This window comes from Fusarium poae (assembly GCF_019609905.1).
Source record: "Fusarium poae strain DAOMC 252244 chromosome Unknown contig_1, whole genome shotgun sequence".
Taxonomy (NCBI): domain Eukaryota; kingdom Fungi; phylum Ascomycota; class Sordariomycetes; order Hypocreales; family Nectriaceae; genus Fusarium; species Fusarium poae.
In genome coordinates this window covers 242,128-293,175 of record NW_025408659.1, presented here as the reverse complement: position 1 = coordinate 293,175, position 51,048 = coordinate 242,128, and the positions used below count along the sequence as shown (strand labels likewise).

The 51,048-nt window shown below is 49.5% G+C and overlaps 9 protein-coding genes across 9 annotated transcripts; 5 read left to right on the top strand and 4 right to left on the bottom strand.

The window, feature by feature from the left end:
* Positions 1-4,143: 4,143 nt before the first annotated feature.
* Positions 4,144-4,586, bottom strand: FPOAC1_012904 (uncharacterized protein; the record flags this gene model as incomplete). The annotated part of the gene is made up of 2 exons (XM_044857247.1): positions 4,144-4,493; positions 4,568-4,586. The coding sequence occupies 2 exons, from the start codon at positions 4,584-4,586 to the stop codon at positions 4,144-4,146; spliced, it is 369 nt and encodes a 122-aa protein (XP_044701430.1).
* Positions 4,587-5,007: 421 nt separating this feature from the next.
* Positions 5,008-7,322, top strand: FPOAC1_012903 (uncharacterized protein; the record flags this gene model as incomplete). The annotated part of the gene is made up of 2 exons (XM_044857246.1): positions 5,008-6,672; positions 6,735-7,322. 2 exons carry the CDS (start codon positions 5,008-5,010, stop codon positions 7,320-7,322), a joined length of 2,253 nt encoding a protein of 750 aa, XP_044701429.1.
* A 2,389-nt stretch (positions 7,323-9,711) lies between these two features.
* On the bottom strand, positions 9,712-12,201 carry FPOAC1_012902 (uncharacterized protein; the record flags this gene model as incomplete). Its single annotated transcript, XM_044857245.1, has 1 exon — positions 9,712-12,201. One exon carries the CDS (start codon positions 12,199-12,201, stop codon positions 9,712-9,714), a length of 2,490 nt encoding a protein of 829 aa, XP_044701428.1.
* A 2,125-nt stretch (positions 12,202-14,326) lies between these two features.
* Positions 14,327-16,453, top strand: FPOAC1_012901 (uncharacterized protein; the record flags this gene model as incomplete). The annotated part of the gene is made up of 2 exons (XM_044857244.1): positions 14,327-14,409; positions 14,461-16,453. The coding sequence occupies 2 exons, from the start codon at positions 14,327-14,329 to the stop codon at positions 16,451-16,453; spliced, it is 2,076 nt and encodes a 691-aa protein (XP_044701427.1).
* A 4,023-nt stretch (positions 16,454-20,476) lies between these two features.
* Positions 20,477-20,767, top strand: FPOAC1_012900 (uncharacterized protein; the record flags this gene model as incomplete). Its single annotated transcript, XM_044857243.1, has 2 exons — positions 20,477-20,641; positions 20,699-20,767. The coding sequence occupies 2 exons, from the start codon at positions 20,477-20,479 to the stop codon at positions 20,765-20,767; spliced, it is 234 nt and encodes a 77-aa protein (XP_044701426.1).
* An 871-nt stretch (positions 20,768-21,638) lies between these two features.
* FPOAC1_012899 (uncharacterized protein) lies at positions 21,639-22,451 on the top strand (the record flags this gene model as incomplete). Its single annotated transcript, XM_044857242.1, has 1 exon — positions 21,639-22,451. One exon carries the CDS (start codon positions 21,639-21,641, stop codon positions 22,449-22,451), a length of 813 nt encoding a protein of 270 aa, XP_044701425.1.
* A 7,644-nt stretch (positions 22,452-30,095) lies between these two features.
* On the bottom strand, positions 30,096-31,051 carry FPOAC1_012898 (uncharacterized protein; the record flags this gene model as incomplete). Its single annotated transcript, XM_044857241.1, has 2 exons — positions 30,096-30,734; positions 30,953-31,051. The coding sequence occupies 2 exons, from the start codon at positions 31,049-31,051 to the stop codon at positions 30,096-30,098; spliced, it is 738 nt and encodes a 245-aa protein (XP_044701424.1).
* A 3,958-nt stretch (positions 31,052-35,009) lies between these two features.
* Positions 35,010-35,451, top strand: FPOAC1_012897 (uncharacterized protein; the record flags this gene model as incomplete). The annotated part of the gene is made up of 2 exons (XM_044857240.1): positions 35,010-35,366; positions 35,431-35,451. The coding sequence occupies 2 exons, from the start codon at positions 35,010-35,012 to the stop codon at positions 35,449-35,451; spliced, it is 378 nt and encodes a 125-aa protein (XP_044701423.1).
* Positions 35,452-45,283: 9,832 nt separating this feature from the next.
* On the bottom strand, positions 45,284-46,306 carry FPOAC1_012896 (uncharacterized protein; the record flags this gene model as incomplete). Its single annotated transcript, XM_044857239.1, has 1 exon — positions 45,284-46,306. The coding sequence occupies one exon, from the start codon at positions 46,304-46,306 to the stop codon at positions 45,284-45,286; it is 1,023 nt and encodes a 340-aa protein (XP_044701422.1).
* Between the last annotated feature and the right edge of the window lie 4,742 nt (positions 46,307-51,048).

Genomic DNA, 51,048 nt, shown 5'->3' with positions numbered 1-51,048 from the left:
CCACAAAGCATGCTGACTGACCCTGGCCGTGACACTGACGTTTGCTTTCCCGACACCCCGGCGGTGGGGAGAGGCTGGGCTTGGCTTGGCTCTCTGTATTGAGCCTTTTTTTCTTCTCTTTTTTGCGGCAAGCACGAGGGATGACCGACATCGTCATGCTCACACACGACAATCAACGGCACAAAATCATTTGTCAGTGAAGTGGGCTCCCGCCTGGGACATCGTTCGTTCAAAGACAGACTGGTCTACGTGGAAGTGATGCGGTCCCGACAAATGACAATTCATCCCTGCCTGTCGTCGATTTCGGCCCTAGGGACTGGCTAAGAATTATTCGAAAGGGTCAGCAAGTAACCACCTAGTACCGGCCGACAGGTGCACCGCCGAAATATTTCGGATCGCTTGAGATAAGCAGTCCTTGGACACTGACGGAACGTGCCTAGCTTCGGTCTAACTTGGATGGTCTGTATCCACATTGTCCGCTAGTCACTTTTAGCTTTGTCGTTAGCTCACATGACATTACAGCGAAGCACACCATATGTACTAGATGCATCAATAATGCGTGAAGGTAGGTACGCAGATGACAAAGCTCAGAGGTCAACGTCAACAGGGATATGACAAAAAGAAGGCAGAGAGAGGGAAGTCACAATACAAAAAGAAGAACTGGCAACAACAAAAAAAATAAAAAGGAAAGGAAAAAGAGATAGGGGAGAAGCGAAAGCCAGAAGCTAGGCCTAAGGTCAGCTTAGCTTGCGAGGCTAGTTCTCGGGCTTAGGCGACGCTAGAGCCGGGAGTCAGTAAGGATGCAATTAGCGCAGACTCCACCATGAGTCCATGATCGTCCTCCAAGGACGACTCAGCAAAAAGACGGTGAGCTTTATGGATCGCAACTACTCTAGTAGTCTCTTTTCTGGCCCCTAATGCGGCAGTTAATCGTCGTAGAGGCGTTGCAGATGGCATGGCTACGCAACACAAGCAGCTTCGCCAACTCATCCGAGCATCGCAAATGTGTTGATGGAGTACTGAAAGAGGAGCTTGGCCCCATGCATGCCGGGGCTCCGCAACTTTCATGACACATACTTTGGCGCTTTAACCGGGCTTTCGTCGAGCAATATCCCGAAGGGGTGGCCCAAGATGCGAACCGAACCAGGACGGGTGTGCTGAGCTGGTTTGCTGATTCCACCGAGAGGTTAGCGTTATTCGCAGACGGTCAAGCGTTGAATTCGACGCATGGCAAAGCCTAACGAACCGATTGACGGCTCTGTCTGTCTAAATGGCATCGATTTGTTTTTGTCAGGATTTTGAAACCTGCTCCTTTCTGAACTATTGACAATGTGAAACGGAAATGCTGGCTATTTCACCCCATAATACTTACGGCTGATACGACGGGCTTTTAGCTGTTACGTAATTGTAATGACGGCACTGATACTACTTCTCCATGTCGCCTTACATGTCTCCGACGGGGTCTTGGGGTCAACGGTAGCGAGAAGCTTCTTGACGTGGCAAATGTGCATTCTCCGAGGTACGCTAGTGCCGCCCTAATAGGCAGGGTAGGGAATCAATCCATCCACGTCATTATCCGGCTTTGTGGATTAACTGAGGGATTTCCTAATTGGACAATTCAGGAACCCGCCGCCGACACCTCATCATTTGTCGGTGCCCAAGTAGAAGGCTGGCGGACTTCGGTATGCCCCTCGTTGTTGGTCGGTAGTTCCAGGTCAAGAGGTAAGTCTGCCATCTCGGTTCACCGACCGTATGAATCGAGTAAAAGAGGAGACATTTGGGTTCAGGCATTATAACGCGTCCGATGTTTTGCATGGGTAGATCTGTTAATGTTTGCGCAGAGGTATAGCAAATATTAACGAAATATATCAGGGTACTCATCCCCATGACTAGCGTCCACGTCAATCCACTCACTCTTTTTAGAAGGCAGGTTCCGTGTTCCCCTTGATGCTAAGTCTTGTCTGGGGTTGAAGATCAGCTTGGCAGCGGACTGATCGATTTGCAGTAGTAGTAGTGTTTCTTATGCCTGGGAGAATGGATCTTAGAGGGCCTGTGGCTACGCTAAATTGTTTAAAATAGCATCGGTTGTCAAGGTTGTAGTCATTTAAGCGGCTATGTCGGGTTAGAATGGAATGAACTTATTCCGCCCGGGGGGATGCATAGCGAGGAAGTGTAAACTTTCAGGGGCCCCATAGGGACACGCCTAGGCGCCTCTCCACTTCTGCACGCGTAGGCGTGCGGATTATGTCAGCCCCCAATTTGGCACAACTCCACAACTGCATTTCTCAGGGGGGTTACCGTTATAGCGCAGACGGCATTTTCTAATAATGTGCTTCCGCCAGAGGGCACATACAACTCGCAAGAGGCTCTACTCACAGCTATCAATAAATGGGCAGCACCAAGAGGATACGCATTCATAACTGGGAGATCGTCGCAATCAACCAGCGGCAGGCAGATTATCACATACGCATATGATCGATAGTGTCGGCCACCAAGCGCCTCAAGGGACCGCCAGCGCAAGACTACTACGCAAGGAACCAACTGCCGGTTCTCTATCATCGCAAAGGAATCCCTAGATAAGACGACTTGGTCTTTAAGGCATCGTCCGGATCCACAATTTTCTTCACACAACCATAAACCAAGTTGGCACAAATCGGCGCACCCAGTCCATCGGCAGCTCTCAGATATAGACAGGTCAACAATCAGCCGCCTTACGAACGCTGGTACAGCGCCAAAAGATATCAGGACTTATATTCGCCAGAACTCAAATACCATTACAACCCAGCAAGATATCTACAACCATATTGCAGATAGCAAACGAGAGCTCTATAAGGGTCAGAGCACTATACATACTTTTGCTAACCAGCTAGACAAGGAAGAGTTCTGGAACCGGATGCAGCTTAACTCAGATAACCGAATCACGGCAGTGTTGTTCGCCCATCCGGAGTCATTGGCATACTTGAAGGCTTACCCAGATCTACTTTTCTTAGACTGCACATACAAAACGAACAAATACGGAATGCCGCTGCTTAATATGATTAATATTAATGCCTGTCAGCAATCCTTCTGTATCGCCTTCGCATTCCTTAATAGCGAGGCTAAGCAGGACTTCATATGGGCCTTAGACCGGCTCAGGTCCCTATATAAACTCTGCAACACAAGGTTTCCATCTATTATTCTAACTGACCGTAATAAGGCCTATATGAACGCTGTAGAGAGCTGCTTTCCGTCTTAGATCTCTCTGCTATGCCTATGGCATGCAAATAAGGCGGTCCTCCGCTATTGCCAGCTAACATTCATACACCTTAAGCAAGGGTCTAAGGCCTATCAGCAAGGTCTAAGCGATTGGAATGACTTTTTCAACCACTGGCATTCAATTATAAGGTCATCAGATGAACATGCATTTGACCAGCGCATACAAGAGCTTGAAAAGCGCTATCTGCCTCAATATCTCAAAGAGGTTAGCTACATCAAGTCCAACTGGCTCAATCCGTACAAAAAAAAGCTCATTAAGGCCTAGGTCAACCAGCACCCTCACTTTAGCAATATGGTCACCTTACGGGTTAAGGGTATCCATGGGCTCCTTAAGAGCCACCTCAAGAAATCTACGCTAGATCTCTTTAAGGCGTGGAGAGCTATAAAACATGCGCTTCTTAATCAATTATCTGAGCTGCAATCCAACCAAGTCAGGCAGCAAATGCGAATACCAATTGAGCTCTCTGGATCACTATATAGTGCCATACGTAGCTGGATATCTCACGAGGCTTTACGCAAAGTTAAAGAACAGCGGAAGCGGCTTATGAAAGAAGACTTGCCTAGTTATACCGGTACGTTCTCTCAATCCCACGGCCTCCCTTGCGCCCACACTCTCAAGGCTCTACAAGAGCAAGGCCAAACCCTTCGCTTAGAGCATTTTCACTCGCATTAGCATTTAATTCGTCATAGTATTCATCAGGTGCTATTGGAGCCTCGACACCGATCTGATCGAATAGCTGCCAATTCTACCACAAGTAAATCGCAATCGAGCACTCAGAGAGAGCCAAGTGCATTTGAGGCAGTCCAGGCAGCAGCGCAGCCAAAAGCACGACCTACATGCAGTAGATGCCACAAATTAGGACACAAGATAACGTCAAAGGCATGCCCTCAACGGTACAAGGGGATTTTATATTTATCATCATCGTCAGCACAGGTAGAAGAAGCAATGCCAGTGGCACTCTCGCCAGCATTATCCGGGGAAGCACGACCAGCAGCAGCAGTATCTACATCTATATCATCTTTACAGGAAGGGGAACCACTGAAAAACCCGTCATCAGGATTATCCGGACACGCTGGGTCTGGCAGGGATAACACTAGCTGCATTATCGTTAGTATAGAGACAGCAGCATCATCGGCAGTGTCATCAGCAAAACCATCGACACAGGGAGGGACGTCGCCAATAGCATCATCTTCAACAGCATCAGTGGCGCCGACACTAAGATATGATGACCCACAAGCTATCTATCGGAGATATATTGCTGCTCGAGATGATTAGTATAAGGCGCAGCCTCATGGGAGCGTCAAAACTAACCAGCAGTATCGGAGGGCATTAGGTCTACCTTTGCGGTATAACAAAGCAAGCTACCAGTGGTGTCTTAAATTAGAGTAAGAAAGAGATTATAGCGTACCTAGATTAGAGTAAAGCAGAAGATAATCGGGTGGAGGCTCAGGTAGCGGCAGAGATAGAAAGCAATCCTTTTTCTAGCAGAAGAGGCATACGCAACATCTGGAAGGCGGCTAAGAATGATAGAAAAGAGCAGCGGGAATTATATTCAGCTTAATAATTAGGAATTCATTGCCGTTCTGAATCTCGGGATTCTAAAACCCGCCAGCCTCAAAACTCGAAATGCAGTTGTAGAGTTGTGCCAAATTGGGGGCTAACATAATCCGCACGCCTACGCGTGCAGAAGTGGAGAGGCGCCTAGGCGTGTCCCTATGGGGCCCCAAACTTTCATGTTTTATTACTTAATCATGACTCCTAAGCTTCCATCTGCGCGCAAACGCGGTAGGCCGTCACTGAACCGCGCCTCTTGGCCCTATGAGGCGTATCCTCCCGGGCGGAATGAATTCAATTCAATGAACCGCGCCTCATCATCACCAGATTATCCAACCCAGCGATCGTTACACGCAGCGCAGCGCATTCATCAAGCATGTGGCATGTGGCCAACTGAGTTCTGCAAAGGTTTTGTACCTGAGACTTGGGGTGTTCGACTTATCGAGAGCCTTTCTACGTTGGTGTCTCTGGTAGTGGCTGCTGAGAACGTGGAGCTCGACCAGGTACGCCATAGATTGAAGGTTTTCGCCACTAGCCATCCGCGCTCAGATCGCCCGCGACTTCGTGAGCTAGATATAGCAAAGGTGCGAACGTGGCTACGTGGGATGGGTATTGATACTAAACAAACACGGCGATGGAATGGACGTGCGGATGATGAGGATCGGACTGCGGAGAGTGACAGAACCAAGGCAAACTCTGAACCGGTTGATGAGATTATCGCTCTAGGCTTTCGAGAAGATCTCAGCAAATACGGAGACAAAAATGAAGAAGAGACTGAAGAAGATCCCGACTTGACTGTCGAAGACGAAGAGAGCGCCCCTCATAAACGAAATCTTTGGTCGCGAAGCAGAGACATCGGTGATATTCAGGATGATGAGCCTATGGAGGACACCATAGCGGCCAATCCTAGGTCTGGGCCTGCTATAATCAATGGACAATCCAGGGGCAGTCCTGTCGCCTCCAGCTCCGCCTCCAACGCAGCCGAGTCAAGCGCTTGCCCTCGGCGCGACTTTCAACCACCATCTCGCTTGGCTCATGATACCTCCCGGAGCTCTATTCGCCGTCCAGAGGGACCAGATGAACAAGCGTCCGCGCCTTCTGCTGCTACAACTCCACGGGCTCTTCAAAGCTCGACGCAGCCACGCGAACCACCAAGCTCCCAAACGACGGCGCCTCTCACCTCTGCTTCTCAGAACGCCCAGGGCGCTCAACGATCTGGTGTGCAACCGCTCAAGCAAACAGCGTCATCTGTTCCGGGCCATCCTCAGACTCCCGTGTCTTTTCCTGCGACAACTCCACAGGGCACTACGCGTCCTCCGCAACAACAAGGCAGCCAGGGACCAGCAACCGCGGCTCAGAACTCTGTACAGCTTCGCGCACAATCATCAGCATCTCTACCCACCCCCCAGAGCGCGCGACAGCCTGACCAACAATCAAGTAGCCAGCCATCCATGTCCGGAACGAGTTCTCAAAGCCCCTCGACTCCTCGCGCACAAGCCAGCTCGCAGCCAGCACTGTCTCGTTGTACCGGCACTACTTCTCAGGCCTCCCAGAGCTTTCAGCACCAACCGAACCACCGACCATCGGCGTCTATCAATGCGACTCCTCAAGCATCTCTACACTCCCACCTAGAAGGCAGTCAACCATCGACACCTCGTCCCATCGCCCCTGCTAGGGCTAACAAGCGCCCTGCTCCGTCATCGCCAGTAAACACATTTACATCCACCAACAACTTCATCAACCGGACAGCGGCGAGCAGTTCAGAATCACTTACAGCCCCTTCAACCAAAAGACAAAAGGCTGCTGATGTTCTACGTTCAAGTACACAGGTGACTGGATCATTGGATTGGAACGCTCTTCTTGTAAGTAACATTTGCAAATTCAGTCAATCAGATGTTGTCATCATAAACTAACATCCCTTCAGCCCACCGGAGACGGATTCAGAGCAAGCTTGAAGGCTGCCTCGGCTGCCTTATTTCCTCATATCAAGAGCTTCCAAGAACTTTTAACATCCATCAATGACGAACACTGCCGACTCACCGCATTTGAGCGCAGCCTCAGACCTACAAAGAACGAGCAAGCAAAGGAACAGGAAAAAGCCCAAGACGCGCTCAAGGATGTCGAGAAATCAATGGCCACCGAGAACAAGTTGCTCAGGGACCTGGAAGATCTCTACAACAAATATCCTGGAGATAACGAACTTCGCACGTTCCTGGATAAACGAAGACGAACGGTTCGCGAACATGAAGAGGTATATACCGCAGTCAAAATCCAACTTGACAAGAGTGCTTCTGGGCTTTTCAAAACCGATAGCAAGATTGCGTTGGCTACCAAGAGGATTGGGCAGCTTGAAGCCGAGAAGGCCGAGGTCATGAAAGAGAAGATGGGGATTGATACGGCGGCGAAACGATTGATGCTTATGTCTCGTTTTATGGAACCCGGCTGGCAAGCTAGACTGGCTATGGTTGAGGAGGCTTTGGGAGAAGAAGTTATGCAGTTTTCATTTTCATAGGGGTTTCATTGTTGTGAGTGGTGGTTGGAGTTGTAATATAGGGATATCAGCTTTACTAAGCGTGACGTTGGTGTGGAGGAGATATCTTTAGCTTATTCGGACAAGCATCGTATTGAAAGAAACCTACCGAGATGAGATGGACTTGGTGTCATCGCCCAGAGGCTGAAAGAACTGCATGAAACGGATAAGGGATTGAGTGCTGTTACGCTGAGATTATGTTAGGGTCGTCATGTATTTAAGAGATGGTTCTCGACGAACTGACTCCAGACAATACCTAGTTATAAAAGAAGATACAAGCCACCAGTTCTAACTTCAGGCTGCAAGCAAAATAATAAAGATCACCATCTCCGGTCAACAGACTGTCACTAGAGTCTCGACGTCATTAATAAGTTTTGAGTAACTTGAACTAACGTTCATATCTCAATTATGACTATTCCTTCATCCACCAAACCCAATCTGTTCTCATCATCATCAAAGCCAACCTGTTGAATATTGGAGGGTTCACCTTCAACTTCGGGATTAAAGTCTGAAGTCTTCAGCAGATCGTAGGACTTTCACCTTAATATCTGACAGTTCGTCAAGTTGATGTATCGAAATTAAAATCGAATCGACTGGTCGATCAATTTCGAAGCTTGAAGACTGGATTCGAGGCGCTTGTGGATCTTTTATGGTGAATATGCCGACGTCTTTTCAAAGGCGTTTCTGATGGAATGTCGCGAGTTTGATATGGATAGCGCTTCATAATAGGCTGCATGTACATTAAGTGGCAAAACTTGATATAAAGAAAGGATTCGCGGAGAAGCAGGAAGGAAAGCAAACAGGGTAGCCAGTTAGTACCCCTCGGGTACTACCCCAGATAGATGTTAGAAGCTTAGCAGGTGTACGTACATACACTAGAGGAGGAGTAGGCAGCGCATGGACATCTAAACCTGAGAGTAGGTGTGATAACCACAACATAGGTAACGGAACTGGCTGTATATAGGGATCGACGAGAACCTAGCCATAAACTGCTACACGTTAACAAGATGGAAGGGCGCACAGACAGACACCTACCCTTTGGGCTTGGAAGTATGGAACAAGTCGTGAGAGGCAGTACTTGAGTGGTAGTAAGCAGAGAATCATTAAAACGTCTATAATTCTGCCCCTGCCTGACCTTACCAAATCCTACTAGTTCCCCTTAACAATCCTGTTGGCTGAGTCTTTCCAAACACAACCGAAAACCGACAACCTAAACCCATCATTGATCCCTACATACGCAACGGATAGCCTGGGATGGAATTTGACTGTGAAATATGCTAAAGAAAGTAGGATGCAATACGCAAACGAGCATTAAAATGGCATTGATGCATATCAGCAGATTCCTCACGCTTTGGCCTACCCTTACGCCTTATTTATCCGCATCTTCTACTGTCGTCGATTTTGGACGCATTTTGATTGTCATTTTTGGCCAGCATCGAGATTTGACAGAGACGTTTACGGCCCTTCTAGCCCTGTCCCTACTTACATAGCGGATCTTCAAATCTCATTATACATCTTCTTTTATGCTCCAACCTCCCACATATCTTCATTATGTATTAGGCACTCGCTTCCTAAATATCAGAGATCTATCATAATTGCTCGCCATGGATAAATGCCGACGCCGCCGGCCACCCTAGATCGACACAGCGCATTCTGGCTTTGAAAACTGGCCCAACACAGAGCCTGATTCCTGTTCGTTTCTTAAGCTGCCAAAAGACGCGAGGAGCCTTATCTGAACCAAAGAGAAGATGTCAGACACAATCTCGCAGCTGCCAAACGAGATTCTACGAATCATTATGGAAAATGTTGGGTACTCCCCCAATTTATCTCCTTTTGTTAGTGCATTGTCACCGGAACAAGTGGGACAGAAGGTTATCTAGTAAGGCCTCACTGATACAGAGCTCAGGTCACCTCGATCAGAGATCTTAAATCAGCAACTGAAGTCTCGAAAAGAATCCGGAGCGTTTGTCTACCAATATTTTGGCAGTCCGTCGAGATTAGACCCAAAGGAATCTCACACTATATAGACCTCCCCGGCTTACCACTGCTCTATCTGTCCCCAATATCTTCGAAGTACATCAAACACCTGCATTTCCGAAAAAGCCTAGGAGTCTGTTGGCAATTTTATCAATGTCCTCATTCCGACGGACCCCGCAAGGCAGATCTGGACCTCTGCTTCGCGCTAACCCCAAGTGTGGGGTTGGGGTTAGTTTTAGCCAATAAACAGCCGGGCCCCAGTCCACTCGATTCAAGTCCAAATTTTGAGCGAAATTATCCATTTTGGTGGCCGATTACTGTTCAATCGCCTCTTAATAGTTCCTAGGGTGATTGACTGTAGATTTACTAGCAAAGTGCTCTCGCGATCCGTGTCCTATGGCTTAGCATTCCACTCCAAGAACGCCGTCTTTGCCAACCGGATATCCTCTAAAAAGCTTTGACTTGACCGACTTCGCTTGCTCGAATCACCAGTTACCTTCTTGCCATCCATCGTCTCCGACTGCCACGCTCGCTTGTTCGGCACCAGCTGCGCCAGCGGACGTCGAGGCGGGTTGAGCAGCAAAGCCCGTTCAAAGTCGATCACCATAATCCCGCCGGTCTCGGGATTGAATAACATGTTTGCGAGCCTCACGTCTTTGTGGACCACGCGCTCTCGATGCATGGCTCTCAAGGACCGAATGGCCTCGCCTTCGAGCGACCTGCCCATGTCGCCAGCCCTCTGCGCTCCGTCGACGCTGCAGCCTCCCCAGGACAAAAATGTCAAGTGCACCACGTAGACCCGGTGGTCGTAGTAGTAAGTCTTGTTCATCGATCGAAGGTCAACCGCACCCAGGAAAACGGGCACGTGGACGCCTTGCACTGGCTTGAGACGCTCGTAGACAGCAGCCTCGTGCTGGAGATCTTTGATGAAAGCCCGCACCGTGCCCTTGCTGACAAAGGTGTAGCCATGAGCAAGTAGGGTCACTTGGAAAAGCACACCCCGCGCACCACCTTCCCCCAATGGCCTGATCCCGTCGTCGAGAGACTGTTCCAGCTGCTTCCGGAGTAGGCGAAGCCACTCCTTGTGGTCGACAGGATGACGTGCGCGGGCGGTAGCGCAGCTCCCGCAGTGAAGCGCCACGTTCGGGCACTTTGGGTCAAGAAAACCACCCTTGACCATCCCGAGAAGACATTTCTGCGTACAGTACTGCCGACCCTGCTCGCCGTCTCGCGCGGCGGCCGCAACGCTCAGTCGCCGGCTCCGCCTGGTTCCTTGTCTTGTGTTTCGTCCAGTTGGCGTAGGCGTGTCCGGTGGCCTGGATGCCGACTCGTCATCAGATGGTTCCGGCTTGCCGTCCTTCCTCAACGACCCCTCGCCAATCTGGCACTTGGCAGTTCGACGCGTCCTTCTGCGCGGCAAGGCCGGCGACCGATCGACATCCTTGTAGGTGGTAGGTTCATGGCCAGGAGAGTAGGCTGACGACACCGATCGTTCATTTTCTGGGATAGAACGGAATGTCGATTCGAAGTCCTCAGACCACCTCTTCAAGCCATTCATAGCTTTTTGACGTTCCTCCTGGCGAATCTCCCGTCGCTCTCCAGGCGCACCGAGAGCCATGAGGGTGAACGCTAGATATTGACCGACAGCCGTGCATATATGGAGGTTGTTTGGATGTGCCGACACCTCCGGACCAGGCTCTGCTAGATGATAGTACAGAGTCTCAGGGTCGCCCCAGTCGATGTTGAGAAACACAATAGCCTCGCCAGTAGTAAGAAGACCATACCCAAGGCCGCTTTCAATCATGTAGTGATACGTCTGCGTGATGGCAGATGCCGTCAGCTTCTCCGCGTGGTACTGGAAACGCGCGTCAGGGTTAATAGAAGTTGGAATCGTCCTTCGGTTCACAACTTCCCTGTAGATGTCCATGGGGCGGAGACCGAGGCGAAGGTGCGGAGCGGTCAGCTTGTGGGGCGGCTTGTACTCGGAAACGTAAACCATTGTGCGCTGGGAAGACGGCGTGTTGTCGGATCGATAGACGCAGATTTGATCCGGCCGCAACTGGTTGAGATCTATTCCGTGGTCCGGCGTCCGCGGCGGCGTCGATGGGGTCTCCCTCTCAACCACTTCTTCGGCAACATCGCTGAGGGCATGGGGATGGTTCTCAAAGACGACACCATCTCCGATCTGAAAATCCCTGCCGACCTCTTCGACCTGTTTAAGATGTTGTACGATGGCCCTAACCGGATCCTCCACGCTATTATGTAGGAAATATTCGAGCGTCTTCTCGTCTCCTATCGGTCGTTGGGAGACCCGGTTCCCCATGCCGGCCAGGAAGTTTCGGTTCTCGAAAAGGCGGCTTTCGGTAGGAAATGAATGGTGCAGTGTACCGAAGGTGACCCTCTGTTGATGAAGGAAGTTGGGCCATGGCCTGAGGTTTTTAGGACACCACTTGTTACGCGGGTTGGTCAACGGGCCCTTTGAGGTCAGTTTTGGATCTGTTTCGATGGCGAAGCGAGAGAAGACGGAATCATGGCAAGCTGCAATGTATTCGTCAAGCGTCGTGAGTCGTGTGTGTTCCTCTGCTTCCTCGGCGCGTTGCTGTTCCCTCTCGGCGCGTTGCTGTTCCCTCTCGGCGCGTTGCTGTTCCCTCTCGGCGCGTTGCTGTTCCCTCTCGGCGCGTTGCTGTTCCCTCTCGGCGCGTTGTCGCTCCTCCTGTCGTTCTCTCTCTGCTTCCTCGGCGCGTTGCTGTTCCCTCTCGGCGCGTTGTCGCTCCTCCTGTCGTTCTCTCTCTGCTCCCTCGGCGCGTTGTCGCTCCTCCTCCGCGCGCTGCTCAGCTTCTCGTAGGAGTCTTGTCAATTCCTCTATACTCGATGGTCCATCCATGATATATAGGATTGATGTCGTGGTGAGGAGTGATTTCGAAGGGTGGATATTTGTGTCGTAAACGTTTGTATTGTGTTTTGATGTTTTGAGCTAATTAAAATGGAGCTACACTACGTTGCGAAGGGTTACCCGCCGGAAATCATTTCGAGGGCGGCCAATACATGGGCTAGGTGCCCAAATTATGTCAGCAATCGTCGCCCCGATTTGATCCGTAAGGCTGTTTAACCGATTGGCCCCGCCCTGTGAGGCCTCCCGCTCGCACCCTGTCTGAAGCCGATCCCGTTGAGCACTGGCCTGGTTCGCGGAATAGACACTCCGATATGTATACTACTTCATCAGAGATTGGTGCCACTTCAACTGGTTCTTTTGGTCTCACTCCTCCCGGCTAGCCAACGAGTAAATGATTTTCTTTTGGCCATTACTACGCCGGCGTGACAGAATGGCTACACCGGCGTCACTCTTATACAGGCAGGCGTTTCTTTTATGGCTTCTGATTCGCTCTTTTTTCCTTCGACCCACAGGTACATCCACGCAAAGGCGGTGAAGGCAGCTCCCCCTTAAAAAGTCCTTGCTTTTGGTAAAGAACCAATCGGGTCAACCAGTTCTAAAGCGAACATCACAACAAGGTCTAGTTTTCACTGCAGAACCAGGCCAATTCAAGTATGCCCTAGAGGGTAGTTATCTATCTCGCTATCCTCTACCTACTATCGAAGGAAGTCCCTCCTTTTCTTAATACCTGATGAGGAGAGGCTGTTCAGACAGTTCTGGTATCATCGTGAGACATCTTTCCTTGAGGTGGCTGCCTGCCATTTCTCCAACACTACACACAGTGTTGGCAGAAGCTAAATGCACTAACAAAAAGGGATGGACCAATCAGAAGCCGTAGAAATGACGCCTGTGTAAGAGTCACGCTGGTGTAGCCATTTTGTCACCCCGGTGTAGTAATTACCTTTCTTTTAGCCAGTCATATGTTGAAGTAAGCATTTACTAGAAGGTGAATGTCGTAAAATCATACGACTATACTGCAGGAGGCCCACCGTTTACTGGGCACATGTAAAGTAACGGTTTATGGCTATTCTGGCCTGATCATTTCCCCTCTTTTAGACCTAATTAAAGCTTCCTTCGTCATATGAATCTGACTATTCCTACCCGCCTATCAAGTAGACACATGTATCTATAAGTCTCTACTCCAAAACTTACAAAGAGAATGTTATTGCGAAGAGGAAGGTGTACATGTACAATACTGTAATCCATTCATGCAATCTACCAAGGTTCGCACTACCTGCTGCCACCAGAACGCGGAGGTGGACGCATAGACCGGTCCGCCACAGAAGATTGTCATACTTTTACCGTCATGCAGCTAAGACGCTTATACATAACCCGTTCTAGGAAAAGGTCTTCTGCATGAGGCCATAACTCACTCATAGATCCCTTCTAAAGCCAGTGGCTTAGCTACCAAACAGAATAAGACATACTGATATATCAATGCCTTTAACATGTAGTTATCTATAATTAGAGAGGTGGTATGTTGAAGGATGATTGTATTTTGAGAGTTCACTTTCAGCTTACTGCAAGAAGTTGTGCCGTGTCTCAACCGCATGCGGGCAATTTCGTGGAGAGCTGAAAGGCTGGAAATAGGCTCTGTTATTGTCGATCTTCTGCCAGCTACCCAAGCGGGTTATGTGGCGTTTCCGCCGGCTGTAGATCAGTCCGAAATAAGTACATACGTTGTGTGTTTTAGGCCGAGTAGGGAGAAATTAGGGATGAGATACTTTTGGCAAAGTACCTCAGGAAATTGGCTTCCAAGCAGACCCCTCAACGGTGTGAATCGGGAAAACTAGAGCTTTGTCGAGGTGCATGGTTTAGCGTAGTTTTCCCAGAAGGAATGAACTATATTATATCACACTTATGTCATTGGAATGAAGTGCGCCTTTGAGGTTTCCGGAGCTTGTTAATAACCTTCGTGTGGGCCGTTGACCCGGCGTTTTTCATTCTACTCCGAGTCTCTTTGTCAATGCTTCTATATATCGGGGTGCTCCTTCTACCACCAATCTACCTATATAGCGCGACGGGCTTTTATTATCTAGATTTAACATAGTTCAGCCCTTATCCAACACTCACAAACATGTCTAACGACCCGGTCAACAAGCAAAGAGAGGCCGCAGCACCCTTTTGGGATGGCGAACCAGACAGCAGGCCAGAACACTCGTTAGGAATTTGAGTTCTCTCTTTGAAGACTGTCAACTGACAATGCAACAGGCCTTACGCCAGTCAAGTCTGTGCGGTATACTTCCAAGGAAATGGACCCCTCCATATCCCTCACGCATTCCTGCATCAGAGTGTCGAGCTTACTTCCCGATGCGTCCCGACAGACTGTTTCTCTTCGTCGTTACGCGACCTTCACTTGGACGATATCGACTACAATACCGGCCATGTCCTTATTCACTTTATGACCACCGGCAGGTATCAATGCCTGAAGCCACAGGGAGAGACTATTATGATGAGGTATGCATCCGAGTTTACAACTGCACTCCGCGTGTACGCCGCAGCCCAATCCTTTCAATTGCCCTCTCTTCGTGATCTGGCAAGAAGAGAGATGATCGCGCTCGGCGACAGGTTGAGCTTGCTTTCCTTGGTTGATATCATGGAAGAGTCAAGTCTGTCATTGAGCACTCTCCCGGGAATAGCCGCGTATGTTGAGTCGCGCATCCTTGCTTTTGCCGAGAACATTACCTATCCAACTTCAGAAAAGGTACTCTCAGAGATTGGAACTCCCAACACGCCCAGCATGGAACTTTTAAAGGCTATTCTGCTGCTTCAAACTTCAAAAGTATCTCTACGTGATGATTCACTTCGGAAGGAGGAACCCGTAGAGATTCTCCGAGGTCTCAGCGATACCGGACCCATAGTAAAAGGCAAGGCTTCGGATGTGAATCAAGTTATGAAGGAAGCCGAGGAGCAAGCAGCTAAGAGGGCCGAAGAAAAGGCTTCTGCTGCCGCTATTGCCGTGGCGCAAAGAATTGCTGAGGCTCAGGCGACTGAAGCAGTTCATGAAGAGGGGGAAATTGCTTGCTTATTAGCAAAAAAGGCACGCAAAGGCAAGCTTCTTAAAAAAGACCAAGAGAGACTTTCCGCACTCGAGCATAATGCCGCAAAGAGAGTTGAAGCTCGAGCTGCTCGTGACATTGCGGAAGCAAAAACTGCCCACGCATTAAGTGCCCCCGCTGCAGACAAGGTCGACCTTTCGCTGTTGTGGGCCGCCAGGAATGGAAGCGAGGCCATGGTCAAGATGCTCCTCGATACGGGCAAGGTCGACCATGATGCGAAAGATTACATTGGCTGGACGCCGCTGTCGTTGGCCGCCAGGAATGGAAGCGAGGCCGTGGTCAAGATGCTCCTCGATACGGGCAAGGTCGACCTTGATGCGAAAGACAAGAGCGGCCGGACGCCACTGTCGTTGGCCGCCAGGAATGGACATGAGGCCGTGGTCAAGATGCTCCTCGATACGGGCAAGGTCGACCTTGATGCGAAAGACACAGAGTATGGCCAGACGCCGCTGTCGTGGGCCGCCGAGAATGGACACAAGGCCGTAGTCAAGATACTCCTCGATACGGGCAAGGTCGACCATGATGCGAAAGATTACATTGGCTGGACGCCACTGTCGTTGGCCGCCAGGAATGGACACGAGGCCGTGGTCAAGATGCTCCTCGATACGGGCAAGGTCGACCTTGATGCGAAAGACAAGAGCGGCCGGACGCCACTGTCGTTGGCCGCCAGGAATGGACACGAGGCCGTGGTCAAGATGCTCCTCGATACGGGCAAGGTCGACCTTGATGCGAAAGACAAGAGCGGCCGGACGCCACTGTCGTGGGCCGCCAGGAATGGACACGAGGCCGTGGTCAATATGCTCCTCGATACGGGCAAGGTCGACCATGATGCGAAAGATTACATTGGCTGGACGCCACTGTCGTTGGCCGCCAGGAATGGACACGAGGCCGTGGTCAAGATGCTCCTCGACACGGGCAAGGTCGACGTTGATGCGAAAGATATAGAGTATGATCGGACGCCGCTGTCGTGGGCCGCCGAGAATGGACATGAGGCCGTAGTCAAGATGCTCGTCGATACGGGCAAGGTCGACCATGATGCGAAAGACAAGAGCGGCCGGACGCCACTGTCGTTGGCCGCCAGGAATGGACACGAGGCCGTGGTCAAGATGCTCCTCGACACGGGCAAGGTCGACCTTGATGCATAAGATTTCTACAGCATTGAGTACTTGCACCTTCCGGTCCAAAAAAAACATGCTCTTTGCAAGTCTAGGGTGGGGCTACCTGGGTACATGGCTCTATCTCATAAGCAGATGTTCTGTCAGAATTTGGCCGCCTTATGGGTGCGTAAACAATTTCTGGCTTAGCGAATGAAGTACTTAGAAATACCGCTGCTGCCTGAGTTCCGGGGTGCGAATGTGGGGGAATGGAGACAGGTCGACAGTGCGAGTCATAAGTACTGTCGCTAACATTAATGCCTTGATGCATCCGGTAACCCTAGTTCTATTATGAATGGTCCAAGCGAATGCCTTGTTACTAAAACTTCTGCTACGCACTGCCGCTCATGGGAGGACAGCCCGGAGCATATGTGCGCTATCGCCCATACCCACTCTGATATGGTCAAAGTTGCCGTAGGCTAGGTCCAGGCTGGCGATCAATTCAATTCCATCAATTTCGCCCTCGCGTGGCGTTGCGTTGACAGCTTACTCAGCATTTGGCCCGTGGAGTTGAACCACCGCATCTGCAAATTGAATTGGTGGCGTTGAATTGAACATGTTGAACCTCATACGCCCCCCGAGATGCCCAACACGTTATTCGCCATCGTCTCGGCCATCTTCCTCTGTCTCCCATATAATGCTACTCCCAACCTCATCTGATACGTCAACCAACGTATCCACCGCGTCGATTAGGCCATTCCGCACCCATGACCTTAGCGTCTGTGTCATCCCTATCGTGCTAGCCTCCAGTCGAGTCCGCAGCGGTGAGACCATTTGCCCAGCAACACTAAACAAACGCTCGCACTCTGCCGACATAGGCGGTACCGAAAGCAGGTCAAGAGCCATTCGCGACAGTCGAGGGTAATCTTTCCGTCTCTCCCACCAATATTGGATGGGATCCGTGACAAGAGGGTCGCTCTTAACGTCCGGACTCGACAGCCAGTGGTCATATTCATCATGGTCTGCGTTCACTGACCTATCAAAAGGACATCTGCCTGCTAGAGACGAAGTTCTGTGTGCTCGGTGTCTTTCGAGAGCACTCATTGCCTTTAAACGCTTGAATGGAGGTTCCTCATCTGAATTCGAAACATTCGGTAGTGATTTATACTCTTCCTCCCACAGAGTCTTCACCATTCTTTTTGCCTCCTGAAGCCATGGCAGCTGTGCTTTGCCGGTCCACGTATTCTCGAAATATCCCCAACGTGAGGCCGGATTTAGAATGGCGGAAGCATAGTACCTAAGCTGGCGTCTCGTCCAGTTTCGTATAGTACTCGTTCAACTTATCCCACCCCAGGTTGATGTTTATCCTGAAGTGCTCAGGATCCGGGTAATTCTCTGCTGCTGCTTTCCACTCCTCCAGACGTTCCATCAGAAATTCATACGTTGAAGCAACATCCCACATATTGCCATATGCCTCAATACGGCCACCTTTACGTACCTGGCTCTGAGCATCTCCTTCAAGCATCCGGAGTGCCTCCTCGAAACCAAGCAGCACCTTGTCCATCAACTCAATTACTTTCCAGTCCTTCTCCCCAAGAAGACTCTCCTCCCGGAGACAGAGCGGTATCTCTTCCCTCCGTCTAGCCCCGTTGCGGCATTCCTTGTTGAATTCAAGCGTGACCTTCTCAACTAGGTCCTCCAGAAAAGGACGCAACAAGAGACCGCGTCGCATCATATACAGGGTCGACAACCACCGCGTCTGGTTATCGCGAACAACGTCGACAGGCTTCCTTGCTCGAATCTTGGGGTTGTCAGAATGCTGAAAAAGTTCTTCCTGCAGCGCACGGAGACGATAGGTCAACTTGTCAGACCGATGGATCCAATGGACCAGGTTATGGAGCTTCCCAATGGGACCTTTCTTTCGCCAGGTCTCGTGCTGGGCAGCGCCAGAAACAGATTCTCCATCAATTTCTGCTTCAAAAGCCTCAGCTTTGTACCCAAACAACAGGGCTTTCACCACCAAGTTGAGCACATGGCCGAAGCATCGCACTCTCCGTTTCTTCGGATCGAATCCCAGCGCCTCCGCAATGTCCTCCATTGCTGTATCCATATTCCCGGCGTTGTCAAGCGTGATGTACCCCACCCTATCGAGTATCTCATAGCTCTCCAAGATCTCGAGGATCTGGGCTGCAATATTTCCCCCCGAATGGCAATTCTTCAACTCCGGTAGGCCAAGGACCAACTTCGACGGGATTCCATTTTTGTCAACATAAAAGCAGACAATCCCATACAGAGCATGCCGATTCCTTGAACGCCAGCCATCGAACGCAATATGAATTTGACCTGGAACACTCCTCAGGTGGTCGATTATGCGTGTCTTTTGTTGGAGATGAAGGTCGATGATTCGCCTTCGAACCGTGTCATGAGAGATATGAGCATTCGTCGCTGCGACTCATGGGTTCAGGTATTCGAATATACGTCGAAGCCGCCCATGCTCGGGCTGGCGAAAAGAGATATTGGCGTCGATCACCCACTCAAGGAGCAGTCTCTGGAAGTGGTCCCTGTCGAAACGCTGTATGAGGGCGTTCGCGATGGCTTGCTCTTTAGGGTCTGAGGTGTCAAGATTCAGCATCTCCACAATGTTCCTTGAGGGAGTCTTCTCCTGCTTTCCCTTCCAAAGAGCGGGTGGCTTCCTCCTCCCGGACTTATCGACAAGTCCGTGCTCCCTGAACAGATGTTTCTCGATATTCTGGGTGCCAACAGCAGAGAAGTCTGTCATCTTGGGCTTAGCTTTCCGAAGACAATGCTTGCAAACCCATTTCCTCTTCGTGGGAGAATCGCGGGCTTGAATGTCAAAGCCGTGCTGCCAAACCCACGAAGTCTGCCTGCCAACGCGTTCCGAAATCGAGAAACCCGGAAACTTGTGCCATGAGAAGGCTTTCCAATCTCCTGGCGAAGCATCCAAGTTATTAGGTGAAGCACTAGGTGCGCTGCAGTCGGGACTCTGGCACTTGACAGGTACGTTGGCGTCCATTTGAAGATTAGGAAAGGAATAGAATGCACGCAATGATCTTTCTGCAAGGGTCATGGGGCGCGACGACAGCTGAGACGCGTTTATAAACCCCTAATGCTAGGTGCAGTTGGCACGTGCATCAAAAATACGGGGCAAAAGTATTAGCAGGGGTCCTGTGGATGCGACTTATGGGACTACACGGACTGGGCGCTACCCTGAACCACTGCCATTAACGACAGTTTCAACCGATGGTCAACGTTGAAAGCATCTAGGTGGAATTGAAACAATCAATGGGAGTGTCAAATGGAATTGATTGAATTGATGCACGTGACTTCAACTTCCATAAAATTGACGGGATTGAGTTGATGGTTGAATTGATCGCCAGCCTGCCGTAAGAACAACACTGTAACTTTAGTCGATGTTAGAAGACCGAGAAAATCTCTCGAAATGGTTTTATTATCTTTTCTATAACTTTTGAAAAGCCTGCTAACCGCCTCACGGCCTTGAGTGCATGTCTTGTCTTGCGAACCCCGCATCAAACGTCATCATCGTCATGGGCCGTGAGCCGGATTCTTCGGGCGGGGGATATCATCGCCCCCAGCGAAAGAGTCAGAACAACGAAGGTACTGGAGATGGAGCAGCAAAATGCTGATGTGTAATAATAGGAGGAAAGTGACAGTAGTGAGGGAGCTCTGAGAAAAATAGTTGTTTATATGGCGCAGTAGTGCTGAGTAAATAGTTATATATTTTATAAAACTTGATTGTTGTTAATTACTGAGATGAGAGTTCTTCTCGGAAGTGCGTTGGTGAGATAGCTCAAACTAATGACACTTTTGTCTCGGGTACCACCTTATCGGCAATAAGCCTGCAGCCAGGGGTCCCTACATACATGATCACACGATGATCGATGGATCGTCATGTGTTGTGTGTTGTCTCACAAAGTTTTCCGTGACCATACGTATATCCTCCACACTTGTATCCTATATCTGGATAGATGCGCCAGCTTCCCTGGAGAGCCGTTGCGAGTTTATGACCTAACACAGGGCAATATCACCACCAAGATGTCGCAAACACCGCAAATATGGTTCCGCCCTATGCCCCTCATCCTCATCACGGATGAGGATCTGACATACCACGGGAAGATACTAAGTGTCAGGTATGAAGAAGGGCGACTTCGAGCAATTCACGCGACGATGTCCATCAGCGAGCATCGAGGCCGGCCAAGGGTAAGGCCCTACTTGATCATGTCAGACTAAAGATAAAGAGGAGATTGCCAATGTCAGCTAGCTCCCCAGCGACACCCTTCGCCCGAGAATCCAGACAAGTCTTTAAGTCCAAAGGTCGGACTATGATAACGGATAGGCTATGGAGTAGGAAAGATGTCCACGGCCGCCGTAGAGCTGGGAGAGTCTTGCCCCTATGGAGGATATGTGTTGGGCGGGTGGATGGATGCTATCTAGCAGAGATTGGAGAGAATGGATGAGGAAGTCACAGTCAAAGCAGGGAGTCGAGAGTGGTCGAGATTAGAATAGTGCTCGTCTTGGGTTATTCTTAAACCAGACACGAACTATCTCATTCTCTTCCTCATATTCCGGGTGCGACGCTCGAGGTTTGCAGATTGAGTTAAAGCGTGGCGCGTCATCGTGAGTCATAGCCCTCGCCTCATCCTGCTTTCCAGTTTTGAGTGGCCAATCACAACGATTAGATTTGCTCCGAGGACTCCTGGCCAATCATAGTACGGGACGATGGCGGTTGTATTCTAGCGAGGCGTGGAGTATCGAACCACAATAATCAGCCAGTTGTTGACTTAAAACCCCGATCTGCAGTGAGCAAAGAATTTAACCCCAAGAATGGGATGAATGAGGTCTAGTACGGGGTAAGCCTCTCACCCGTCTCGGTGCTCAGATGCTGGGCTGCACGCACCCTTTGACACTTCGGGATGTATCAAGACATGTGTTCCGGAAACTTAAGGGCCTTGGCCGGCAACCCAACCGCTCATTGATACCTCCAACGCTCATCTCTACACTTATTGACCCATTCAACAAGCCACTGCTTTTCAAGTGATTATATCTATGTCTACAATTCGTATATTCACATGATAGCCATCTATAGAGTATTGTTACGCCATTGTGCCTACCCTTGGCCGATAAATGAGCTATAGTAGGTTGATTTTTGCAACTATGCCTGACCAGTATGAGCTGATATTCTAAAGCAGATGCTCATATGAACTCCCTTCCGACCATGGGAGGGGTGACAATGCTCGACGGCTACACCCCAGACGATGCTATTGGAGATGATCTCACCGTATACGGGGCGGCCGTCCCGCCCTACCCACAATGGGAGCTCTCGGAGTCTATGAACCCGCCAGCCTTCCTGACCGCTTTCCAGAATGAAGTCGACATCACTACCTTATCCAGACAAGACTCCCTTTCCCAAGACCAATTCTTATTCTACGGGGAATCTAGTTCGGGAGACCGTTGGGTTGATACATACTCCACCGTCAAGAACCAGACTCTATCACCCGAACACCTGGTAACGGTCATTGACAAACCACCCTCAAACTTGACTCCTTCGATGCAGTTGTCGCAAGAGTCACTCAAAAAGCCCGAACGAAAGAGTAAGAAGCAGCTCAGTCAACGTGTAGCTCCAAAATCTGCTAGACGCAATGCCAGAGGAGACAATAACACGGATGATCAGAGGAGGAAAGGGATTGTTGCCGACGTAAATGGGATCAACGTCGGCAAAGGCGCGACTAGTCGCAAACACGCGGAACATAAGCGAGTGCGAGAGAGAAATCGCATCGCTGCCAATAGATTTCGCGCGAGAAAGAAGGAGGATCTGACAAAACTCCAGTGCGACGAACAAGCTATGGAGCAACGTCATATGATGCTAACTAGCTGCGTGAATGATTTAAAAGATGAGATTTTATATCTCAAGACGCAACTGTTACAGCACAAGAGTTGCAGCTGCACCCTAATACATCATCACATTGAGAAAGAAGCACAGCGTTATACTGACGCGCTGGGTCTGAGGTGACCACACTACAATATAGAGCCTTAATGGATTAAAAAAAGGCGATGGGGTGGATCCAGGCATTACACTCGAAGATAATACCGACTTCAATAGTCAGCACTGCATCTCGTCTTTGTCATCCTACTATACTACTAAGATACTGGATGGGATGACTTTATTTACGACGGTGGGTTTTATTTTATCATACATGCTATGCTTGTGGTGTTGGTCAAGCCATGTAAGGGCGGGATGGTGAGCTGTAAGATTTATTACCGCACGCAGCTGAGTTGAATGGAACCATAGGGCAAACTTTGATCCTGAGGAGTGGCTTTGTTGGAACTTCGACACAAATCTGATGGATATGACACTGTTGGAGATCAAAAATGTGAAACGACCAAGTCGGTGGCAAGGTGTGAAATAAGGTGGAACATTCCACGGAGGTGGTGCCTGTACATAAGTAGTTCTCCTACTGCATCTTTTGAAAGAATTAAGAAACCAAAAAACTCTTCCCATTTTAACACTTAACCCTGGAAGATCGGCCAATCCCGGCCGTACACGATCGTTACATAGTTTGCAGCAAGTTCGCGTGCCTCTGCTATGGTGAGTTCACTGGGAGCCTTCCGGGTTTTCCAGTCAAGTGCGTACTGACGACTATTGTTAGATTTTACCAACTACACCACACGCCACCAAAATGGGAATCCCCACTTAGAGCAATGCATGAGTGGTTTTTACATCTGACAACTACCATCCACAACCCCTCTTTCGGCAAGCAAAATAAAAAAAGCTTCACCAAAACTCACCAACTTCACTTACACAAATATTGGCCAACATAAATAGCTACTTGGAGGACAATGCCTTTGCTGAATATAGAAATGATTGGAGTTAACGATTGTAGCCCTCTAAGGTTGTGCGGGGTACGCGATGTATGCATACCGTGCTATGGAAATAGTGTTAATTCAATCATCAATTTCCTCGCCGCTCTTTTCTCTGTTTTTTGGCATTTTTCTGCGACAACAACAAAAGAATGCCTAGATCGAGACTTCGATGGAAATACACAGAGGAAGACATGGCAGAGGCCATATTAGATGTCACTGACAATCAGAGACCCAAACAACTCAACCAACTCAACGGACGACCGACCTATATTGAGTAAATTGGCTTAGTAATCGCCGACCTCTCGTTGAGTTGATCAACTGAACGCCTTCGTTGAATGGATTGACGTTGAGTTGGTGTGAGGGAGCGATCATGTGACTTTCATTCTTTATGAATATTCTCACTTTATGAATATTGTGCAAATAGCTTAAGTCAGAGTTCTCATTAGGAATCTCTTTCTCTCCTCGTAAACAGTCATTTTACCCAAGTCGCACTCGACCTCGTTCGTGCTCTTGTCCCGTCCCAGTTGGCCTAATTGACGAGATATTCGCAACATGCCCCACCAACTATTCCCAACCTTTCTCCTCTTCTGCCAACTCTCTCGCTCGGCCGAGAAATGACGCCATTGACTCTCTTGCGCCCGCCTCGCTTCTGGCGCTGCTCTCCACCTCGATTTGCGTGGGAACGAACAGAGGATCCAGGTCGTCGATTATCTTGGCTTGTAGCCACGAACGCAGCACTAGACACATCCCGATTATATCGACTTCGAGGCGGCTGCGCAGGGGAGTCACCAATCGACCTGCGGCAGAAAAGAGCCTCTCGCACTCGGCTGACATCGGCTGGATCGTGAGGAAATCAAGAGCCATTCGAGAGAGGCGGGGATATTGAGCTCGCTTATCCTGCCAATATGCGCTGGGGTCTCGAATATCGGTGTCTGTTGGAACCCAGCTTTGTTGCCACGCCACATAATATATTTGTGTCTGGTTGATGTTGATCCTGAAGTGTTCGGGATCATGATAATCCGCCGCGACTGCCTTGTACTCCTCCAGTTTCGCCATTAGGAATTCGAAGCCTTGGATGACATCCCAGATATTTCCGTACGAGCCGACCCATCCTCTCTTTCGTTTGCGTTGAATACCGTCTCCCTCAAGGGTTTTGACGGTGACCTCGTAGAATCCAAGAATCGTAGCGAGGTGTTCGAGGACGTCCCAGTCCTTGTCTGAAAGCTGGTTTTCGGATAGGCAAATTCGCGGTTGAACAACCGACCTCCTCATCAGGCCCGTCTTCTTCGACCTATTGTCCTGCTCCCAAGCTTGTTTGTGTTTAAGAATCATCACGTCGAGGTAAGGACGGAGTTTGATCGCGCGGCGGATCATGTAGAGCTGGGACAGCCATCTGGTATCGTTATCGACGGCGATGTTCAGACGCTTCCTCGCTCGAACTCTCGGATCGATAGATTGGTCCATATCAACCTGCTGAACACCTCGAAGAAGGTAACTCAGCACATCAGATCTGTCGATGTCAACAACGAGGTTATGGAGCTTCCCGACTGGCCCTCTCCTCCTCCAAAGATCGTGTTCAGTTTCAGATAACGCTGCTGCGCCGGAAAGCTGATTCTCAAATGCCTCTGGATTGGAGCCAAAAAGCAATGCTTTGGCAGAGAGGTTGAGTATGTGGCCAAAGCATCGACCTCTGCGCTTGCGTCCATCGAAGCCCAACTCTCCTCCGATCACAGCCATTGCTGAGTCGTTGTTTTCGGCGTTATCAAGCGTGAAATACCCGATCTTATTCTTTATACCATATGAACTGATAATCTCGAGGACTTCTGCTGCAATATTTGTGCCAGAATGGCGAGTAGAGACCTCGGGTACTCCAAGGACGATTTTGCGGGGCTTGTTTTTCTCGTCTTGGAAGAAGCACATAATCCCATATAGCGCGTGCCGATTTCCGGACCTCCAGCCATCAAAAGAGACGTGAATTAGGCCGGGAGAGCTCTGGAGGACCTCCATAACCTTCGTCTTGTGCTGTTCGTATGATGCCACGATTTTCCCGCGAATAGAGGTTGCGGAAAGATTGGCGTCACAGAGCTTCACGCAAGGGTTCAGATATGCGAAAATCTTCCTGAGCTTGTCGTGTTCTGCCGTTTCTAACGAGAGGTTGGCCTCCACGATCCATTCCATTAGAAGTCGTTGGAAATGCTTCTTGTCGAAATTCTTGATAAAGCCATTCGCAATTGCTTGTTCTCTAGGCTTATTGGTATCAAGCTTCATCAATTCGGCGATGGTTGACTGTCCCTTGGCCTTCCGTCCCTCTGCTCTTAGCTGCGAGGCTGATTTTGTCTTCCCTTCAGGCGCACAAATCCTGTGATCGTCATAGAGGTGGTTTAGGGTATTTTGGATGCCCGTTGATGTGAAGGTCTTTGGCTTAAGAGTGTTCTTGCGGATGCAAATTTTGCAAACCCACTTCCTGTCGTTGCCTTTCTGGATATCGTACCCATACTCCCAGGCCCAGGAATTAGTATCTCTAACCCTTTGAGACCAGGTGAAGCCGGGGAAACGGCGCCAAAGAGATTCTTCATACTCACTTCATATCAACGAAATCAACGAGATCCACCAATTTCAAGGTAATAGTGAGTTGGGCAGCTTACTAATAAAGTCCTCCATTGAGTTGGTTGAGTTGGCCGTTGATTACGTTGAGTTGTTTGGGTCTCTGCAGTCACATGGGCAACCTCATTCAACCAACATATACAGTACCTTCCCCGCTCCTCACCTGTTCAGATCATCCTCCTTCCTGCCCTCTCATGGCCCTCCACTGCGTTTCGTGACAACATTAGCCGACCAACCGTAGAAATATTTGACCCTCCTTGGAATATCAGCTATGTCTTTCCAACCGAACCTCTTTACGAATCCAAGCATGTTTGGAAGGCCGGTGAGTATTCACTTGATCTCAGCCGGGTGTATACCCCAACGCCGAAATCGTTGCCTCTCAGCCGAATCTGATCACATACCGCCCCCAGACAATAGAAATGATACCGAAGAACCGGTGGTATGCTGACTACTACAACGGCTCTCTCATGGCCCCCTCCAGCTGTTGAGGTTGAACATGATGGATGGTATATAGATAGTCCGATCCGTCAGTCATGTATATATAGCTAGGAAGGACATGTCTTGTCTGCAGTTAGATCTTCAACCTTATCATCAATCAATCTCATTACCTCACATCAATACCAGCATAGGCCTGATTCAACGGCCTAGAAACAGCACAACCATCAACACAGACGTAACAAAGACCCCTAAAATGTTGAATGCACAATTTAATTTATTTCCTAAGACTTAATTATAGCAGCGGCGGCAATGAAACCATGGTTTTCTATTATTGCGGCATGGAGCTGGCATGGCTACCTTGACCTTCCTTTCAGCTCCCCCACCCCTGACTCTTGGCATCAGGACAGGTTATCGTTGACGCCTCATAATCGAACTTGTTGCCTCTCTTAGTCCTGCATGTCTTCCTACCCCGCTCTACTTAGCGCGCTCAATCATTGACGGAATGGACATCTTCCGAGCCTCAAACAGCATAAGCCAGTGATGACTGCAGCGGTCCGCACAACCGCAACCTATTGTTTGTTATCTGTGAGGGGTGAAAATATGCAGCCGTCTCCCTTTTAACTCATGTTAACGGGGTCATGCAGCCAACAGTTATTTCCAATGTGATATCCCAGTAAGCCTGTTCTATTCTTAAGAAGAAAGGGATAGAAGTGACATGGAAAGGATATTTAACTTACGCAAGAAATTGTAATTATATACATACGAATTAATTATTTTTCGTGAGCACAACAGAGTTTATTTTCTCTCGGAATTTTAAGTATATCTCACTTCACCTCACTTCTCATATCTTCTCGTATGTTATCTTCTCCCAAGATGACATACTTCCGTTCGTCCGGCGGGGCTAATACGCTGCTTTGAGTGTCGGTCAATCTTTCTGCATTCAAATTAACAACAGCTTGCAGGTAGAAGGCCTCATTATTCATATCGCTTACTATGAATCATTGGCTGCACCAATTAGCGAGCCTCCCAATAGTTTAACTCTTATCGTGGCATGGACCGGCTTCGTTATAGGCTTAAGTGCCATGATCTGACGGATATTTGCAAGGAGTTGAAATATCACGAATTGTTCGCAAGATCTAACATTCGTGGTGATAGACCCTACCGGTATTTACCGGCCCTAGGCAACTACGCTCCTGCAGCGCTCATCATATGTCAATCAAATCAACTTTGGCCCCGAAGTTGATTTGATTGACAGCCCTCGAGCTCAAAGTTGATTTGTTTGATTTGATTGATACCCTTTTCAATTCCGTGAGTGGGGACCCCAACCCGAAGTCATCCCCCTCGTGTACACCAACACTTAGCTACCCACCCAACTACCTAACCTTACTCCGCCCTGCCTGACCTAGTTCTTGAGGCATTGAACATGTTCCAATGTATCTGCGCCCATCGAGAGCCTCTGAGAAGTCAACGTTAGCTTCGCTAGGCTGAATTGTCTCTCACAATCGCTCGCCATCGCTGGAATAGCAAAGACGTCCAGGGCAAAGCTGCTCAGTGAAGGAAACGAAGCCCTGTGGTCTCTCCACCATTCGATAGCATCCTGCGTATCCTGTGGCTCGAGACGGAGGTACCTTTCGAGCTCGCCGACACCGCCACCCGTCGCAAACGCTTTCTTTGTCTTGCTATTAATCCACCGAGTGTACTGATCATCCTCTTGACCCATCGTCCTTGGCGCTGCGTCGTACTTCGTTGTTTCCTCGCACAGTCCCTGGTTCGCGTCGTACCAACGGGTGAAGTAATCCTTGATCCCAGCCTTGGCATCACGAACCCAAGCGAGTTGCTCCTCAGACACCCAAGTCGCCTCTAACCAGCTGATCCCGAACCTCGGGTGAAGAATGATTGCTGCCGCAAACAAGGGAGATTCTCCGAGCTTGTCATAATACTCATTCAGCTTCTTCCACCCGTTGTTGATTGATGCCCGAATGTAGGCTCGATGGTCCGCTGGTAATGTGCTCTTTGCGACGTCTCGGACGCTGATCGTTTCTCCGCCGTAGAATAATCAGCCCGAGAATGCAACGGTAAGGCAGATTCTACGAATATCGGAGGTTGACTCCGCTGTGGTAGCGCGTAAACCTCATCCTCCTCAAAGCGGGCAGGGAGACGGCGAACGCGGCTTGGCCGACCGTTGGACTCTCGGAAATTTGCTGACGCCGTTGCAATCAGCTCCGCAGCATCCACTTGAGTTTCTCCCATCGTCTCCTCCGTAACCTCACTACAGAAGGCCTTCCAGTCCTCAAAATGCTCCAACAGATATTCCATTCCTATCAGCACCTCCCACAGGCGTCCATGGCTGTCACCTTTACCCCAGCCTTGCGTCCGCATCGTCTGAAGGTACATGGGTTTGAGAATCTCGTTGACTTCGCCAAGAACCCGCCAGTCTTCGCTGGACAATATGTCCTCCGCCGGGATCCGTCTTGCCCCGTCTTCCTCTTCTTGAGTTGCAAAGATAAATGCTCTGATATCTGTCTGCTTTCGCAAAGCCCTCTCAATCATCATGTAAGTGGAGTTCCACCGCGTTTCGTTGTTCATGACGACCTCGAGCTCGGCCGTGGATTCCTCGCAGAGCCGGTATTCCTCGTGATCCTGCTCTCGGGCAACTCGCTTGACTCGCTAGACTGGCTAGCTGGGGTGATCCGGTGAGCTCTACGCAGGTCTGTCAGCTGCTGGATATCTTGTCAATGAGATTGAACGGGATAAGCACAGACTTTCGAAGATGGTCCGCTGCGGAAGACGTGGCTTGCACCGAAAAGAACTCCGCTGCGCCTCTCATATCACATCGATTGCAGCACCAGACGTGACCTATCGGTAGATCCTGATAGTTCAGCTCAACTAGGAAGGTCCCGTGCGACCTAATCCAGCTCTTCCTGCCCTTTGCACCTTTTCGAGCTAACAAATCCTCCTGGACGAAGCGACGGTTCTTCCAGGTAATCTTGGACAGATTCTCAATGGTCGGGTTGGGAGGTAAAGCTCCAACGGCTGCTTCTTCCAACTGCTTGGCGACCGTTTTAGGCTGAGACAATCGTGAGAAGACGGAAGAAGGAGGTGTAGGGCAAGGTGTCAATGTTGTTGGCGGAAAGCCAGCTGGCGACGGGGAGAGTGGCGAGTTCGACATCCTACTGGTGAAATGGAATAGAAACCACGTGTAGAAGGGATTATTTCGATGGCGCGACATGGTTGGAAAACGCGTTCCACATTGCATACGCGCGGTGGGGTCATGCGTTAGATCACGATAGCAGATACTTAGCTTTGCCGCTAATTCCCCCGCTATTTGAGAGTAGACTTCCATCTGCGACTATCTAGTGTAGGGTAGTGGCTCGGGAAGATGTGGATTTTCCCTCGAGATTAGACGATCACATGATGCATATGTAATATGTCAATTATTTCAACTTTAGAAATGTGTGATTTGATTTGATTGAAAGGAAGAATTCGACGGTTTGATTGATTTGATTGGGGTGATTGATTGATTGAGTTGACATATGATGAGCGCTGCCCTCAGATCAGGATCAGTTCAGGCTTCAGGCTTCAGGCTGTGACAAAAACTACCAGGATGATATAATTATTTCCTTAAGACTTATTTCAATTAACTTCGAAGTCATCAAGCCATCGCGGTCGTTTCCTGTTCCGCTGCGATCGTCCCGAGTCCCGATATGCCGCCACTACCTCCCGACCGCTCTCGACAACTAAAGAAGGCCTTTTAGGCCGAGTTTTTATGGCTGGGTGACGTCGACGCCTTTGTATTCGGGGTACTTAATGCTTCGTTGGGTGGCTTGAATAATACGGGGGGCTGGGTGATTGTGGGAACGACGATGATTTCGTCCTGAATGCCCCCATTCTCTTCGAGACCATCTGAGCCATTCTGCCGTGCCTGATGCTTCGGTTGTATATTCCGCTGATTCTGCTTCTTCATCTCAATCCGAAGCTGCCGGTTTGCTTCTCTCTCAAGCTGCTTTGTTTCTTTTTCCCGCCGTTTTCTTTCCTTTTTCTCCTCCCGCTGCCTCTTCCTCTCCAATACCTGTTGCTTTTGCTCCGCTACTCCTTTCTGTCGCAGAGCCTTTTCAGTTCTCTTCTGGAGAACCTCCTCTTCCTTCTGCGCCTCCATTTCAGCTTTCTTCTGGCGAGCTTGGGCGATCTTTTGCGGGCTAAACACCTGAGCTGAATTAGGATCCACACGATCAAAGATATAGTCTTTCAGGGCTTTACCACGCTGCCCGCGCTGTTTTTCACCGATAATTGTCTCACGGAGGCCTTCGTTCTCATGCCTGAGTAGTTCAACCTCAGCCTGAAGGCCTTCAAGGGTTCTCTTTAGCTTTCGGGCGCCTGTGTCCGAGCCAGGCTGGCGAATCTATCTACATCTATCTACCGGCACCTCATGTAGATAGATGTAGATGCTTAGTCATAATTTGCAATGTAGATAGATAGATGTAGGCTACATGTAGATGTAGATAGATTCGGTAGATAGACGGTCGGCTAATCCTCGGCCGTGTCGTCGCCCACCTCCTTCAGTAAACCTTCATACCCTTCTAGTAGCCCAGCCCGTAACCACGACCTTACCGTCTGAGTAACGGCAATTGTGCTTGCATCTAAGCGCGACCTCTTGGGCGAAACCATACTACCAGCGGAAGAAAAGGTCCTCTCACACTCAGAAGCCATTGCTGGGACCGAGAGGATGTCAATCAGTGATGTTATTGGATTGGAGGCAATTTGGATTGGACTGGATTTGTCGGAAAATGACTGGACTGGATTTGGGTTTCTCGAAGATTTGGACTGGATTGGATTGATTGGCAACCAGCTCCTGGAGCTCCAATGGTCTAACCTGATAAGGTAAGAGCTAAGCCTAATTGAGTGGTCATGAGGGGTCTCCCGTCGCAGCTCCCGTCGACATGACGCGCGAACCATCGTTCCGCTATTGGGAGATTGCTGCGCCATTAAAAGCATGGAGGCAAACGCGTCGTTCGCGACTTCAGCAGTCCTTCTACTGTGGCAAACGTGTCTGAACAGTCCACTCACCAGCTACACCATGGCCACTATCTCCAGCTATTTCGGTGCTGCCAGCGGTCGCCGTCCTGATTCTGACAGAGTTATTCTTGCTCCAACGTATATTAGTCCTCGCCCAAACGACCTCGACGGAATTCTGATTGAGCCCGACGAATTCAAGCTGAATGGGAAGCAATATGTACGCTATGTTGTTGTGGCAAAGTCTCAAAAGCACACCAAGAAAAGGACATCAGTCGTCTGGCAGTATGGTGAAGACATACAACTCAAGAAGGACCTGACGAAGAGGTTCTGGTACTGTTATCTGTGCGAACAACAGCAGCGCCAACAGGGACTTCCTATTTCCGGCAAGGGCAACTGTACTGCCTTAGACCATCTGGAATCGAAACACCAAATCGATAGGGAGACTGGTGAGCGCAGACATGCGAAGCGTCACCCATCGCAGCCATCAATCGTCGACTTCAACAACATATCCACCCTTGTATTCAAACGCCGATTTGACGAGTTCAAGGAACTTCTTATTCGATGGATCGTCTATTGCCACATCGCCTTCTTTCAAATCGAGAACCTCTACTTTCGCGAACTCCTCTTCTATATTTTCCCTGGCCTGACAACACTCCTTCCAAAGGCGAGACTAGTGGTTCGCAGATGGATAATAGAGGCCTTTGAGGCACGAAAGGACAGCCTGCGTCAAGAAATGCAAACGGCCCACAGCAATATATCGATATCGTTCGATATATGGACGTCACCGAACTATCAGGCTATCCTTGGATGTGTCGCGCACTTTATCAACAGAAGCGGCAAGAGAAGAACGGTTGTCCTGGCTCTTCGCGAACTAGTTGGCGAACATTCAGGTGAGAATATGGCAGATGTCCTCCTACATATATTTGATGACTACGGGATCAGTGGCCGGATCGGTTATTTCATGGCAGACAATGCAAGTTCTAATGATGCCTGCATCGACCTGGTCCTGAAGGCTCTTTACCCGAACATGAGCAGGAAACATCGCGTACGACGACGCCTTCGGGTGTTTTGGCCATATCGTCAATCTCTGCGCCCAGGCGTTTATTATGGGAAAGGATGCTGCGAAGACCTGCAAGGATCTGGACTCTGCGTATAGAGAAGGGGACTACTCACGGATTCGTGAGCTGTGGAAGAAGCGCGGTGCAATTGGGAGGCTCCGTAATATCGTACGATAGGTACATTAGAGCTAGCCCTCAACGGCGCCAATTCTTCAGATTAATACAAATTGGCGGCGATCTGGCTGCATTTAACGGATTGGAGGTAAGCTCCCCTAGTGCGCGTCGCAAGGTAGTCGCGGCGTCCTACACTTCCGGTTTCAGTACTGACGTTGGAGTTTGCTGCAGCTTGTCCAAAGTCAGTCCACGCGCTGGAATTCTTATTTCTTATCAATTTGACGCGCTCTTAATGTCAAAGAACGTATCCAGCTCTTCTGCGATCAATATGAGCCTCCACAAAGCGACAGAGACGTCCTGGACCAACGCCTCAGCCCACGGCAATGGGACGAACTCGGACACCTCCATGACCAACTTGAGACATTCTACGAGGCCACAGTAATGAACGAAGGCAGACAGTGGACTCTTGCGGATCATTTTCAATCGCTGGACTGGCTTATGGACGAAATCCACCTTGCTCGGCGAAAGTTTGAACAGCTCGCTGAAGACGCCCTGCGGAAGCGTGGCCCGAATAGACAGGATAAGCATGACGAATTCGACGACTATAACTGGCTTGCTGCGGCTGCAGAAGTTGCTTGGCAGAAATGCGAGAAGTACTACAACAAGGCCGATGAATCGCCCGCTTACTACGCCGCCATATCGTTGAATCCAAGCCTTAAGAACCAATGGTACTATCAGGTTTGGAATGGCAGTGATGACAAGCGTGCCTGGATCCAAGCTGCCGTTGGAGCAGTTAAGGAGCTCTGGGTTGACGAATACAAAGGCAAGTTCGCCCACGGCGCGCCAGTTCCTACCCACGTATTTAAGAGCCCAGAACCGAAAGAGAAATCGTTTACTTCGGTGAGAAACCACAAGCGTCTCAAACTACGCCACACCGACCCTCATTCAAGCCCCGAACTGCCCTCAACGGATCACTACAATGAGTTTATCACCACTGACGTTATCGGCCTTAATGATGACGAGGAATTCGACCCCATCCAGTACTGGAATGAACGTTACCACTCGCAGACAGACCTAGCTCGTATGGCGCTGGACGTTTTAGCCCTGCCTCCCATGTCGGATGAGTGTGAGCGCCTTTTTAGCAGCGCCAAGCTCCTCCTTACAGATCATCGCTCACGGCTCCGGATGGACGTCATTGAAGCCAGCGAGTGCTTACGAGCTTGGTATGGTCGCCCGAAGCAGAAGGCATTTGAGGACTCTGCCATCGGTTTGATGGAAGGCGAGGCAGGGAGTACAGTTGGGGCGGATGGGCCGGGTGAGGGAGAGTAAGGCGGCGAAGATGATGGAAGCGAGAAGTCGAACATACTGGAGACGCAAGTTACTGTAGAACATGAGCTCTGTAGTTAGGTGGTGTTATAGCCCAAGGACAAGAACAGTTCCACTCCAAGTCTGCTTATTCAGCGGCTTATTGACTGTCCCAAAAAGGTAAAAATGTGAACTGGATCGGTTCTGGATCACCTGGAGGCTGCCTGTCCCCACGTCTGGACTGGATTGGATCGAGGCTCGGATCCAGCTCCAATCCAATCCAATAACATCACTGGACCGAACTAGAGACAGTCGGCAGGACGGGCGACGAGGATGTCAAGCAGCTCCTGAAGAGCCTGTCCTTGTACGGCTTCCGCCAGCCGATGTCGAGGGAGAGCAGTTTGAGTGCGCGGCGAAAGATCAAGTCCGACATCATTCGAGATGGTATCCCGGCGATCTGGTTCACACTGAACCCCATCGACATCACGAACCCGGTCAAGCTGAGGCTCGCCGCATATCGGGCGCGGGATCCAGACGAGGCCGAGGCCTTCCTGATGATTTTCGATCTGGCATACAAGCGCACGGGGCTGGCAATATCGGATCCTCTCAGCTCAGCTACCTTCTTCCACCGGGAAGTGTCCATGTTCTTCAAGCACTACGTGAAGGCGGGGAAGGAGTCGGTGTTTGGACGCATCAGCAGGTACTTTGGGGTTGTGGAGACCAGCGAGCGGGGGGCGCTTCATGTCCACGGACACCTCTGGCTCCAGGGAAACATGCACCTGAGTTCAATCCTGAGAGATGTTGAGGAGGAAGACCAGGCTGCCTATCGCGAAGGGATCATCCAGTACGTGGACAGCGTTTTCGCGGAGGTATGTTCGTCGCGTGGCTGCTATGCAGGGCAAGTTTGACTAACGCGAGGCCAACGATCCAGGATCTCGATCAAGAAGCGTCCTCAACGGTCCAGGCGGAGAGATCGGTGACGTCTGACATATCGTCATTGCTGGAGAACAGCCAGCAATTCGCGGCCGCATTCGATGAGGAAGCCAATTTCTGCGCCGGTGCCACCCAGATTCACACCCACAGAACTGTTCCCCATCACAGATGAGTCCATCATGGTCGAGAACAGTGAGGCAAGCGAGACGGACCGGGGCTAAAATCAAACGCGCCAATTCCTGATGAAGGTTGCGAACCGGATATTCACAGAGCGGGCACTGCCACAGGTCGAAGTCGTCGCTAACCTGCTGGGCTACCCGACGGAGTTTGCAAGCAACGACGTCTGGACGTTCCTGAATGTTTCCTCCCTCTACTGGCATGTCTTCCGACGATTGCGTCACCTGCGATGCGAGAGCGGTATGGAGGCTGTAGACGAGCCGCCCGAGGAGATGGTACTCCTCGAAGAGGGCGGAGAAAGGGTCTCTCTAGTACAGGCATATCCGCACCGCGGCAAGCTCCTTGAGGATCTGTCGCTGTATAACTACATGTCGATAGTCAGGCTGAAGCGCAAGGGCAAGGGCGCAGGAACTCGGGGGGAGGTACGGAGTATTAATCTTCACATAAGAAGATCCGCGTATCAGCACATCCACATTGCCCAAACAGCCTGATGCTGCAATTGTATAACAAATGACAGCGTTATAAATTGTGCAACCCAATAGTCAGGATGCATAGAACAGATATAGAAGACTATGCCACCTTCATTTCATACACTTTCTCGCTATATTCTGTCCATGTAGCTATATAGTTCTGCCACGTGTCATTCAGCCCGCGGAGGCTTGTACACTCTGCTCCTATTAAAACAACATAGGTGTAGTCTTCATGAAGCCATGAGAATGGTATTGGGCTCTGTCGCAGGTCTAGCCTCAAACCCCCGTCGAGAAGCATTTATGTACAGGGGCCCATACGACCCCTTTATAGAATCCTTGTCGAAGTAAACCATAGCGCGCAGATCAATATTGCGATTTGCGCTTTGACGATCATTGAACACCCGCACAGACGATAACGCGCGTACGTGTAACCAATTGGCAAGTCAGAGCGGCAGAAATCTCCCGTGTTTCATGGCAGACCGTCGATCACTGTCTTAGATGGAACACAGCCAATATTTCACATTCATTATCTGCCGGATATCCATAGGCACCGGCAGATCTGTTTTAGCTCGACGAATCATAATACTTGAATAATTACTTGCATGCCTTAAATTTTAGCAAAACCATAAAGAAAACTGTTTCCGTTTGATATTTGCATAGCCTTTGCGGCTCTGCACAGTGATCTCTGATATCTAAGCATTTAGTCCACGGCTAACGGCAATATCGTACTCTACAAGATGAAACGTATGTTTAATATGTGTCCCATGTAACCGAGCCGAGGATTTGTAATTCGTGGCATGGCGAGGTACTGATAAGCCATGACGCCATCCATGGCTGTGTTAGATACGCCCTTAGAAGCAACACCAAGGGATAACTTAAAGGGAAGCCCATCTCACTTATTTGCCTTTTTACATCCATGGCTTTTTGAAACTTTCCTCTTACTATTCACCTTCGATAAATTTCCTTCAGTGTTGGATTTTTTACAGTTAATATGGTTAATTACTTTCACTACGAGCCGTCTTTTACTTTAGCGACAATCTTTGTTATTGTATTCACTCTTTCATCGAATCTTCATATTTACCAGATCATTGAAAAAGAACATGGTTCTTCATCCCCTTTGTAATTGGCTCCCTCTGTAAGTCACACCCACAACAACGAAGCTCTTCTGGTAGACTAACATGCCGCCAATTAGTCGAGGCCGTCGCATTCTTTAGTCGAGCAATCAGCGCCAAGGAAGCGCCTAGCTACACTTTTGGCGTCTGTGTTGTTCAGAATTTACTCATCCTACTCGGGCCGACATGCTACTCTGCGGCTATCTACATGCTCCTAGGTCGCTATATAAAGTACCTGGATGGAGACAGCTATTCATTGATCAAGCCATTTTGGCTTACTAAAATCTTCCTATTTGGCGATATTACATCTATTGTACTCCAAGTACTAGGTAGGTAATAACATAGCTCCCTTCTCCACGAGTCGCTCAGAAGTGCTAATTGTGTATTTTAGACGGCGGAAAGATTGACATGTTGGATAAAGATCACAAGTTGTCAGTAACAGAAGACGCCGTTGTCGCTGGCCTCATAGTTCAGCTTGTGTTTTTCACCATGTTCGTGGTGATAACAACATGGTTTTATTACAAATTTCTCAAGCATTGCAAAACACAACCGCCTGGCTGGCAGAAGTTCATGATGGTCATTTATGCCAGCAGCATGCTAATACTAATTCGATCCATCTTTCGCATGGCAGAATACATCGAGGGGCCTGAGGGAGAACTGCAATCCAAAGAACTCTATATCTACGTTTTGGATGCCATTCCCATGGCTATGGTTACTATCGGATTTCATGTCTTTCATCCTTCTAGATTTATGCCGCGCCTCGAGAAGACCTTGAGTACAACTGATAGTAAGAGGAGTTTGACTTTTTAATACGTTCTGCGTCGAGATTTAGAGGGAGTTTAAATGCAGGAACCAGAACTGGCAAAAGTTTAGACTGCGGCATGTTTGTGTTTTCCTATCATGAGCTGGCTTATGAAGGATTGTTTCTTTGTTTTCATCTGTGTATTATCAGGGTCAGGCTTCTAGGATCAGAGTATAGCCAAGATAACAACTATGTACAAGTGCAATTACTACCTCTTTAAGTACTATGCAGTGCCCCTTACTTAGTTATACCCCTCTTACCAGTTAGTAAAAAAAAATAGTTTTCTATATAAAATGTAATTTTTTACTTATAACTATATAAGGGGCCCCATAGGGACACGCCTAGGCGCGCCTCCACTCCTGAACGCGTAGGCGTGCGGATTATGTCAGCCCTCAATTTCGCCCAAACTCCACTGTCGCGGTTTTCACGGGCTGCACCCATTACTGCTTTTGCTCGTCACAACTGTAGTCCCCAGGTGCGGGCTTCATCATGGCCCAAGCGACGTTTCCTGATGATGTGCTCCCGCCAGAGGGTACATACGATTCACGAGAGGCTCTGCTCGCCGCTATCAACAAGTGGGCAGCACCGAGAGGATACGCGTTCATAACTGGAAGATCTTCACGATCAACTAGCGGCAGGCAGATTATCACCTACGCATGCGATCGATGGTGTCGTCCGCCTAGCGTGTCAAAAGATCGCCAGCGTAAGACTACTACGCGAGGAACCAATTGCCGGTTCTCAATTATCGCAAAGGAATCCCTAGATAAGGCGACTTGGTCTTTAAGGCATCGTCCGGACAGCCGGTTTCATTTACACAACCACGAGCCAAGCTGGCACAAATCGGCCCATCCAGTCCATCGGCAGCTCTCCGATGCAGACAAGTCGACAGTCAGCCGCCTTACGAATGCAGGAGTAGCGCCAAAGGATATCAGGACCAGGGTTCGGATCAATTCAACGAGCATCAATATAACACCTCGTTGATAGATAATAGATGATTACGTAATGACAGGTGGGTTGATTGATAGAAGTTGATAAACAAACGACATTGATTGATAGATGTTGGTATCCGTTGATAGGTGTTGCACCCATATTTGCTGACAAGCCAAGCCTCTAGCTGTTAATCCTCAGATTCTTCGACATCTGGTATCATGTTGCCCGTCCACTTCAACATTGGATCAAGATCCTGGATCACACCAGCGTGGTACCAGCTCCGGATGGTCTGACAGAGTGAAAGAGTATCGGCATGCAGTCGGTTGCGCAGAGGAACCACCATGTGACCGGTGACGCTAAACAGACGCTCGACCTCAGCACTCATGGGAAGTACAGTGTGTAGATCTAGAGCCATGCGTGATAGCCGAGGGTATTTTTGCCTTCTCTTGTGCCAGTAAAGACGCGGGTCCTCCACATGCTTATCGCCTGCAGCGTGATCATGCTCCCATAGTTCAAACTCATCCGGCTCAGTTGCCGCTGGCGACGCACATGGTGACAAGGAGGCTGACGTTTGCCCGCTGACGTCTCGCCTTTGCTTTTTGAAGTTTGTGAATTTGTTGGTCGAAAGACGAAGGGCTTTCCTAGGCGGCTCGAGGACGTCTTCAGCGTCAATCGGCAAATCTTTGTACTGTTCACGCCATAGGCGGTACACCTGTTGCCTCGCTGCGTCGATCCAGTTGGGGTGATCTTCGTACCACCCGTCGAAAGCGTCCCAACGTTTCCCAGGATTCAGAACCGCGGCAGCGTAGATCAATGGTGATTCACCCACCTTCGCGTAGTAGGAATCGAGCTTCTTCCACGCATTGTTGACGTTCACGACCAAATGATCACCTTCAGGAAGACCTGCCACGATGCCCTTCGCAGTCTCGAGGCCGTCGAGGAGAAACTCATATGCATCAAGGATTTCCCAACTTGCGCCATGAATCTGGTCAATGGCTTCCTCGCCAAGGCTTCGCTGTTTCTCGCGAGACTGGGAGTCGCCCTGCAGGGATTTGATGACAAGCTCAAAATTGAGAAGGATGTCATGGAGAGCTTGTATTGCCTCCCAATCACTCTCTTCCAGCCTATTGCCTTCCTGGAGAAAGTAGGGTTCTCTGACGCCCTTCCTCAAGTTGCCGCATCTTGTTCGGTTCTCAGAGTTGAAATGTGCCCTAGCCTCGAATATGAAGGTATCGTAAAAAGGCTTTAGTCGAAGCGCGCGTTGCATCATGTAGAATTGCGAAAGCCATCGGGTGGCATTGTCGGTGACAACCTTAACTGGTTTATGGGCTTTGAACCCAGAGTCTTCTGCTGCCTCTCGAATGCGGTGCTCCTGGGCCGAGATAAGCTTCCTCGTCCATAGGTCTGACCGATTGACTTCTTGACAGAAGTTGTGAAGCTTCCCAACGGGTCCTCTCTTCCTCCACTGCTCGTGTTCGCGCTGCACAGTAAGCAGGCCATCGTTAACATCCCGCTCGAAAGACTCATAATCTTGGCCGAAAAGAAGGGCCTTTACAACCAAATTTATAACATGACCCAGGCAGCGAACTCTGCGCTCTGGCCAATGAAAGCCCAGGGCATCCCCGATTTCCGCCAAAGCCGTATCGTTGTTCGATGCATTGTCGACAGTGAAATATCCGATCTTCTTCTCGATATCGTAGGAGCTGATGACTTCGAGAACCGCAGCGGCGATATTCTTCTCAGTATGCCTGCCATCCATTTCAGGCAGACCAAGCACAATTTTGTGGGGTTGTGCCTGTCGGTCGCGATATACGGCACTGACACCATAGAGTGAGAGGCCGTTTGTTGAAGTCCAGCCATCAAAAGCAAGATGAACTTGACCAGGGCTCTCCTGAAGCGTCTTGGCTACCAGCCCCTTGTTTTTCTCGTATTCGCGAAACGCAATCGCCCGCACGCTCTTGTCGCTGATGTGCGCGCGTTGGATGCCGACCGAAGGGCTGAGATACTCGAGGACTTCGCGAAGAAAGGGATGTTGCGCGGTGCGGAAGGGCAGGTTGGCGCTGACCATCCACTTGACCATCTTGCGTTGGAACTCCTCCTTGTTGAAAGAGGCAACCAGTCGATTCGCCATAGCTTGCTGATTCGCGTCGTTGACGTCGAGGCCAAAGAACGAAACGACCGACATCTGATCCGCCATGTCATGTGGACGTTTCAGAGTATTCGGTACGGTTCGCTTCGCGCTCGCGTTGCGCACGTTGTGGAAGCTCGAGAGATGTAGCTCAACGTTGCTGAGGTTTCGAGCGTCGTAGTGTGAGGGTCGAAGGTCTCGCTTCTTAACGCAAAAGCCGCAGACCCATGTGGCACTGTTGCCCGCCTTTGAGATATCGAAGCCGAACTTCCATACCCATTGTCTTGTAGATGACCTGCGTTCACTGAGGGTGTAGCCTTTGAATCGTTCGAAGACGAAATCATGATCCTCGTCAGTAAGGTCCAGGGGGTCAGAACCTGTAAAGTTGGCATCATGAGCGTGGGGATGAGGGGAGGCTGATTTGCTTCGCAAAGGCGTTGACGGTGTGGATGATGGAGCAATGGTGGCCGAGCTCTGCATTTCGTCAGGTGGTTGCTGTTGGCGAACGCGTCAACGACGCGTCTCGTTGCGCGCGAAATATCTTGCCTCGGTCCGCCCACCTACCCTGCAGTCCGCCGTCAACAAACATCAACTTCATCAACGTTGATGCCATCTCGTTGAATTGATATGTCTTGGCGAGTAATGAAATTGATTGATAGATATTGAAACATCTCTGACGCCCGTTGATTGATGGTTGATGCTCGTTGAATTGATCCGAACCCTGTCCAGGTCCTTGTCTTCGAATTGTACCGAGATTTCTGCTTGGTATAGTGGAGAACTCGGTTCTCCGCTGGTAGTCGATTCCATGGTTGAATATCTGCCCCAGGTAGATACGCCAGTGTCCTGTTGCAGCCCTCCCTGTTTCTCTCTCTCTCTGCCATCAGTAGGCGCAGCGACTATGATACAATCAAGTACTGGCTCTTCGAGAGTGATCCTCGGCGCCCGATACGGCGCAGGGATAAGGTTGGAAGAATACCGCTGTCGCATTTCAGATAGATGGTCCTTCAAGAGGTACATGGTGGGAAGTACCTCTGCAAATCTAGGAGTGTGACCCTCAAAGTGCTTGGTATACGTGAGATAAGGCTGTAGGATTTCGATGATCTCGGCGAGTACTACCCAGTCTTCACAGCTAAGAACGTCCTCGGCGGAGACCCTTTTTTCTTCCTTGGGGTCAAGAAGACTAAGCTTGCAAAAGACATCGATAATATCCCGAAGTCTGAGCGCACGATGGACCATCAAATAGACAGAATTCCATCGCGTATCATTATCTGCCTTGACCATCAAGCCTTTGAGAGTGTCGTCGACAAACCATACTCCCAATTCGGCCATGATTGATTGGTCGACCTTGCCACTCGTGATGGATAGGAAAAGATCCCTACGCTGAGGATTTCTTCTGATCCAGTAGACCAGATTATGGAGTTTTCCAATAGGGCCTCTTTTTCTCCATTCACGGAGTAATTCGCGTTCTTTCTTCTGGTCTTTCTCCGCAATGTGACTGTCGAATATGTCACTAGAATCGCCCTCTAAGAAGGCCTTTGCCGATAGGTTGAGGATATGGCCAACACAGCGGATTCGCCGCTCGCCTTCCAAGCCCTCAAGCCCAGTAGGGCTTGCCCGGGGATTGAACATCTTAAGCAAAGCCCGGACACAAGTATCGCAAGGGTCAGCGTTATCTGCTGTGAAGAACCCGATCTTCTTTTCCAAGCCGTATTTCCGGATGACCTTAGCCATCAAGATGGCCTGATTTTCGCCACCGTGACTGCCAGAGAGCTTCTCTAGGCTGATAAGGCGGGCTTGTGGTGTCCCGGCTATGTCAACATAGTACGCTATCACCGGAAGGATAGCAATACCATTAGGCGAAGTCCACATGTCAAAGGAAGTATGAACCTTTGATAAGGCTTTATTCATCTCATCCTTTAACATCCTCGTGTGTTCTTCGAATTCTTGTAAGATCCACCTTCTTACGGTGTTTCCCGACGTCGGCAGAACTTCGATAACAAACTCGTCATCTAGGAAGGCAAGAAGCTGTCGAAATAGCTTGTGTTCAACACCGTGAAGAGGGATATTGGCATCCGTAATCCAGCCGAGAAGAAGTCGCTTGAAGATGTCTGCTCTACTCTCAACGGTCAGCGGCCTTCTTTTGGCGGCCCGCTTTTGCATATCAAGGACCGATACAAGGATGACGGAGCCGGAGATGTTCTATTCGACGATTCGGGCTCTGAATCAGGACCGTTGTCGTGTGCAGTAGATGGCTTATATATATGATGGTCGTTGTTCAAGTGGTAGATCGGGGAGGTAGTTGCCTTAGCCTCCAATATCTTAACCTGGTTCCGTGCGTCACATAGACCACAAACCCAGTATCGGCCACCTGCTGTACCGTCGTCGCTAAGCCTGATGACGTATTTGCCGTACCGAAGGATCCATGAAAGGCTTCTCCTTCGCTTTTTGTGTATCCAGTCCTCTAGGACATATCGGGGACCGTCGATGTATAGCGAAGGGAGTGAAGAAGGTTGAGCGACGTCGAGATGCTCAGGCCGAACGGTCGCCAGTTGGCTTGCTACGCTTCTCGTGCGCCGAAGGTTCGAAAGGGCACTATTGCCAGCCACGGACTGGGTCGTCTCGAAGGAGGAGGAAGAGGAAGTTCCCGCAATGAATTCTTTGTCAGGCATCTCGAAAATAGAGCGAAATACGGTATCCAGGTTCGGGGATATCAGCTGCGTCAATGCACTGTCGCGTTGCTGCAGCAGATTGTTGCGCGATAAGGACCAACTGTGGGAAGGAATCCTGTCAGACAATTGGCTCTACAGGGATCAGAGATGGCACCAGTTAATTGATGAGAAATATCTTAGGAATAAAAGAAATTTGAATAGCCATGTGTTCAGGTTTGGCTATTTAAGCTCATGTCGTTAGGATTGGAGCACTTGATGCGACAAACCGGATGTGAAACCGGATACATGACCCCAACGTATGGGCCGCGTTTCACATCCGGTCGCACGGTGCTTGCGGTTTTGCCCCACTTACTTAGATCTTACTTACTTACTTGCTTCTTAGAGGCTTTACTTACTTACTTCGCTGCCGGGCTTACTTACTTACTTATTACTTACTTACTTGGTTACTTACTTGCAATTACTTTACTTATGTCGAACGCTGCACGGTTCAGGATCTATCTAGTCGGTGAACTAATGTCTCAGCGATAACGTATCGCCACGTGATCTGACCCACTTGTAGCTCTAGGGTAGGCAGGTCCGGTTGTTGGAAACCGCCTGCTTGTAGCAAGCAAGTTTGTCTAAACAAGGGACAATCGTGAAGACAAACGGAAGATGCCTGGATAGGCAGAATTGAGGTGAATTGAGCCCTTTTGGCTATATAGATCGATGAAATTCCTCCTGTAGAGGCTTTCTTCTTGTTCTGTAGATCTTCTAGTTATCCTGTCAATGTCATATTTTGCCCCGATTTTGTCCGTGTTGATGACGCATGTTTTAGAACCTTGCAATACCGGTCTTGGGCTGTGACTGTCACAGTGACACCCTATGAGGCAAAAAACTTTTCACAACAGCGAGAACGAATTTTTGAAACAACAGCTACATATTGAGCACAACACTCCCGCCCGTGGCCGTAATGGCTTTGACCGGTCATTTTATCTTCCCCGAGGTGTCTTGATGGCCGCAGAGGTCGGGTTACGGTCGCGGGCGAGAAAAGAGCGCGAAACAATCAGAGCATGTCACGAAAACCACGTGTCCGCGAACGGCGACGACCTTAGCTGAGCTACGACGCATTCCATGCAGTGCGACGACGAAGCCCAAACATTTCCACCAGCAGCTTCGAAATAAAACATACAGCTACATATGGGTTTTTGTCGGTCGGCCCATCTCCTAGCCAAGGTTTGCGACGTCCCACTACGACGAGATGACGGACAGAACGGTATCACCTCCCGCGTGGTAGAGCACCAGATACCCGGCATGCTACGAATGATGCCGCACAATACTACAGATTACAGACAGACTTGCCCACTGTCGCCCCCACAAAATACCGTATCGAGGGATTGGTCCCCTTTCGTTACCTGATAACGTCTGAGGAAGCCGCGCGGGAGCTCTCATACTCAGTAATCCGACATCTCGAACCGAGCGGAGCATCGCACTACATGGGATAGTCGACGCCTACTATTGTCACCATCGCCGGTAGCGATACACACACAGATAACGAATACATGGCCACATAGGAACCCAGCAGGAGGCAACAAAAGCAGAAAGACATGGAACATGGCGTACAGAAAGAGCCCCGGGGTTTAACGAGGGAGGTTATCTTACATACAAAGCCGATAGCTGGGGGGCTCATCCCCGACGAATACCAATGCACACCAGACCGTGTGTGCGTATATCATTCCACTGACGCCGTTTCGTAGTCACCAAATAGTACTTGGAAGCACGTGATAAATGACGCGTCATAAACCTGGGGTTTATGACCGTCATTTACCTAGAGGTTTTGGTAATTTACCTCGATGCATCCCTATTACACAGGGGACTTTACTAGTTAAACTATTACCCACAATCTATCAATATCATCCAGCAGAAAATATGCTCCTTTAAACCATGCAACGTAGCTGCCTGTTGTACTTAGGCTGTGAAATATAGCCTACCCGGAGATGAACTTTGAACATCGTTACAGAAGGCCAAAAGACTGTTTTTGTTAAGGCAGAAGCAAAAGCTGAAACCAAGCTCGTCAAAACACTTAAGGAGGTTGATAATGCACCCGCAGGACTTGCGGCTTTCTCCAAAGATATGATTAACCTTTGATCGCTGGCCAGGGCGAATAGTACGAAGGGAAATCTGGCATTTGATATAGTAGAAAATGATAGACTAGACTGAGTCAATATCAAAGTCGGAAAGAATTGAATTAGTTAACGTACCATGAGATATGGGTGACTGCATATGATATATTTAAGAGGTTTCCCCACCACAGCCTCAAGCGATAAGTGATATGGCAGCTGGGCATACCATACGTCGAGTTTGTTTTGGAGAGGCTCCGTTTGCTGATCTCGCAATTGGGGAAGAGCAAACGTGGTCCACGTCAGGTCAAGGAGTTCGCCGAGTACACGAGCTGCCTTGAACAAGGCCAGCGCCCGAGACATTCGAGTGTTTGGGTCATGAGGCCTAGGCGAAACCCCATTCTCAATGATATATTCGTCGTCAATATCGGAAGGATAGCTGGCAGTAACATCCGTAGTCTTCAGCATCGTTGGCAAGCTAAACGTAGCCGCGCAAAAGCAGTCTAGCGTGTAGAGGGTCCAGAAGACCCTCTTGTTCATCTCAAGAGTAAGAGTTGAGAGTGGTCCATTAAGGTCGTGGGCACAGTCTCGGTGAAGTTCCAAAAGGTTGGAAAGACAAATGGCCTTGTTTCTGTAGTGTATAGCTCCATCACGCTCTGCACGTATGATGCAACAAAGAGTTGCAAGAGTCAAGGATTGGAGAGCATGAATGCTCTTGTGAGAAAAACTTGAGCTGAGTGCGTCTCTCCATATTTGTGTGACCATAGGGAATTGTTCGGGGTCCGCGACATTGGATGATAGACCGGCAATGTCGATAACAAGGTAGATCTGAGCGAGCTCGTCGCAAAGATAATCTATCTCGGGGCCGGAGATAGAGTTGCCAAGAAGTTTCCGAAATGTGGGTTCGTGTAACATAGGGAAGAGGGGGGCCCATTCCTGGAAGTACACTTTGGTGCTGTGTTCAAATAAAGAGAAGAAAAGAGCGTTTTGGCAGTGCTCGAGCGGTACAGTGGGTGATCTGTCGCTGAATGGACTGTTGGAGACGTCACCAGATGGTTCGTTGCCTAACGTTGGAGCAGTCGTCTCAACGTCACAGACAACTGCGGAATGGATGTCGCCTTCCATTCCTAGAGACCCTTGATTCGCGCCCAACATCTTCCACCCGTGTGTGCTTTGACTTTCGTGAAGGAACTGCCGCTTCCCAGTCGTTTCCTCACTGCATCTGCTATGCTCTTGTCCGTGAAGAACAGTATGCGAAGGAAGGTCGCGATGTTGGTAACTCATTCTTTCTTGGCGACAACGTAGAGAAGCCCGCACCAATCGGCGATTAGGTCGCCTCCCTGGAGCTGCAATTGAAAGAAAGTCGTGGGTAGGTTATACTTTCTTCAAAATGCGAATGACTTTCCTTGGCCCCAGCTACCTAGCCAAGTCCGGTACTCTCGAAATAATGTTGGAAGTACCAAGGTTTCTCCTCACGTCATGATCAAAGTTAATACCTAATACATAGAAGATTCGAGAACTCAAGGATAACTCAAGTATACAAGACCTTGATGATTCTTGAATAGAAGAACAATAATTAGCAACTGAATTCTTACACACAAGTGCACCCGGCATGACTGCGCATCATAACAACAGGTTATGAGCCCGGAGTACAAGTATTAAACTTCTCTTCTGAATCAGAAAACCAAACTTTAAGGTTTACTCTAAGCCCTTTTTGGCAACTATGTCTCCACAGCGTACCCCGAGTTTCACCATGCCGGCTCGCAACACTATACGGGTCCCCTCATCACCCGGATCCGCTCAGTCACGAACTGGCAGCCCAGACCATCAAACGGCAAAAGCGGCCATCTCCATAAGGGGTAACTGCACTGGGGAGGCTCTCAGCCAACTCGTCGGAATGGAAAACCCAAAGGAAATGTTCAATCTTCTTCAAGGATACTGCATCGGCTCTGGTCCAGTTCTACTACAGACAACCCTGTCATACCTCGGCATTTGAGTTCCCTCTTTCGGCAAGCAAAATAAAAAAGCCACCACCAAAAATCAACAACTTCACTTACACAGAACTTGACTAAATTGATAGAAATCCGTGAAATTTTTCGTTTCATAAATCATAAATAGGGTTTATCTATTGTACTCTGGCCACAGGGTATCAAATTAAATGCACTATCGCACCGCCAAGCCGCAATTACCACCACATTTTAATAAATTCCTCAATCAATTGAACAATATAATTAGAAAGTGATTTATATATCATTTTAATCGTTGAAGACAGGAGATTAATATCCACTATGTTTTCCAGCTCTATAAATGCAGTTATCGAGGCGTTTTGGCATCGAATGTATTAGCTTGTCAATAGCCTCCTGTGTGATCTCATTCCAACAGTCCATAGCCACCTTTTTCAACGACTCATTGTCCCAGCAGGAATATTTCCTCATCTTGGCCTTCAATAACGACCAAACATTCTCTATAGGTGATAAATCCGGGCTTCCGGGGCAGTTGAAGTAGTACATTAGGCCGTGTTTTTCCTTCCATCGTCTGACCCGGTTCTTGGGTCCCGGCAGCGCTGCCCTCAAATTAAACAAATCAAATCCGGGGTCATAATTGAGATATTTGATAACCCTCAAGACTGGATTTGTTGTTTGAAATATTTATTCAAATATTTCAAATCTGACTCTCTATGCTTCCATGCTAGGCCTGTCGTGGATTTTATGCCTCGATAGCACGTCGATCATCGATACCTGAGTCGCGAAATATTCCCTAGGTCTCTCTGACTTTCTGCTTTTCAAATGTGATGGTTTTTGTTGAACGGATCGCGTGCGCCTTGATGTCCTTCATTGTATGTGTATTGTTCAACTTTTTTTCCCCCGCCTTCCTTGGAGAGGGGTCTGCTTATTATGCTTTCCTGAATGGGTCTAGGGTCGCCGACAGCTGACCGATAGGTCACACGATACCCCGTGCGGCCATCCTACTGTTCAACAAAAGTAAAGAGAGAAGTAATCTCGTTATTTTCTTCTGTTGATTGAAGTCCCCTTTCCTCTGCGACGCGCTAACCCCAAGCTGATGCCAGTTAACCCCAAGTGTGGGGTTGGGGCTATTTTCGGCCAATTAGCTACTCGTCTCAGCATCTAACGATTCGGCGTAAAAATTTAAGCGAGATTTTCCATTTTGGTGGCCGATTGTGGATGAATCGCCTCTTAATTCAGTCCGAAGGACTTCTATTACGACGATAACTTGAAAGCATAACCTCTGCTCTCATTGGCCAGGCGTGTCTTATGTACCCACTCATCGGGGACTGGTCAGAATGTGTCTTGTGTCCCCACTCTGTAATGTCGGCCTGCCAACATCACACGTCGCCGCCAACGCCCAGCCCTTCCCCATTCTTCCTCATCAATCCGTCCCTTCAATCCAACATATCCATCATGGCTGATTTCATCACTTCAACGAAGGTTTGCAGGAATTGCAAGCGGGCGAAGCCGGAAGATCAATTCATGTCGAAGAAAAATTCATCCATATCATGTGGAAGGCTTACGGTTAACTGTCTCGACTGTAGGAACCGGCAAGCCCCACGCGCCCCTAAGCGTACCGCAGAACATGCCGAGCTACCCCCAATACACCGAGAAGGACCGGCATTGATAGACTTGCAATTATGTACACCAATTAACCCACAAGAATCTATTCTGCTGGGAACACCAGTTGCCACATCATCACGAGCAGGCGCGACGATTCCTTCCCCAGCAGGTCCCTCAATTGCTTCTCAAGAAGGCGTACAACTTGGGACGCCGATTGAATCTCCGGTATCGAGTCCGTCTCCTTGGCCGAGATCGGCCCGGGGAAGATATGCCCGCCAAGTTGTGCAGCCGCAACAGTCGGCTATCGAATGCCCGGTCATGGAACGTCGATTTTTCGAGCTTCCGGATCCTGACTGGATGCGTGATCTGTCGCATTGCCCGTTGTCTGGTAGAGATAAGGAGCTCCTGGAGAAGTTCTGGACGGAGCTGGAGAACGACGGAATGGAACACTGCGCTCGCTGTCAGGAGACATGGTTTGATATGGGCTTGAAAGATGGCATTTGCAAGCGTTGCATTGCCAAGGACAAGAACAAAAAGGAGGACGAGCCTTGGTTTTTTTCAGCCGAAAATCAGTTAGATTTTGGCTTAATCCCTGCGTTCCTCCCCCAATTGACAATAGTAGAAGAGATGCTAATTGCTCGTGTTCATGTGTTCGTGAACGTCATGCAGGTTCGAGGGCAGCAGTATAAGTACCGTGGCCATATTGTGCACTTTCTCCGCGATGTTGGCAAAGTGTATCGCCAACTTCCCCTTCTACCTACTGAATTGGATGTTATCCTGCTACGCCCTCCGAACGCAAGCGAACATGCCCACCTTAACCGCCAATTCAGACGCCAATTCCGCGTACGCCGTCGTTGTCTTCAGGCGTGGCTGGATTTCCTGTCTCAAAACCACCCGGGCTACCGAGATATTACTGTCTGCCAGACACGGATGTCGGTGCTGCCTGAAGATGGCGATGTACTTGACCAGGTTGCTACTGCGGAATCCACCGATCTTCCCTCAGCTAATTTGGGTACCGCGGAGCATGACGATGTTGAGCCAGACGAGGTTGATCAGTGCGCAGTGCCAGATCTGCTACCAGAGGATACAGAGATGGAAACATTACATTTGCACGTTCTCGGCGAAGAGCGCGATGAGCCGCTTCCTGTACGGCCACCGACGCAACAACGTCAGCTTGATATGCCAGACATTCAGAGGACGCCGATCAATGAGTTCAACCAGTCACAGGCACTCCTGTCCCTAGCCTTTCCAACACTATTTCCTCGCGGTCAAGCCGATTTCGTTGAGCCAAGGTTACGGCCTATCAAGTATGCGGACTACATACAGCATGCCCTTCGATGGCACGATGGCAGATTTGCCCGTCATCCCACTTTCCGGTTTGTGGTTTTCAACACGCTGATGCGAGCACAGGCACGGGCGAAAAGCAGCTATTTCGTCAAGCAATACCAACAAAGGCAGGGCCTAACAACGCGAGATGATCTACTCGAAGCTTTCCAGAACCCCGAATCTGCAGAAGCTCAGCAGTTGCTCAATTCCATCAACCGCCAGGCAGCACAACTTCGCGGGACACGCCCCTATTGGTACCGAAAGCGTCGAGAACTTGAGTCTTACGCCTACAACCTCAACTGTCCTGGTGCTTTTATTACATTCAGTCCAGCAGACCTACACTGGAGAAGCCTATATCAACATTTGCCCCAGTTTCAAGACTGGCAGGAGCTGCCCGAGCAACAGCGAATGGGCATGTCTAGCAAACTTCTCAGGGACAACCCACATATTGCAGCCTGGCACTTCTACAGGCGGTTTGGCTTATTCAGAGATATCGTTCTCAAGCAGAAATTCAACGTCACTGATTATTGGAACAGGTACGAATGGCAGGGTCGTGGGAGTAGCCACTGCCATGGCCTATTCTGGATGGACGGTGCGCCCGGTGTCGACCTGGAAAACGAGGATGCACGTAAGGAGTTCGCCCGTATCTGGAGATTCCACGTCACAGCTTTCAATCCTGAGCCAGCTCGAGTGCTACAGCAGGGAGAAGGTAACCCGTTGGCTGTAAATCCCTTACAGCATCCCCTGACGTTTCAATGGCTCTCACAGGTTCTGAACCGCTGCCAACGCCACCATTGCAGTGAGGCATACTGCCTACGAAAGAAGAAGGGTTCAGAAGAGATTTCTTGCCGCTTCTTCTTCCCGCGAGACACAAGAGATACGGCTGAGGTTGTTCGACGACAAGGACAATCCTACTTCTCCTTCGAGGCGGCCAGGAATGACAGCCTTATGAACCACTATAACCGGTGCCTGAGTCTTGGCTGGTTAGCCAACATTGATATC